At 45.7% G+C, this 72,089-nt stretch overlaps 2 protein-coding genes and 1 long non-coding RNA gene across 3 annotated transcripts in view; all 3 read left to right on the forward strand.

Annotated features, from left to right (window-relative positions):
- Positions 1 to 8,288: 8,288 nt before the first annotated feature.
- Positions 8,289 to 33,667, forward strand: LOC129383852 (calcium-activated chloride channel regulator 4-like). The gene is made up of 8 exons (XM_072284469.1): positions 8,289 to 8,386; positions 12,977 to 13,204; positions 16,680 to 16,976; positions 21,607 to 21,825; positions 24,198 to 24,468; positions 28,560 to 28,733; positions 31,915 to 32,244; positions 32,781 to 33,667. Exons 1-8 carry the CDS (start codon positions 8,381 to 8,383, stop codon positions 33,476 to 33,478), a joined length of 2,223 nt encoding a protein of 740 aa, XP_072140570.1. The 5' UTR covers positions 8,289 to 8,380; the 3' UTR covers positions 33,479 to 33,667.
- A 22,573-nt stretch (positions 33,668 to 56,240) lies between these two features.
- On the forward strand, positions 56,241 to 61,374 carry LOC129383428 (uncharacterized). The gene is made up of 3 exons (XR_011890128.1): positions 56,241 to 56,349; positions 58,283 to 58,510; positions 60,824 to 61,374. It is a non-coding gene; the product is annotated as an uncharacterized lncRNA (long non-coding RNA).
- A 5,441-nt stretch (positions 61,375 to 66,815) lies between these two features.
- Positions 66,816 to 72,089, forward strand: part of LOC140213150 (calcium-activated chloride channel regulator 1-like) — an 11,835-nt gene continuing 6,561 nt past the window's right edge. The window contains exons 1-2 of the mRNA XM_072284313.1: positions 66,816 to 66,997; positions 69,365 to 69,635. Of these exons, the coding sequence (XP_072140414.1) occupies positions 69,377 to 69,635 (259 nt within the window). The 5' untranslated portion in view covers positions 66,816 to 66,997; positions 69,365 to 69,376. The remainder of the gene's footprint in view (positions 66,998 to 69,364; positions 69,636 to 72,089) is intronic.

Genomic DNA, 72,089 nt, shown 5'->3' on the forward strand with positions numbered 1-72,089 from the left:
AATGTTATCGCATAGCGCAGGACGCACCTGCATGTATCCGAAGTTTCTGGAAAGTTACCGATGCTTCTACCCGCTGTCTGTTGTCGCCGAACCTTGTGTTATCTGATTTCATCACCTGACGCGAATGGTGTAGAACTTTGTGGAAGGCAAGCGGGTCCCGACGATTAGTCTGGAACATTCGATGACTACTGTATAAAAGCCGACGCACTTGACCCACTGATCAGATTTTCGACGATCGCCGACCGTGTTCGCCACTATCGTGGTGCTATAAGTGTAGCCTGTCATTGTGGGCACAGGTTCGCCTAATAAAAGTTAGTTTTGTCTTTCACAGCATTGCCACTGTGTTCTTCAACGTCTCCACTACGTGACAATATAATTTATTTTAGCTAGATACCAAATACAGCACGTAGCATGAAGTCGCTGAACCAAATGCTGTCACTTCCGAGTTACTCAAAAGGAAGTGGGGTATATTATTTTTACCTTTTTACTGCGTCACGAACACTGACGCCTTTGCACCAGCTAGCTCTACATCATATTTTTATAATCAACAGAAAAATACAGGGGGGGGGGGGAGGTATTCTGTAAGAGTCCACCTAGTGAACTTACCATTTCGACCGCTGTTGATTGGATGCAGCTGTATCAGCGAGGAAGAGACGAGCGGCCCTAGCCAATCAGCAGTGGCCAAAATGGACAGTCCACTAGGTGGACTCTTACGGAATATCTTACAGAATATCCTCCCAGTACTACTTTTTCTCATACAAGATTACTTTGTACACCTTCTTCCCCAACTAAATGCCTTTTCGATTTTCTGTCCCTTTCTATTACAGGTGCAGCTGAGTGCATGTTCAGAAAATATAATTTTTACCGCCAAAGTAAAGGACGGCTCACTTTGTCCACTTGATGAAAAATGCCACTTCAGAGAAGACTGCATAGTTACGCCCCATATTGGCCCTGAAAACCCCACAGAAAGCTCCATTATGTTCATGCCATACGTGAAAAACGTAAGAATTTCTGTATTTACTGCCTCAATTTGGATGTGATGTGCTGAACTAAAACAAAAAAAAAAGGATATCACCGACGATTAAGATACTCCCTAATGCAAATTGGAGCGCAGCCTTGTACGTGTTTTCCTTTCGCGATATATTGGCTGGGGCGGACGATCTTTCTAGCACGGCACGTTGCAAACAGAGCGATGTTTGGCCCGACTCTCTCGCTTATCTGGAGATCACGAGAACCACCTCGTGGGTGACGCGTGGGCGTGATTTACAGAAACCCCGCCGACAGACCTCCCAGACGACGTGCATTACTCTGGCGCCGCGTCCTAGCCATCGGCGCCGCACTCAGTTTTTCTTCTCACGCTTTGGCCATACCGTCCTCCGCTTTCCGCCTGATTTGTTCTGCTGCAGCCTCCTCTCCGCTTTTCTCCTCACGCTTTCGCCATACCGTCCTCCGCTTTCCGCCTGATTTGTTCTGCTGCAGCCTCCTCTCCGCTTTTCTCCTCACGCTTTCGCCATACCGTCCTCCGCTTTCCGCTTGATTTGTTCTGCTGAAGCCTCCTGTCCGCTTTTCTCCTCACGCTTTCGCCATACGGTCCTCCGCTTTCCGCCTGATTTGTTCTCCTGCAGCCTCCTCTCCGCTTTTCTCCTCACGCTTTCGCCATACCGTCGTCCGCTTTCCGCTTGATTTGTTCTGCTGAAGCCTCCTGTCCGCTTTTCTCCTCACGCTTTCTCCATACCGTCCTCCGCTTTCCGCCTGATTTGTTCTGCTGCAGCCTCCTCTCCGCTTTTCTCCTCACGCTTTCGCCATACCGTCGTCCGCTTTCCGCTTGATTTGTTCTCCTGCAGCCTCCTCTCCGCTTTTCTCCTCACGCTTTCGCCATACCGTCCTCCGCTTTCCGCCTGATTTGTTCTGCTGCAGCCTCCTCTCCGCTTTTCTCCTCACGCTTTCGCCATACCGCCCTCCGCTTTCCGCTTGATTTGTTCTGCTGAAGCCTCCTGTCCGCTTTTCTCCTCACGCTTTCGCCATACGGTCCTCCGCTTTCCGCCTGATTTGTTCTCCTGCAGCCTCCTCTCCGCTTTTCTCCTCACGCTTTCGCCATACCGTCGTCCGCTTTCCGCTTGATTTGTTCTGCTGAAGCCTCCTGTCCGCTTTTCTCCTCACGCTTTCGCCATACCGTCCTCCGCTTTCCGCCTGATTTGTTCTGCTGCAGCCTCCTCTCCGCTTTTCTCTTCGCGGATTTCATGCCATGCTGCGCTCCGCGTTCGCTTTCATCTTTCGCTGTGCTCATTCACTCGGTTACGCCGACGCCGACACTCGCCTCAGGAATCGGGGCCTAAGAGCTGCTCTCCAAAATCATAAAGAAACGAAAGCGCCTTCCGGAATGGCTGCAGCGAAGGAGCCTCGAACCACCCTTTAAATTTGGCGAAGAACTACGAGTGTATTCTGTGGAGTTGTGAGCACGTCAGGCAAGTTTGTAGTCCTCCGTACCAACTGTTGTCTCGCGAATACGAATCACAAACGGTGGAGTGACCTTGTCTCTACGACATTGCAATCAGGGAAGAGGCTTCTTGCCTTTTCTGGAGATGCCAGTCGAAATCACGTTACGGCAGCTAACCAATCTAAGATCGCTTTTACGCACGTGCTCATCTGGAATTCGTGCCATGTCAGCATTCTGCACTGTAACATAAACTACACCCTCAAATGTGAATAACGGGATAAAAAATATCGGCGGATTCAACACACTGTGGGTATTTCTTGAGTGTGTAATTTCTTCAGCGTTTAATCCAACACGAGAGTCGTGAGTTGATGTTACATTTTACCTTGCGTGCATCACTGCTGTTTGTCTGCGCAGTACACGGAACACACGTGGGGATGTGTTTGCTTGACGCGCTGTTGTGCATCTTGGTAATAATGTCTGAGAAGATTGAGCACTATCATTACCTCACATGGCAGATCGCATCGTAGCGGAAGCGTCAAATTTTAATTGAATTATGGAGATGAACGCAATGCGAAAACACCCGTGTACTTAGATTTAGGTGCACGTTAAAAAACCAAAGGTGGTAAAAATTTCCGGAGTCCTCCACTACGGCGTGCCTCATAATCAGAAAGCGGTTTTGGCACGTAAAACCCCATATTTTAATTTTTTTTTAGAGCACGAGACATTTCAACCTATCAATGAGGGCTAATGGCCGATTTGGAATAAAAACAAATTGGAATAGTTTTACGTTATACCGGTCCTGAATACCGAAACATTCATTTCCATTTGAAAGCCGCTGAGCGGTCCTCCTGAACTCCACGCGGGCAAGCGAGCGCGTTGAGACGCTTGGCGCGTTTTTATTTGGCATTACCGAGGACCAGTTAGAACCAGCGAGAGCTTGAGAGGACGAGGAACTCGCGGATAACGCAGGCTTCCGAGAGCGAGAGATAGGGTGACGTACCGGCACGGCGATGCGCTCTCCCCTCACCTGACACCTGTCGCCTTATCGCCACAGCAGGTGTTCCCTTTCGACCGCTCCAGCAGGGGCGTCTGCGTCAGCAGGCTTTTGGTGTGTGGCGACACCACGCACCCGAGTACAGGAGGGTTGGCCCCTCCCGCCTTCTCCTTTCCTCTTCGTCGTTTTCTCCCCACACCCCTTTACCCGTGCAGTGCTGTTGAGTTGTGCTCCTGTGAGAGACAGTTACGGCACTGCACATATCTTTTCCATTCTGTTTAATATCACTTCACACAAACCTTTCGACCGCACTGCTCCGTCTAGACGCACTCGAGACAAGGCGTCACAACCAACGGAAATTTACCAGCCGGTTCACTGCTACGGACGGCAGACGCAGACTTTCTTGCTCAATGGGTCATCTGACGCTTTCGTATCGATATAGTTCGTCTTCTCCAGCCGCTCTGCTGCGAGCTGATTTACGTGAGCGGGCTCTTAGTGGAGCACCTTCTGGCAGAAACTGCTCAGAGCTCTGCTCAGCATTCTTTCTGTAAAGATCATTGAAAAAATGACCTTGATTTTCTCACATACTGAATAAATAAGCGGTTGCTGGGGCACCTCAATGTCCTCCTCGCCCGCCGCTCCGTACAGAGTGGAGACAGCCGCGGCGTATACTACGGTATTGGCCACGCGAATTGCGGACGCCGTAGTAGACACCTTCGGCGGACGCCGTAGGGTCGCGTTGCCTGCGTTCGTGTGTCCTACGTTCGGTTTGGTAATACTTTACTGGCCTTCGCCCAGCTCCGCTGGTCTCTCGTATTTGCGATAACAGAGTCACGCATATTCTCCTTCTCTTTTCAAACACACATCTGAGGTCTTGTTGCTTGCGCTTCCTCGAGAAAACAGATGGCACAGCGTCAGGCTTGAGGCGCTTCCTTTTCAATGACGAGGCTTTGCGATCGCTCGCAATTGGCTAAAAGCATTGAGGCAGGTAAGTGTGACGCTATATCCGGTTTTCCTGGAGCCTTCAGAGGACTCCGTTAGGTGCGGCGATTTGAGAAATATTCATTACAATTACTCTTCGCTCCTTTCTGCTCAGAAAGGTTGCTGTTTCAGCCACTCTTGGTGCGATAGCTGTCACTGGAGGCAGAAATATCGATGACGATTTCGGTGACAGTCCCTGATCCTGTCCTGTTTTTTTCCCTTACAGCTTTCCTATTTTTGTGAATCAACAAATCAAAATCGACGTCTGCACAACAGTGCTGCTCCGACAAAGCAAAACAATATGTGCGGCGGTGCGTCTGTCCTTGACGTCATCTTAAAGAGCGACGACTTTAAAGAGTGCGTGCCTTTTGGACCTTTTGAGAGACTTAGCGCTTGGTATTGGTACGCTTCTTTCACAATGAGGAATCTTGATCGGTTTCGTGAAATCTGCTCAATCACGGCAACACTGCAAACATGTAATAAATATTGCTGTAGGCTGTACCCTTACGTTAAAGATAAAGCGCTGACTAGCAAATGAAAAATGTAACTTAAGCGCAGCTTCAGATTTTGAGCACCACGAGTACTGCTACATCTCTACCGGGTTTCTTGGGGGTTTTGTGGCGCATCTACAGCACAGCGCGACGCGCTCAAATGTTGCACGCACACAGCACCCACAACGCATGCATAGAAGACATAAACGCATGAACGCACCAATCACCACAAGCTACGCGCTGAAATGGAAGTATGACGTCTCACGAGCGTGGCGCGCACGAATCATGCAAGAGGCCTGGTCAAACAAAACAGCTTAACGCATTAATACGTCAAACATGCCAAGCAGTGCGCATTCATTGAAGTACTTACGATCAAATTTGCCGCATGAATGGGACTGTTGTCGAGACCGCCAGAGATATTTAGGCAGACTTGCGAAGAAGCGTAGAAGCGAAAAGCCGAACTCCATGGAGCGCCAGCGCTTTGCAGCCATCAACGCCAATCATCGGCGCAAGTCAGCAACGTCTACGCAAACACTTTGAAAGCTTCATGCTCTCTTGGTTCTGACACAGGCATAGATCTCGCAGCAAACATTTCTGGGTGCCCTTAGCGACCACCTAGGAGACGCGAAGGAGGCAGCTGCGGAAAAAGACGCCGTCGAATATTAATGTAGTAATGTCCAGCGGGAACGCCACCAGCGTTTCCCGGTGGACATTACGGTTGCATAAGTTGCAGTTGCCGGGGAGCGTGAGAAGCAGTCGGGGATCTTTGAATAGTATCGCACTAAAGGCGAAGCTTAAGCGTCCTCCAAATTTCTTGTAATGTCGTGGATGAACAGTTCCAGGCCACAAGGTCTTTAAGGACACCTTCCAATGAGACGTACGAGGCTTTCGGCTTAAAATAATGCAATGCTTTCTGTGCCATTTTCCTGCGCTTCAGTGCCCAATTCTAACCACTATGGTATTGCTTTCGAGCGCATCGCGGACCATAGATCCGGCATCCTTTAACTATCGCAAGTATCTAATGGGCCCCGATCGAAGGTAGCGTTAGATGCTGTTAGATGCTGGCACGTCACTCACCTGACTTAGGACGCATTCGCATAGTAATAGGCAATTCGTACGCGCGGATGTCATCAGCATTGAGTTCCCCGGCTGTAGTAAAAAACGTTACGTTTATCAAACTACTAAAAAAGATATTGTGAACTACTAACCTATCATACAGGACAATTAACATCACGCCCATTAAGTTTATTGTGCGTCTACATAAAAGTGGCTAAATAAGACACAGCCATTTATGAATGGTGCCCCCCTCGCATGATTCCGACGGCTGCGGAAGAAGAAAAAAATTACCCGTAACCGTTGACACGTGGTACATACCATGGGCTGCATTTCAATGTACCGTTCTCTAGCACTTCGCTTAATGTGACCGACATCTGCGATGTGTTCTGCTTTACACCTTCAGTCTCTGTATATTTTTTTTTAAATTTATAACCTATATGTTGGCACGAAGCTCAAAAGGAAGAGGTGAATAATGCTTTGCTACATTATTGGCGCATGTCCGACGCCTGAGCGGTAACTGTTAAATGCCGATTTCACTGTAAGGTACGCAAATTTCCAGTTTGCTTCGGCGTTATCGATAGTGTGGCTGCTCGTCCAAGGTTGGACGAAACCAGGATTCTTTCTAGACACGCAGATCAACAAGCGCGGAAAACAGTCGAGGCATATTGCACGAAAGACAACAGGGACACGTCTGCGAGGTAGCTTTCTGTGGCTTTGCACCGTTGGGCAGTGAATGTTGTTGAGTCCTAGACATTTGTGCTCCCAATCGAAAATGTCATGCATGTTCAATGGCTTTCCAACTCACTATAGTTTCCCTAGTCATCTTTTTTTTTGGTGTTAATATGTTCTTACACAAAACGCGAAAAACAATGGGAAGTGAAGGCGTGCCCGCGCGTTTCACGCCCGCGACTGGAGCGCTCTCGAAAAGGCATTTGAATTAATCAACACTGCTCAATGGCTCACTTGGTTTCACACGACAGCTTTGAAAGTCGCAAAAAATAAACTGACACGAATGTATCGAACCACAAATATGATGTTTTCGAGTGCTACGCAAAAATTAACTTTCGAGCTCATGAAATTATGCCAGAAAAATATAATTTTGGAATAGTTAGCTAAACGACACTGGAAAGTTTACCAATGTGCACGAGGCAACTGCTAATAAAACAATCGTTGATCCATTGTCCTATCTCAAACTACAGCCCCCCCCCCCCCCCCCCCTTTCTCTGTTTCAAGCAGCTTGGCCAGCTTCATCTGAGACAATTTACGTAAATACAGAAGCGCTGCATCGTTCTCGTTTCCCGAGGGCAGAATGTGCACCTAAGTGTCTGCAAATGTAAGCACCAGCTCTCCAGACCAATGCATGCCCAACTACTTAGACAATGCTGCCGGCATACAGTTGAACACCTCAAGAACAAACGCCTCTACAGTAAAATACAAAGTACCTGTATACAGTAGAAGAGAAACGATTCACTGTATCCCTGGTGACTTCTTATTCCTTGTATGAATTGCGAACGCCTAAGCAACTTACGCCGCTTTAACGAACTTGCCATTGAGAGGAAAAAATTTAGGCATTCCCGCCGACACGATTTGCTGCTTTGCAATGACTGCGACATAACGGTGGTGCCACTACCCTCAGAAGAGGTCCCCAAGGTGCGCTCTGAGTTAGCGGTAACGGCAGCGCACTTGACGACCGTGGCAATAACCGAAGTAGTCCTGCTCAACTACTCCAAAAATCACTCAACTCATGCGCTGTTCGTGTAGCGAATCAACAGTGTGACGGCTGAGAAATATGTGACAGTAGATGATGTCGTGATGATGTAAACCTTAAGTGACGACCGACGACGTCTTGAAAACCATCTAAGATGGAAATGGGCGAAAATGTCGGCGAAGGCGACAGTGATTAAGATGCTGTAAGCGAACCAAGAAACTTTGACCACAAGGGAGGCGATAGTAGCGGTTGACGATGTGTAACATCACATCCCGTAGCACTCCGTTTCGCCAGAGAGCATGCCGTGAATTTCAGTGCAACGAATTCTGCCAGACCAAATAGTCACAATAAATTAGAGAGCCATTTCGCTAAAGCGCCCTTGAATACGCAATAAAAAAATATTCTTGGCTGTGCTTTGCCTGCACTGCGGCAAGCGGCCCGACACACGTCCTCTAGAACGCAATGACCAGGATAACGATTCAGTTTGGAACTCCCGAGCACTTCGTTAACTGCTGTTGTAACGCTTCCACGCTGCTGTGTTATCTCGAGTTTTGCGTTCTCGGTGACGCAAGCTGATACGTGCTCTTTCAAACCTTGCTTCCAGTTTAGCAGATGCGAACCCGCTCAAGCGCCTCGACGTCACCTTTACAGAATGGCAAGAAAGGGCAGACGTACCTCAAAAAATTGTTCTGGTTTTGGATGTGTCGAGTAGCATGATGGTAAGCAGAGACTTTCGATATGCATTGTTTGCACCGTTTGCTTGCTCGTAGCAACGAGTGGCAGTGAAGCGACAATGGCCGACGTACGAAGCGCGCACGACTGAGCGCACACTGCCGCATGCTGACACAGCATATCCCGTTGAGGAACGTGCTAGACGCACACAGACTCTACGTCTTGCGCTTCCTAGAACGATGCCGTGAGTGCGTTTGCGAGGCTGTATCGTTGTCGGCGCAGCATCTCCTGCATTTCCTGCACGCTCAACTGTGACGTCAGCGCGGGGTGTGCGAGAAAGTCACGTGGACGCACCGCTTACGGAAAGACGTGTACGAACGGCTCAAAAAGAAGTGCAAGCATGAAAACAGACTGGTGCATGTTACTGAATAAAGTAATTATGTTAGCTTACTGCATCGCCAGTGAAAATGTAACTGTGGAGATTGTTAGTTAACCGGAACACTAAAGAGAACAAATATTTTTTTCTGCATCAGTAAATTACCATTTTAGAATATCGCAAACGTCACCCTTACCACGGTAACACGCTTAGTAAACCAGACAAGTAGCAACCAGAAAAAGCGGGCGGCGACGCCTCCTTGTATTTCCCTCACCAGCTCGCTGTGATGTCGTGGATTTTGACAATGTTTTCAAAGGCCTACGTAATTCCTTAGCGATAAAGATCGATTACATTGTGTTCTAAGGGCGCCAACGATCGGACATGTTGACTTTCTGTAACTTTTGCTGAACCAACACTGCGTAAGCCCGAAAATGCACTTTGAAATACTTGGCGTCACTATGGCGTCCTTTCTTCTTCACCTTCTAATCTTATCTACCTTTCATTACGACATTAATGAAAAAGTTTTCAAACCAAGTTCTTTCCCATTGAACTGATGTAGTATTTTCCCTCAGTGTCCCTTTAAGGTTCTATGTTTCATAAAGTATTTGAGCTGAATCTCAAAAGCTAAAGAGAGTCAATATATATTTCCGGCTAGAACACTGAACGGGCTCGGGCTTACCCGAATGCCCAGGCCCAACCAGGCTCGTGTGCAGGGCTCTAGCTGGGTGGGCATGTTTTGACCAGGTCTGCGCTAGGGCCGAGAAGCTCGGGGCTCAGCATTCGGCTGGTTCCTACCGTTATATTTCTCCGGTGTACGCTCTCCCATACATGCCATGCACTCAGCGGCTAGAAATTAACGCTTGGGTATCATGCGGTGAGGGCTGATTTCCCATGAGCCTTTCGTTTATATCCTCTATGAGTGGGCTTCAATATCGTCACGCGACTAGAATACGTAAACTGTAGGGAATTACGTGCCGAAACCATGATCTGATTATGAGGCACGCCGTGGTGGGCGAGTGCGGAATAACTCGGAGCACCCCGGGTTCCTTAACGTGCGCCTAAATCGATGTGCACGGTTGTTTTCGCATTTCACCCCAGACTAGGATACATTAGTCTAACGAAATATTTCGGCAGAACTGTCTGGTAACGCCCACTACTGTTCTTTGTGAACTAAACAAAGTATCGCAAGTTGTCAGAAGTGAAACGACCACAAAAATTCACGAAGCAATGCAGATTCAAAATGGGCACGACAACTATTATTTTCAACTCTGCGACAGAAGTGTACGTTACAACCATGAATTTTGCTTGTAGTCTGTTATTTAGTTTTTATGTTTGTGTACTTATGTAATAGTTTTTTACACTACAACGAGCGATGTTGTTACAGCAGCGTCCGATGTATACGACCTTGCGACACAAAAAAGTACTTCGGCAACTTTTCCTTTCTCTTGCCCAAACTCCAATATTTTTTCAGCAATCTGTCATTTACCGGGTTTGGAAGACTATAGGTAAAAATCAGCCATTTATTCTTGAAATGCTTCTTGCAACCAGACACTAGACGTGGTATTAGATATTTGGCATAGTTTTTCTAGTGAAAGTACCTATGTTATGGTTAAAACTGATCCTTTGTGTATGATAATGAACTTTTTTTTTCACTACACAGTGCAGCATGGCGCCTTGTTACACCGAAATTAATTTTCCTACTGTAGATATATCCATCTGCGCTTCACTGTGCGTATTTGATTCCATACTTATTACACCTCTTCGGGTTGAAAAAGTTCATGCTCGACCACCACTACCAAAAAAATTGTGACGTGTCACACCGTGAAAGCGAGTGATTTACTAGCGTAAATCGGTGCCGTTTCCGAGTTTCTAAGTTATGCCCTCTTGCCCGACACAACTGCATTGTCACAAGTCACCTAGCACATTGTTCGGGTTTTTTACTGGTCACGCCAAGCCCGCGCCCCTTGCCGGTCTTTTTCAGCTCGTGCTCCGCGCTTGCCGACGACTCCGAGATCGGTCGATTCGCGCTCGGCTTACAGCCACTTGCGTTGCTGCTCTGTTTGCACTCGGTGCTCGGCCTCTTGATCATGATTCGAACACGCTACGCCCGTAGCGCACGCAGAGCTTGTAGCAACTGCCAGAGGAGGTGAACCCAGTCGCACACTAGTACCGCGACGCTCCACCTCCGTCCTCCTCTCCCCTCTAACGCGCATTCTTCCCTACCTTTCCGACGTGCTCCTCCTCTCCACCTCGAGGCGCGATCCTCTTCCGGCGCTCACTTTTCTCTGCCAGCACCGCCACCTCCGACTCAAATGTCACCGATTTCACTGAGGAAGCATGTACGCTTGCTCGTAAAAGTGAAATGAACGAGTGTGCAAAGAAAATACAAATGGCAATACGTGCGAGAAACGCTACGCTTGCAGAATGCAAAAAAAAAAAAAAAAAAAAAAATACGCAAGACTTGCCTTAAACTCGCGATTAGACGATTTTAAAAATGGCTGGCTCTCCCGTAATCGAGAGTATATGTGATGCAAGCATGAAATGGCTACAGGCAAATCAGATTGGTTGGAGATGATACTAGACACAAACTTAAAATGGCTGTAGTGCATGTTCACACTGTTGGCACTGTTCATTGTGGCGTAAACATCCGTCTACTGGCGAATCACTCGCCTTGTTCCTAAACAAGTCGCGGCTTCAGTTGATCGCGTAGATAGTAATTGTAAAGAATGAGCGCTGGTAATCAATGTACACATAAGAATATAATGCAAAACCGAAATATGTTTACGGTCAAATATAAGAAAACATTCGTAAAGGACGTACCTATCCACGGGAAAACAGTGGCATATTTCCGGTCGTATATACCGATCACTTTTGTGTCCCCATGAAGAATAAACTGTCTAAATGAAGAACCACATCTGCGTTTTTCAATGGGCTTACGAAATTGTCGATTTATTGTAAAAAAAAAAAAAAAAAAAAATTGACGACGTGCCGTCCAGTATTAAACACCTCGCATAGAACGCTTGCATGCCAGTAAAACTTGAATAGGAAGCAATTTCATGGAACACATGTAGTAAACGCAGCGTCATACAACTTGAACGCATTCAGAGAAAGGTTTTTGAAGGCTTATACAGAAATATTTAGCTGCCCAATAAAAATTACATATATGCACTTTCTTTCTTGCTCAGTGGACGGGTAACTTTATGCCTTTGGTATTCGATAAGGCTCATATTGGGCAGAGAGAAAAGCCCGTCAACGCCGTGCACAATGTAGAAATTGTTGCCGCTCACTTAACCCTGGCGATAACCACCATTGTCCGTTACAAATGCAATTAACAAGCAAGGAAAATCCGACAATCATAAGGACGCCTGCTCTTCTTCGCTTCTTCGCACACTTTCAAAACAAGCGTGCGGCTTCCTGGGTATTTTTAACCTGATAGCACAACCTCTTGTATTTCTGTTTATTTTGCTCCTTCGCTTTGCAGCATTCACAGCGCAAGTGTTTACATTGCGCTAAAGTGTGCGTGCGTTACGAACGAATAGCCGCAGTTGAAGGCATTGTGTCCTCATTTTCCGGTTCTCTGTTTTTTTAACAGCGGTTCCTCTCCCTTTCTGCTTTCTGCCTGCTAGCTTTCAGAAAGTTGACGCCGCAAATCGGACGGCTTAGAATTAATTTTCTCCCATGCGTATGAGCCGCATACGTTGTGCAGAGCCGGTTGTACTGAACTCATCCTGACTAGTCTGTCCGGCCGTCGTTGTTTATAGAGGGTATATGGAAAGAATACGCAGTGGCCGGGGTATAGAAATAGAGGAATAACGTACTGCTGGTTTCTTGCCCGAGGAGATGACATGTTAACAGCCGTTATCAGGAAAAATGCAAGGTACCGTTGAAGAGCACACGGGATTAAATGCCTTAGGCTGCACTGGAATTCCGAAGACGTAACATTGACGTCGGCGTCCTCCCAACCCAATCCGATCCCTATTGCAGGCAGCGATTATTCTAGGTGGATGGATTCCAGTGCTAGCTCAAAAGCTTTTGCGGCAAAAAATATAGCCGGTTGTCACCAAACTGAAAATTACTTTATGTTGCATGATTTCTTCAGTGCTAAGTGTTGGCCGAGACTAAATAAGTGTATAAAGCATAGTTTCTACAGAGGGTAAACTGGAGATCGTTAGAAGAGGCCTTCGTTCTGCAGTCGACATTAAATTAGCCGGCTTCTGCTACTGGTGATCATGGTAATGATGATGATGTTTTCATATCGCAGGATGGGGATCGCCTTGTTTTCTTGAAAGAAGCTGCCAGGTACTACATACAAGCTATACCTGATGGCTTGAGAAGACTGGCTATTGTAACATTCTCCACAAATGCCACAGTTGCCCAAAACATGGACATCGTCAATTCGACCACTCGGCAAGGGTTTATTAACAAAGTGAATGCTCTAAAACCTGGCGGGGGGACGTGTATTGGCTGCGGACTTGAACTGGCACAGAAGGTATGTCTTTTCCTCCTCATTTGCTTAGTATAGCTTTCTGAGCTTGAGGCGGCTGTGTTATCTGCGCACGCTTCAGTCTCTCTGGCCAAGACCAGAGATACAGACGGTAGGTTGCGATACGAACGATAGCTGAGCCGGTCGCCTATCCTTTGCGTTGGTCCTGCCTGCTTGGAAAGTTCGAACAGTGGAGCAGGCTTCCTGACTGTCTGGTCAATACTTCGGGATGCTCGCTTCGCGTTTATTTCGGAGAGAACGAGGGAGCTCCTGCTGGAGACCTATTGTAACGGTAAGGTGCAAAAGCAACGAGCATTTTACATCTACGGCACCGAACCAGCTTATACAAATGAGCTTTGTTGAAGCCAACGTAAATAATGATCTCTGGGAGTGGGGTTAGTGTTGTGTTACTGACGAAGTTCTATACACTATCGGGCACTGCAAATAAAAAAAAAACAAACTTTATGAGCATTTCTTATTGGTGTGAAGCCTGTTAGCTTGCCTCAGTAAGCGAAAATAATTGATACGGCTGCATACTCGACAGGAATAGTTAACAGAAGAAGTGTTTAAGGATAAATGCATAAGTGTGAGGGAGCGCGGCGACAAAAGCAGAGGTGACGTAGGGTAATTTTCTTCTGTTTAATTGAAATATAGAAAGCGTCAGGTGAAGTGAAATGAAAGTTGACGCAAGCTTACATGGGCCGTAAGGGGGAGTGCTCCCTTTCACGCGAACGATGCTTTGCCAAATAGGCTAAAGTGTACGCGTTCAAGAATAAGGTTATGTGCTGGTATTTTATACAGCGTCTCTCGCCGCCATGTTGGCGGACGACAAACATACTTTTCATTGTCTGCAGGTGGCAATAAGCACGCGAGTATAGAAGCAGGCAAATTGCCAATAAACATTCTTAGTTTGTCTTACGATGTCAATATTGTCACATTCAAGACTTTCGCTGTGCAATGATTTCTGGTGCTCGAAGAGGGTTCTACATACGCTGCTCTGGCTTTGAGCAACCCTAGATAGCCAGTACTCCTAAGTGCAATCCTGTACGTGTACCCAAATGCCCGAAGAAGTAGTGCGGGCGGATGACGCCATGCACTGTAGCCCATTGGTAAATCGTGGTTTTATCGCACGAGTTGGTAAAGGACTAGCACCGTTTTATCGGTTTGTCCACTTTCATTTCGCTTTTCGTTGTTATATTTACGTTTAAATCAGACATGATTAGTTTTATTGTTATAGCAAATGTATGGCTAGGTTCCGTAACTATTTAGACATATGTATGCTAATTGCCACGCCATGCGTTACGACAAGCGCTATATGCGGGTTGCATTGCACCACCACTGTCACTAAAAGTTGCTGATTCTAGGTCTTACAGTCGTGACAAAATATTCCTTTGAATTTTCAGAATGGACGCTCACAAACAGACGTCGTGATGCGAAACACTAACAGCGCACGGCTTTTAACCAAAATTTCAGATTATTAGACGCGCGAAAAGATGACAAAGCTCGAATCTGCAAGTGGTATAGCTTTATTACCGCGGCTGCCCTCAAGTCGATGATCACAACGGTGTGCAACGGGGCGTTCAAAAATGCCAATGAAACGGCTACCTCAACGAAGGAGATTTGGCAGAGTGATGTTCTATACGTGCGGAAAGGTCCCCAAAAGGTTATACTGTCACACAATCTTTCTATTAGGCACGATGTGGTACATTCTCACCTTTAGCTCCGAGGTGCCAGTGCCATAGAAATGCACGGCCAGTCATTTTCATTTGGAACCTGGAGCCTCCACCTGTTACAAAAAATGTATATTTTCTTTGGCATAATAATGGGTCTTTCGTACTTATACGTCACAATGACGTTGGGAGTTATCACGCCTTTGTTACGTCCCATGATAGAAAGGTGAAGTAAGGGCCGCTTGAAAAATTTGGTCCAATAGCGGGAGGCTGAAAGCCACCAAGGCGCAGATAGGGAAAGAAACGCTTGTGTTTTGTTTAGCCTGCTCATGCACAATCGCTGTGTGGACGTCACCTTGGGATTTGGATGTTTTCGCGGAGTTTGAATCAATACGTTTTGTGGTTTTATGGGCCAGAACCGCGACTTGTTTATGAGACATGCAGTAGTGGGGGGCTCTGGTTTATTCTTGACCGCCATGAGATCTTTCACGTGCCCCAATGCAGGGGATACGGGCTCTTTTCATTTCGCCCCCAATCCAGATGCGGCCGCCGCGGCCGTGATTTGGTCCTGTGACCTCGTGCTTAGCAGCGCAACACCATAGCCGCTAAGCCACCGCGGCGAGTGATTCGCGAAATTTGCGATCTCTCGTTAAAGACAGGCAAAGTTAACGCGGCCTAATTTCTTTGTTTCATTGCGATAGCAGTTATATGGACACTTCAAGCGCCTTTTGCCGTCACCGTTGCCGCGAGGTTCCGTATAAATTCCAAGGGCGATAACATCGTCGCCGCGCACCATACGCTGTATGTGCGAGTGAAAGCATTCGAGGGTGAGCCGGCGATCACGGCTGAAACATGCGGACGTAAGGGAAGAAACCGGTGAGGAAGCGCGCCGAATTCCGGTCTGCGCACCGCCCCGCGCGGAGGGTACGGAGGTGGCGGAGGGCGGGGCGCATTGTACTCCTGGCGGCCCAGGCTGCTGTATCTTGAAAGCAATCTGCGACGAGGGCTGAGTCCACCACCCGCCGTGTTTTGTCGTCTTAGGTGGCGTTGACGCTACAGGCAGCACGAAGGTCAATTTCCTTGAAGCTGCTGCCACGCTTGTTCATGCTTGCTTGTTTGGTGCGGGACACCATGCTCGTTAGTTTAGTTAGTATGCGTATGTTTACAAGTTTATACGACCGATAAAACTACTTTCATCACTTCGTATAGCTGTCCACTAATTAGCTATCGTAATCGATGCTTCGCCTTTCGCCCGAAACTGCAACTTTATAAATGTCTCTTTGTTACCAATCGTTGAGCAATAATGACGAAAAATGCAATCAGATCGCAACAGCTTCAAATCATAGCGACACATATGCACGAATGAGAAGGTTGAGCGCCGCAGTTTACGTTGCTATGTTGAGTAGAGCAAATAGACTGCGAAACTGCAATTGAAGAAATACCCGCTTGTAGAAAGGGTTTCATCACAGGACTCAGCATTTTTTCCTTTACAGGGAATGAAAGCTCTCTGGAGAAAAAAAAATTCAAAAGTTAGCTACCGTTATAACCAAGACATTTGCTTAAACTTTGGTTGCCGAGCCGAGACATTTCTTCTTAATCCCATTGTTCATCTCTTACAATTGCGGGTTTGTTTGAGTGTATGTGTGCACTGTTTAAGGAGGCTTCCCTTTTCCATTATTTGAATACTTTCACACTACCTCTGCACAGAGGGCTCGACACTGGCGTTACTTTTGCTTCTCATTATGAGTTAGTGAGGTTGTATCTATTACATGCAAGTACTCAGTCAAGCGAATGATATCCTTCACATGCAGCTGCTGACTTCACCGCATGATCCTCCACATGGCTCCATCATTCTCCTGGTAACCGACGGCGAGGAGAACCGGACGCCTTATGTGGCGAGCGTCATGCAAAACATCGTGAAGTCCCTCATCGAAGTGAGCTCATTTGCGATTGGAAGAGAAGCTGACGAAAAACTTGAAGTTTTGGCAGCTGCAACGAAGGGTCAATCGTTCTTTTTCCCAGACGGCCAACCATTTAATGGCGTCAACATGGGCGCGGCGTTTGTGACAGCCAGTGCATCCGAAGTGGAACCCCAATGGCCCGTTACGGTAAGTTTAAGTGTTGCCATTTCAACAAACGTGCCGCTACCTTTGGTTTAATGCGTCATGCCCGGTATTTCTGCTGGCGTTGAGGTGGACGGAACACACAGCGCGATGTGTGCGCGCATATTTGAGCCTGCAATCAGCCTCTGAGGTCAATTAATTGTGTATTTATGAATGTTCCAATCACTAATGCGACCTTATTGCAGTATTATCCTCTATTTCTAAGCTGCGGTTTAGGAGCCATGAAACATACGCGACGATCGTAACAGCGTGGGTACCGTTCTGCTACCGATAGGAGCTCTGCTGTTATACTTTGACAAGCGCTCAAACTGTTCGCTGCAGGTTACATTGCGTGACTACTTGGTTGGATGGATGAGGTTTCCACCCATCAATAAAATAGTTTTGGCTAGTAATAGCAGCATACCTTACAGTCTGAATTAAGCTTGTCGAGCAAAGCGACAGTTTACGAACTGCGCGAGCGTCCTAAGCAGTAGTAGGTGCTGGATTACAGATATCTTTGTTCTATATAGCACATGGTCCAAGCATACGGCATCAGCGGTTGTATATTTATAAACAGTGTGCGGCGTTAGCCCGTTTTCTCTTGCTTTTTAGAAAAAGAGGATGATAACCGAATTTTTTTTTTCGGTTGTGTTCGTTCAGTTCTCTACGACGCACTCACACGTATTACGGAAATTTTGCGCTCAAAAATAGACCTCGCATTCTTTTTATGCGAATCCTCTCATACGTTGTGGCTGTATACAGGCCAAAAAGGCAATGCCGAAGCACACAGCTTATATATGTATCGTGCTGGCTCACCAACCGCAGTGATCGCTGTGTTGAGCAGCGCCATGGGCCTCATGCAGCAAGGCTAGCGTAGACATATGGTAATTTCAAGCACACTAGACTTGAAATGCGTGAGAACGATGCCAGTGTATCACAAATATTTGATAGCGCCTGCCGCTCAAATGTTTCGTGGTTGGCTTAGGTTGGCCGTGCACGAGCATGCGCTCTTATGTTTTATGTTTTACTCCCTACGCCAATCGATCAGACAGTGAGCTGATTTACCATTTAATACTGGTAATACAGAGACGCCGGTTTCCTTTGTTGAATTAAAATTGATATAAGCAACATAGTAAAAACGCATACACGCACCGCGACTGATAGTGCGCGTACACCGCGGCTGACTATGCGCGTCACATTTTTGCGCCCGCAAGACATATTTCCGCCTACAGTAGTCACGGGTGCACCGAAAGGCTTCCCTGACGACCTTGGCGTAAATTTCACAAAGTAAGATTTAAAACATCTCGAAATCATTCCGCAGCACGTGACAGCAATACGTTCAAGCAGCGCCGCGCCGGATCGCCCAAGCCAGAGAGGAGCTCTCCACGCGCCCTATCCTCCTCGCCCGATGAAACGGTCTATAGGGGACGCCCAGCCCAGCATTCACTGTCCCCTCCCCCCCTCCCCCCCCCGCGAAAGAAATTGACTGCCCCATAATCGAGAGTAGATGTATACATGAAATAGCTTCTGACAAATCAGAGTGGTAGGATATGATACTCGCCGCTACCTTGAAATCGGTACAGTGCGCGTACAGTGCACGTGGGGAGTGCACGTTTGCAACGGGAAACCCCACCCCACCACACCACAGCACACGAAGCTGTTTTGAATTGAACCTCATTGCAAGCGTAGCCGCGGCGAAGCAGCCATCCGTGGCGAGTCGGACGCTGGTGGCTTGAGTACGCAGAGTGGCGCCATCTCTCGAGCGGGCGCAAAAGCCGGTCCGCGCAAGTCACGGACCACTAGCGTTTAAAAGAGCAAAGGCAACCATGTCACAGCGCCAAATGATGAAAATCAATTGTATGGTGCTCTGTATCTGCCTTTTGAACGTCGTTATCGGAAAGGACAAATTGAATTTCAGCGTCGTAGAAGTTACATATTGAGTGATATTGTGAACAAACCTTAGGAAGAACTCGGAAGCAATATTTCTTGTAACTTGTATGGGCAGTAACTAAGATATGTAATGCGGTCCTGGTACAAAAGGTTGGACGCCAGAGACGGCAATTTCTCAAGTTTTGTCTGGTTGCCCGAATGGTCTCGTTTTGTTCTCGGAACGACGCTCGATTGTTCTCGTCTGAGTGCCAAGGTAACTCCTCTGCCTTTTGGCTCAAAGTGACTTGAACGTCGCCGACAACGGGAGCTAAAAGCATTTCATGAATTAAAATACCCTGTGGTTCCGCTTGCAACACCGTTACTCCTCGCAGGCGACAACGTTCATTGTGGGGATTTTAATGCGATAGTATCATGAGGAGACTTCACTCACTCTGACGGCATCACCATCCATGGAGTTTTTAAATATATATCGTAGAGGGAAATGTGACACTAGTGTCTACGGGGGCTCTCCTGAGCTTTGCCTCTGCATACAGGGGAATGATGGGAGGTACTGGCTTCGGATTGACATCGATTTTGAGACTAGTGTGGCTTGCATGCGGTGCAGTAAACGAAGCTGTGTAAAAATATTTTCGCGTAAAATTTAATTTTCTTTCTGCAGTATTTCATATAGTGCACAATACATTGCCTACTGTTTGTATGACTTAGAGATCGAAGCACGATTTACCATCAGGGCACACCAGGGTATGCATTGTTCCACAATTTTGTTCTCAATCTTGCGCCAATGAAGAATACTTGATACAACAGCAGTAACAACCCTGCATGTGCTTATATAAAAACACTCGTCAAATATTTATGGTAATAAACATTTTGTAGTGAGAAAGTGTTGCGCCTCTGAGAAAAATGTTACAAGTGTCGTCTGCTACGACGCCTGCTCGCTGCCAACGCGAGACTTTTCTCGTAGAAGATAGGCACTTGCGAACTCTCTCGCTCTATCGAAAGGCACACCTTCGAAAAGCACATCTGCTGCAGTGCTAGTTGGGATGCTTGTGGCCTCCTACGAGTACGTCTAATTACATTTTAGGTTGCGTACCGCTTTGTCTGAAGCGCGCGCCAGCAGCTTTTGTGGCGTGGCTTTGCGCTTACCCGTTTTGGAACAGCAGACAACAGCCAGGAAGCAGCAACCTTTCTTACCACAAGTAAGCTGTGTTCTCAACTGCCTGGCAACACACATTTCAATGAGCACATAAGAAGCAATGCGTAATGAAGCCCTCAATTTGATTGTCAAACGACAAGAAGCACAATGTCTATGTAGAAAAAGAAATGCGTTATGCAAGCAGTCAACGGTCCTCCAATTGCACTCTGCATAAACAGTAGGAAAAACCACTGGCAGTGTATTAAAAACCAAGTGCATGTGCGCAGCTAAACTTTAAAGCTTTAAGGCTCGCGCTGCAAATATGAGCATGTATGACAAGCCAAACGGCTGTAGCAAAGCAGTAAGTTGCATCTACTTACTGACCACGTTAAGAGCGACTGAACGAAATACGTTATGTACAACGGCAACAGACAGGAAGAAAGCAGTGTCAAAAGCTGATAGTCTATTTGATATCAAGATAAAATAATCGAACAGGGCAGGCCATGTAATGCGTGAGGTATATAACTGGCGGACCGGTAAACGTACGCCAGCCCGATCAGTCTTCCCATAAGAAAGCATCACTAGATGTTGAATCGCGGCGCAATTTAACGAAAGCGTCACTTAAGCTAACTAGTAGTCACGCCACGTTTTCTAAGTGCTTTAAAGGTTATAATCATAGAACACGAACGTAGTATCGTGCTTGTATCAGTAGGAAGCGCAATGAAAATGGAGGTGTACATTATATACCCTTCGCGAGCAGCAGCGCTTACTCTGGAATGTACGATGAGTCAGCTATATGTAGCGGACGTGCTTGACTCGAATATCAATTCTCGATAACCGAGGAATGTGCTCCCTGCTATCAATGTCATTGGGCGGTACTTGTTATTCTGGGCACATGTTCACCCATTAAAATGTTAGCTTGCGTGACTCTTCCTGTGCCAGTCTCTCGTTCTTCACTACAACTACAACATGAGAATTTATTTAACGCTGCCAGTTTTGAGCTTTAAACCAACAAGGTCAAGTTCAAGATTGAAACCAACAGCTTTAAGAAAAGTTTGATTACACTACTATACGTTTCATTTAGTCAATGATAGAATAACCATTGCTTACATTTATTCTAACAACGAATATTTTTTTCTGAGCTGTATAAAAATCGCGTATTCACTGAAAACACCAGCACACATGAGTTTTTCACTGTCTAGGGTGAAGTGGCTGTATTGCTCTTCAAAACGCGGTCGCAATCTTGCTTCATTGCTGTTTACCAATAACTATTCATCAACGGCGTTGATACGTGCATTATGCTATGCTATGACTATGAAAAGTGAAGCAGCCTTATTTTTATTAGAAGATCCTCCGAAGAAGCTTGATGGACTGGCCTTTGGTAACGTTGGCGGAATACGTCTGGTTTCTTCAATATGCTCCTTGGGTGGAGTACTACGCCTTGCACAATGACGGGTGGTGTTTTGCTTCTCTAATTTGCGTTCTCATCCTCTTTTCGCTGCCTGGTATACATGTTTCCCTTTTATATAAATATGCCCAACATGGATAGCTGAATGCTCAGTGCGTTGGGAAGTGAAGTCTCAAAATTACCGCAACGTCCTTGTCTCGATGCAGGTTTTGCAAATTGAAAGCAACTTCAGCACGGGGATGAAAAAGAATTTCACCATTCATGCCAGTTTCGCAAAGAACACAATCATCTCCATTAGGCTTGCTGGTTCAACCAAACGATCACTGAAAGTAGAGCTTACGGACCCTAGTGGACAGAAATGCGCCGTTTGCAAGGGTGTCCCCTACGGTGACACAACGAGGATAGCCCTACCGGAGCCCGTAAAGGTAAGGTGAACTTCCGAGAGCATTCCTTATCATCAGTTTTCCCCGTATGATTCACGCACCCCTCGATGATCTCCTTCGCTGCATGACCCTCGCATGATGCGTTTGACTTCTCCGCATGATGCACGATGGCGGGAAATAGGGGTTGGTATTGCCCAGCTACTACCAGAGATAATAAATATGTGTCAGTGCGAGAACCACCTCGTGGCGGAAACACGACAAAAAGAAACTTGCCTCCACCTCCGTTTGGGAACGTCGTCACGGGCTGACTGATGGCAGGCTCATGTGTGCGTTTGGCGACCCACCGTACAAGTACAGTGAAGGCGTCGGTGTGGCATTGTTGTGGGCGAACACTTACTCGATACTTAGGCATGTGGAACTTGAAAACATTCTCCGCAGCTGCATAGTCTGTGGCATTAACGAGTCTGAATAAGCCCCTCGTCAACAGGCCTGCCCTGATGTGCAACTCCACCCACGTGGACACCAAGCTTCGCTTATAAATTGTAACTTATTTTCATAAAAAAGATGATTGCAGTTGAAATTATGCAAAGTATACAATAGATACCCTGCTACAAGCAACGATTATTCAATGCTTTTAGAATAAGCATGAGCTCCCGGCACGACACGCGTTCAATTCGCAACAAGCACCTGGCACCGCACTGCGAGACGCCTCGACAGCTGTACGCCGTGGCCAAAAGCGTATCTTCCTTTTTTGGTGTGAAAACGCGAAAAGGAAAAAGGTTAGGCGATCTCAAACGTACTCGTTTTGGGGCCGTCAGTCATCCTTTGATGCGCCGTCCATGAAAACGGGATAGGCCGTCGCCGTCGGCATTGATTTCACGAGACCAACGGGGTCGGTCGATGTGCGCCGCTGGTAGGGTCATTCCGAAAACTCTGTCGACTGGGCCACGTACGCCTCCAGGGCGTTGCGGCACAGTCGGTGCGGTACAGTGTCTGGATTTGTATTTGCAGGAAGCTTTGCGACACGGCGGCATCCAAATAATTTCTCTGCCTTCGTTGCGGGCAGGCAGCGCCACATTTCCATAAAATGAATTGCTGAGAACACACACACACACACACATATAAGTAGAGATAACCCAAAATATCAGAAAATAAACTTTTTTGTGATTTTATATGCCTATAGCATTTCAAACGAGCTGAGGCCTGTACATTAATTCATAAATGGACGCGGTTCTAAAGTGCTTAATGCCACATATCGCCGCTGAGTATCACTCCCTTCGTTTTCAGGAGAGCTTAAAGGCCGATTTTAATATACAACTCATTCTTCGGGTATAGAGTTATGTTTCCTCGTATCATTGAGATTCACGATCTCTACATCGCACGATAATCTCAATACGTGTTATGCACGGTGGCCAGTCCCTAGGGCACAGTAGCCATGCGGGGCCTAACAGATTTTTGCAATTTGTTCGAGTTCCTCGTAAGCAACAACTTTAACAATTAATAGTTGCCTAATAAAATTATTCCGCAATATGCGTACTTGAATACTAGGTTTGCCCCAAAATACTGAGAAGTCTGTAATTGTAGGTGTCTTTATCTATCGATATTTGTCCTTTGGTAGAGAGACTTTCTGGAAATGGCTAATGCAATTGTTACGTTCAGGGCTCAAAGTTTGTTAAGAAAATGATCTTTAAAATAAGCTTCATATTGGAATTCGCTTCCAAAATATTTTTTCAACGTGCACATTCCAATATAATGAGAATTTTGCGAGGAATATTTGTATTTATGGTATGATTTTTTTTACTTCACTAAATAACAAGTAAATCAGAAGAATTTAGCTAAATTTCAGGCTGAACATTTTGTTACGTACGGAGAGAATGCTTTTGTCATATAAAGCACTGTTTTCGAGAACTCGCATTTAACTGTCAAGTTATGAATCATCATGCCCCAAATTCATCAGGTACATGATTTCTCACATCATTTACCGGGCATTGCTTTGAAAAGCCCCTCCTAGCAATAATGTAGTTTTGTATTTTGGAATTCGGTTGATAACACGAGCGAGACACCAATGATCTTTGTGAGGCTCGGCTTTCGTGAGGACGGCCTAACCACTTCGTTGACACAGGGCAGCATGCAGGTTTCCTGAGGATCTGCGCGTTTTTAGAAGATTCGATAAAAAGGGAGGCATTCCTGCATCCTAAGCGTTGCATGTGAACACGATTCTATATGCACGAAAGGTATTCGAGAATATGAACTATGATGAACGGAATGGCTCATGCACAAGACCAGGCTGCCGCCATCAGTCATGAATGCCCATTTTCAGCTCTAATAATCTCTGTCTCTGTGTGCGTATGCGTCTGTGTGTTTTTTCGTTTTCTACTGATTGATTGATGTATTGTACATGTCTATTCTTCAAGACTGGTACTTGGATGCTTCAGCTAAAGAGAAACAGTACCGATGATGTCCAGGCCAGCGTGAGGGTGCTCTCACAACCTTCTGACAACAACACGGAACCCATCAGAACCAGTGCCCGAATGATAGACGTGTTAGTTGGAGAACCCTCCCGGTCTGTCGTCATTGTTGACGTCACTAAAGGGAAGAAGATCGTCTTGAATGCAAGTGTTACTGCCGAGATAACTGACTGGCTTGGAGAAACCACTACCCTAAGACCTCGTGACAATGGCCAAGGTGCGGAGAATGTTGCTCGATCTTGTTATCGCAGAGCTGGGTTTAGTTTGTTATAAATCTTAAATATTCACAGATCTAAATATTACAAGCGCGAAGGAATAGCAAAGCTCAAATATCAAAATTATGTAGTTTGATTGGCGTGGCCGTAGACTTCCTTCGGGATCGGCCAAGAAAAGAGGTTCAAAACATGCTCTATACGCAAAGGTGTAACTAAGAAAGACGTTGGCTTCAGTAATTAAACATAAACGAAATTTTCCGTTAGCAAGGCTAAAACCGAGGACACCTAACACGACAGCTCGTTTTTCCTTGGTCAATATCTGTTTATTGCAATTTATACTGCCGCTGCCCCTTCGAACACTTCGTGCGATATTCAAGCATATCGCTATTGCAATGGTTGTTTTGCCCTGATGGCGAAACTGCGATATCTTTTTAACGGCACAGGGTTAAGAGCCCCGCGTCACAGAAAGCCCGGTCCTCGGCGTCTCGCGTCCGGCGACCAGCGTCGCCGTCGTTTCTGAAAAAATCCTTCCGAATCCCGCACACCCAACCAAGCAGGGCCTCCGTGTAGTACAAAGGAGCTACTGAACTAATTGAATTTCTCAAAGTAAAGTGCACCAGAAAAAAATTGTAAAGTAACACTTATACACTCCCTACAGACAAGATAGCGTCAGACTGCAATTTCAATATACGAGAAAAGCTAATCTTTTTACGCGGAAGCTCAAACTCCTTTCAACCCGATAGTCCACCTATTTGAGGTCTGTCCAAAAGTAGGAGCGGCAAGGCCCACTCGATTCCTTCAAAACATCATCAATACCAGAACCAGAAAGCTCGACTTAGTGCATAGAGTTTGCCGCCAGCGTTTCCCGGTAAACATTACGGTTACATAAGCTGTATTTGCCGGGAAGGGTGAGAAGCAGTCGGGGATTTTTGTAAGCTATCGCGTTCGACTCTTGAAGGCGAAGCTTAAGCGTCTTCCAACTTTTTTTTCCCCTCTTTTTGCGGCATTGCGCACGGTCAGTAGCGGTATTCCGCGTTATATATTAAGCTGTTTACGAGGCGGCCTGCCTTCATTATTGAATTTGCCGAATCCGGGTCAAACGCAGTAACTTTGGACGTGTGACCTTGAATTTCTTGCTTGAAGGGCATCTCCCTCGAGAGGAACGGCGCACGGACTTTAAAACATTCAGCGGCTTTGAAATTACAGTCGCGCAGATAGTAATAATTTTGCATACGCGTTTGGCACCGCGTGATCTACGCGGCGCGCTAGTCGGTTTTCAATTCTTAAACCTAATGAGCAGCACTTCAGTTGTTTTACAGGGTCCCTTTCGTTAGTTTTCCTTTCGCACTACCACTTTTTGTGTGGAATTCTTGAAGCTGCTCAAAGGAAGATGAAAAAAAAAAAAACTGCCGAAATTTTGAGAATTGTTTAATAAAGCGTAAGCATTGTTTGGCTAGGCAGTGGCTTCGTTTTATCTTAGTGTTGCTTAAATCCCTTTCCTAGTTCGTACGCGTCTACCCATCGTCTTTCCAGTAGCGAAGAGTGCTTAGGTTTTAGCAGACAATTGTCACATTTTCTCGCCGTATCCGACCCCTTCATTGCAATTGTATCCAATGAGCCGAAATGCCGAGCACAAGCGCGCCTCGACGGAGCTGCAGAGCGGTCGAAAGCGAACACCAGGACGCGATTGGAGATTTTTGTTCGATACGCGTTCTGTTCGGTTGCTGCAACGTCACCAAGTGTCAGTGCGCAAAATGTCTGAGAACGGGGTGGAGAGAGCAGCCAATCGGCAAGCGGTGAACTCCCAGGCAGTTTACTTCCCTCGTTTGTCGTCTGCTTGCAGACAGTATACTACAAAACGAAATGTTTCTCGTCTTCCAATGAATGAAATCTTCATCTAAATTTTGTCTTCTCAAGCTTCAAATCGTTTTTAAATAGTAGTAAGTGTGAATACTACAATTTATAACTATTAGTTTCCCTGCGTCGTCCCTAGGTGGTGTCGCGCACGGCGAGAACAAAGAAAGAAAAAAGAAACGACGGGAGCAGTGGCGCACTTTTCAAGAGGCAGCAAGAACATTCCAGTGGGTCGCTCGCACCGATGATGGGGTCGACTTAGCCGTACAGCCAACGCACTATTTGTTTCGAGAAACGAAAGCGACGCCGGAATTCGCTTTCTGCCATTTTTTAAACCCGTTTCGCAATGCCACCCGCTCTCCTTCCTCCTCGATCAATGCCAGCGCAAACACCGAAGTTCCGAACGCAAGCGGCATTTTTCTTGAATTAAACTATAGATTAGATTCGAACGTGCTAATCAACTGCCGAACCTACCGTTTGGATCCAATCCCATCCACCAGACGCGCCATGAAAAGCCGGTCTCTTAAAGAGCGATGATTGCTCGAAACTTCCCTAATCCCACCGGGTTCGACGCCTAGCAGACGAAATGCTCGGTGGGAGGACGACTCATAGGAGCGTGTCGTCATTCTGACGTCACCAAAAACGTGGCCGCGCCCCGAATATGGCGACGTCGGCGCGGAGTAGGCCATTCTCACGCGCCGGTAACTGAACGAAGGCGCCGAACAACCATCTCCAGTCGCACCCCAGATAGATAGTTATCCTACAAAGAAAAGAAAGACGCTTGATTCTTCAACCCGTGAGGGAGCACTGCGAAGCGTCGTCAAGGGAGAGGGAGTAGGAAGTGAAAGATGATAGCGAAAGAGGGGGAGGATGTGGCCTAGCAGGCACCACTATGGTCGACAGGTGGCAGTCCTCAGTAAAGTTGCCAGCGTTGTAGCGGGCGTTTACAGTGTGTCCATTCCAGTGGAATTTATAAACTCCAGCAGCATCGCAGCACAGGGAGCTTGGTACACACCGGGAGCAGCAGGTCAGTCTCTGTGGCCGCTGGAAGACCATGGCGTCTGTAAGTGTTGATCACTATGGAGCGTTCCTGCGCACAAGATGGACAGGCACAGAGAAGGTGCTCCAGAGTCTCGCGGTCGAACACCAGGTGTCGCAGCAGCGCGCTAGGCGTCGCATGAGGGGAGGTGCATCGCCGCGATGGCAGGTGACCCTCACTGTCGCTTTCGCAAGCTTGCATTATGTTCGTGTTCCTAGTCCGCACAACCTCTCGCCGGCGTTTCGAATGCGTCTTGGTAAGGCCCAATGAAAACGCGCCAAGCCTGTCAACGCACTCGTTCGCCCGCGAGGTGTTCAGTACTCGAAGGACTCTCAGCAGCGTTCACTTGGGACTTTGGGCAACCCCAAAATCTTAAGTAGGCCCAACGAAAAGATTAAAGTTGGCCCGTCCCCAAATTTCAAATTGGCTTACCTGAAAATTTCCAAGTTGAAACCCCTCCCCCGAAGAAAAATTCAAGTTAGTCTACCTCAAGTTTAATTTGGCCTACGTTGAAATTTCAGGTTGGTGCACCCCCAAATTTGTTTCCCCACCCTAAAATTTGAAGTTGGCCCACACCAAAAATTCAGTAGGCCCACCTCCAAGTCTCAAGTTGACTCAAACGCAAATTTCAAGTTGACCCACCATCGAAGTTCATTTGGCCCACCCCCAAATTTCAGTTTACCTATCCCTACTATAGGCTGCCTCACGAACTTTCTAGGGAGCCCTACGTATGTCTATGAATATTGTTTTTATTTTATTGCTTTAAATTGTTCCTTGTAGCCTTAGAAAGCTGCAAATCATCTATATTTACACTTTCATAACGAATAAATGTCTGAGCTTTGCAAATACGACGCATTATTGTGCAGATACAAGGCCTTACACATTTCATATGATGCGGCTGGGGAGCTCGCGAAAGAAAGCTTACGCTTTAAAATTTATCAATACTGCGAGCATTCATGACTCAGCACACTCCCGTAGCGTGGCGCTACACAAAAGGACGTTGAGCAGCGATGGATTAACGATGTTTTTGTTCTGTTGTGCTGAAGTTCAGTAATAAAGAGCTGCTGGCGCAAATTTTGCAGATGCTGGCGCGTATTGGAATCGCTTGGCGCAGACAGGGCTAATTGGAGATCGCAGTGAGATGACTTCGTCCTGCAGTGGACAATAAATAAGCTGATGATGATGATAATGATTTTGCAGACCCAGACGTGTACGCAGATGACGGGAAGTACTCTGAGTACTACACCGACTTTATTGGAAGTGGAAGGTACATCTTGGAGGCATACGTGAGTGGTCACAACGTTAACGTGTCCTGCAGGACGGCATGTTCTGCAAGCTCCAATATGCCCCTCATTGCGAAGCAGAATACCATCGGTGAGTAGAATCATTCAGACGTTTTCTTGAAACACCCGTACTGAATGTAGGAACACGATCCCTACTTTTCTTTTGCAGCCTCCTGCATGAGCACGAAAATCTTTTGCTTGGCATAAAGCTAAAAAACAACCCCTGTGCCACGTAGAGAATGAGATGACGTATTGACGGGAAGAAAACCGACATGCCACGTGTAAAGCCTTGCCAGATTATGTTATGTTGCAGGCAACCGATAGTTTATTGACAAAAGTACTACTGCTTAAAATGCTGCCAGTATGGGGTCTGCTTTATTGAAGTGGTTTTCAATGGGTACACTCACCTATAGCCGGGCCACTTCAAATATTGAAAACCAACTCCGCCCGCATAATCACAAGGCCCCTGTTATCCGTGCCCAGAGCCCGAAATACCTGAGGATGTACATCGCACTCTTGCATGGTTATCTACCGCAAAGACACAAAGCTAGCGTGTAATTTGCGAAGGACCGTTACTTAAGGTAACAAAATAACCGCTAATTACTTGAACTCCACCGGTGGCAGCCCAAGAAGACGGCTATTGTCTAGGCCAGGAACGAACAGCTACATGCAATTGCACATTATGCCTGTCAGGTTTTTCACACAGCTTGTCGTGCTACAAGAACATAGAATGATTAATTATTATAGGTATGTATGGTACAACAGTTTTATTTTGTGTGTATTAAACTGTAGGAGAAATATCGCTCATTGCCTTTCAAAGCCACAGTTTTGACGAAGTCAGTATCAGGGACTTCTTTCAATCTTCAACATTTCCTGATTTCCCACCAATGTGCCTGCGGCATCTATGAGGTAATCCTAACCCAATCGTAATGCGATACTTGGCAAGTCTTTTAAATGAATTAGATGTCAACAACGCCACAATATTTTTGAAAGGCATAAAGCTTCCCCAAGAGAGTAATGCAGATCGGAAGCGATGGCATCGTAAACTTGGTGACCTATATTTAATGGGGACCCGAGGCGGGATCGGGCCTTGGACCTTCTGGCTAGGGTCGGATAAGCGTGGGCTTGCTGTTCTAACTTCCCAGGACGCCTACTTTAAGAATGCCTACCCTTACGTTTTTTTATTAAGAGGCGCCTCTGGATCTCTGAGAAAGCAGGGCAGGCAGGCAGCGGCCTTGGTGCGGCACAAGGCCCAGATTAAGGTCCCGGTGACCACCCGTGCCCACCTGCACGCCGCATCTGCTTCTACGTTCGCGGCATTGGGAGACTCGTCAACGAAGTTCCGAGGCTATTCGCATGTGATAAGTTTTTCTTTCTCTTTCTTTTCTTCTTTCTTTTCTGCGCAGTTTCAGTAAGGGATGAGTAGTGTTGTTGCTGTAGGTGAACCTAGCTTTGCTACATTTGCCCGCCTTTTCAGTGATGCATTCCGACGCTTCACAAATAGCACCAATGAGCTTATAATGGACTACCTTACAAAGGTGAATGAAGTGGCCCGTAGGTCCGAAGTAATTAGCATATAACAGATAAATACATTTTTCAGTGATCTTTACTGCCGTGATCGTCATTGTCACAGTACAACAAAAATTCAAATGTTGGCGATAGTATTACGAAAAATCATTTCGGCACGTCGGTCTTTGTATCTGTCCTTGCACGCCTCTGTTGGTGAAAGGAAGCAAGACGGATGCTTGCGTCGACCAAGATTCTACCAACTAGCCCTGAAGTAGGTGAAATTCGCAACCACCTAATCACTGAAGAAGTCACCGTGATCTAGCAACTATTTGACGCTTGTTAATTTTCGCTTTTCGAAGTTTCTGGCACGCTCGGTGTGCTACGTTTGGAGTTAAACCATTACTCGAATGCGTTTGTGGTATCCCTAATAAAAAACGAGTGATTAGGTCATTTTTTAAAAAGAATCATGCTATCGTCAGTGCTGAACTGGGTGCCAACAGGAAATCATATCCTAAACAGAATTTTCGTGGGACCTGAACGTGATCGTAAACCGATATTTCTGAACGTGCCTCCACCCGAGCTCAACCGGAACCGCAAAAAAAAAAAAAATAATAATATTTACCGGCTAGCCGCGCATCGGTTTTGGCATATGGGGTGACACGATTACTAAACACGTTAACGATTCTTCGAATCAGCTATTTCAACTGGCGCGTTAGGACAATTTGTTATGACTCACAAGCTGAGACTATCAATATGCGAGAATACATACAGACGATGGGGACTTGCCGTTCACCACGGCCAACTCTATTGGGACTTATGGTCTTGGCTTTGCAAATTGTACTCCGTGTCTGAAATTTTTCAGGGACCCTGCGTAATCGCCACTTTTGTTGAACCTAAAAATTAGGTGCTTTGTTTGCAACGAGGCGAATTCACGTTTTCATAGCTGTCATATGGAATTTCTTTATTTTGTGTTTGCGCGTGTTGTGTGTTAGGTCGCGTGCATGTGCACGGGCGAGCATATTTCTTTGGTTGGTCTTGACCCCAAGTGTTATTTAAAGAGAACACCACCACTAGAACTGTAGTGGCTGTAGCATCGCGAGTGGTCAATTCACGCGCAACGCCCAAAGTTTTAAAACGGAGAGAACAACCAAGCCCGAGATTGTGCGGCCTCGGTTCGTGTTGGCGCCATTCCAACATCCGGATTCAGGCAGAGTCAAAGTTCGCTCATATCACGAAACACATTAACTAATCATTGACTGAAAACTGGATGCTATTTGAATTAAGCCTAAGAAAGCAATAAGATTGCTTCTGATTCGACATGAAATGTGGTAGCACATGAGCATTACCCATATGTGTCACCATTTATCTTTTATATAAGTTCCCCTCCAAATTTCCTGCCTCGAGCTTCAGCATTTTACATTTTACCGGTTCTTTGAAAAACAATATTCATAACAATTAGTCAGTGGTGTGGAAGCGACAGGAAATAATAAATCGCTCTTGAATGGCATGTTCCTTGAACACCTCTCATGTCCGTGAACGAGAAGTGACTGAGGCATCCAGTAGAATGTCTTTTCACCGACTCGTTTCCTCAGTGGTGTTAAAATCTCCTTATATGCAACTGTTAACTCTTCCCATAAAATCACCTACTGTATATAACACGCAGCACAATGATAGCCTTCACAAGGAGCTTTCTTGACAGCAAGGACAAAGCCGTGTTTTGTTTGTTATGTCTGAAACCCTCACAACAATATTTTTATTTGCAGAATCACCTATAGGGCCCTGCAATGTGTCCGATGAGTATCCCAAAGAGTGTTGCGAACTGTCCAATGAGTATCCCAAAGAGTGCTTCCCTTCATACAACGGAACCTTCGAGTACGAACCCCAGCGGCAAGGAGAAGAGAACATCAACGGCACTTGGTATATTGTTGTCGATGGAGGATCATTCTATGTCGACCACAATATCACCAAAAGCATGTATCCGCCATTGAAACCTTGGAAATTTCGAGTCTGTTGTGCGACACCAGGAAACAATGGAACTCTTCTCGTTGAGATGAGCTGGAATTGGGCGGGTGCACACCTGAACTCTGGAAAAGGTTGGTATTAGATTAGCTGTGAAAGCGCAGCGAGTACTTTACCACTCAAGGACGCCGAAGAACGAAGTGAGAGTGTGACGCATGGTTCTAGAATTATTCCCCGGAGAACTGGTCACCTGGAACGAATTCGGCGCGCGTTGAGTAGAAGTGCAATACTCTGACTGTTAAATCAAACGTGTAATCCAGGCAAATTGAAATCAAGCCTATCCGTGACTTTTCGTCACGCCACCTTTGTTGCGGGGCAGAATTAAAAATGTATCTACGAATCGAAAGTAGCTGTGATATCTAAGCCGGAATGTAGGTACTTTGTGTGGTGATAGAGATACAAAATAACGAGAAAAATTTGATAATGAAATAAGGGCACGAAATATCAGTTATTTAAAAGTATTCTATCTCTAAGACGAGGACAGGCGCAGTGTAGTATCGAGTACATGCTGACGTCTTTTGTTACCAAATCGAGATATACCTCGCATGAGAAATAATTCGCTCATATTTTGCTCTAGCATTTGTTTCCTTTCATGTGTTCTCTCTAACAGCGTCATCAATCGATATCCGGGTGAGTAAAACGTCCGCAAGTCTCAAGGAAAACTTCGAGTCACAAGAAAAGATTGATTCAACCCATTTGGTTAAGGGTACCTTAGAACCTGGTGAAGCTCGCACGCTTAACGAAGTTACCATATCGCTTTCTCGTGACTGGGCAGAAGTTACAGAAAAATATACAAGATGGCAAGTTAAGTTTGCTGCTAGAACGACAAACTCGCTTAACGTGACTTCCGAGTTGTCAGATGTAGCAGACTTGGACTACTTCGACGAGGAAAAGTACACATCAGAGCCCCTAGCCAGTGTGCCCACAAGACAAACAGCAGCAGAAGAAGGTACCACAACATCGACAGGCGGAAATACAGCCGAAAATGATGATTTGGCGTTTACATTCACGATTGAAGAATCTGACGACGACGAAAAGTACACGTCAAAGGCGCCAAGAAAGGAGCCCCCGAGCTACGCGGAAGCTGGCAAAGGCAATGAATCTACAGGCGGGCACCGCGCCGAAGACAGCAATGATGGCACATCCACATCGGCAATGCCTTTGGTTCTGGCTCTTATTGTGGCTGCGGTGGTGATCATTTCTGCCGGACTATGGGCGCTTAAAATGATCAAGGATGAACTCGAAGACGTGGTGCAACAAGAGGCTGCTATTGAATTGACCACCACAACAAGTGTGTCAGTGCAGTAGAGTTGAAAACTTTGGAAGTTAATAAACTTCACTCAAGACGAGACACCAGGTAGTGTTTTCAGACTCGCATGTTCTTATTGAGCCTACTGTTTCACCGAAGATATTCAATTCCTAATATTACGACTGTGCACGTGACATTCTTCAAAAGCTCGCTGCTTCTCGTGCACCTGAGAATCAGCGACAAATATTTATTTCAGCAACTCCATAATATACTTATTCAAACAGTAGCAAATGTTACAACTGCTGGATTGCGAATGTTGCTTGAAAATTATGCGTTTGGCAGCATCCATTATGCAAGTTTGATAATATGCATCCCTTAATTCCGCCACGACTTGCAGTGAGGTCGAGTTAATGTCTGCTGAAACTACAGCGCGATCGAAGGACAGTGTAAGAGCATGAAAAATCAATGCGCCTGCTGCGACAATCTAGAAAGGTGAAGAAAAGGGGGTCAACCGAGGGACCCGATTTTTTCTATTAGTCATAAGAAGCCAACAAACAAAGCATCGCTAGCGAAATGCGAAGGTTGTGGGATCGTTCCTCATCTGCGGCAAGTTGTTTTTCATCCACTTTCATTTCTATTATTTCATCCTTTTTTATTCATTTATTAGGCACAAGAAATTTCCCCTATGTTGTGTTTGGTGGGAGTGTTTGTTTGCTTGTTATGATAAATCTAGAAAGGTGGCATTGCTTAAGCAAGGAGGGTGTTCAATTTTGTATATAGAACAGTCGTCGTAAAATGTCAATCAAAAATTTTTAACATCTTTTACCAACAAAGACTTGCAGTGAACGAGTTGCCAATTGAATCATTGAATCGATTAAGAATGGGCAGCGGTTGCAGGATGTATGGTGGTTGCAAGGGGAATGTGGAAAGGTAGTTGCAGGATTACAACAAAGGTGAGAATAACAGGCTTTAGGTATTTCTTTTATATGCATTGTTAAGGTGGCGCTTTAGGGGCAGGATTCCTTGCAAGGTTCCTCACTGATGCAGATGAAAACGCATAACGTCTATTAAGAAGTAACAAGTCCGGTTGCGTCGACTAACTTCAGGCGTATAATTACGGCGCCACATTTTGCCCGAACGGTTGAAGTTGCACAGTAATCGTGGAGGTTCTTGATTACCCTGACCATATCTTCTGCGTCAGGAATAAGCCAGGAATTGTGCTCCTCAGAAACGTCACACCTGAACGTAAAACGAGCTCGCAACTCCACCAGACAAGAAAAGAATTGATAGCGATAGCAACATCATCCGGGAAATAAGTTTCGTAGTTTTATCTGTCGCGTAAACTGCAGTAAACCTTCGATTACTACTGATAATAGAAATCGTTATGTCACGTGCTCACATATAAACGTGAAAGAAAATATCACTCTGGTGAGGAGAAGACTCGTTCTGACCACGTTGGCGCAATAAAGAGTGGGGGCAGAGGAGTGCGAATGCCTTGTGCTGCCCGTTGCTGAAACAATTTCCAAACTCGGGATTACACAATTTCCAGGCGCTAGATGCGCAGCGACACGGAGCACACGGAACGATCCGCCATCTTGGTTCTCCCAAAATTTTTCGCCTGTCGTGGACTGAGTGAGTGAATAAACTTTATTGCAGGTCCGGCGAGGACGCGAACTCGTCGCGCACCTGGCTAGTCCCACGTCGGGACCGCAGGTCTAGCCGGACGGCCAGGATTTGCTTTTCTAGAGCGGGGCTGCACATAGTAAGATCAAGGGTAGGGAAGTTTCCATAGAAGCCCCTATGTTCAGAACATGGCGGTTCGGCAGCGTTTCATGTTACTTAGCGCCATCTTCCTGACAAGCAGATGGCGCTCCTCACTTCCGAAAGAACAAATTACTGTGGTGCCTATTCCGATAAAAAAAGGAGGGACGCTATTTTTGTTGACAAAGGAGTGAGATTAATTTTTTTAGGCTTGCCACATTGACAGCACCTTATCACGTCCCGGTTTATTTTAGTTGGCATTATAATCGTTTCTGTCTGATTACCGTAATTTATACTTTTTTACTGACCCCGCTGACCCATGATTCATCACATCTATGTAGCTCAGAGCCACTATAATTCAGACAAACGTTGACTAAGGGAGGAGGGGGGCGAAGAGTAGCGGACAACCTCTACGAGCATGATTTTCGGGAGCTTACAAGAGCACCAGTGCATGGCACTTGAATGCGGCTGAACGCCTCTTTTTTCTAGAAAGTGCTGGAAAATGGGAATGCACTATTTTTACTGACAGAGTGAAAGAGAGTTGTCTTTTTCGTTCGTCGTAGCACATGAAAAGGTATTAGGAATATTCATTTCTATGAATAAAAAAATGTTATTTGCTTGAGTTTACTTCGGGTTCTTGTTTCACCAGCGATGGTTGTTTCCTTCTTCGCTAACCTTGCCTCAATCGGAGCTGAAACAACAGCCCTTGACGCGAAAGCATAACTGGGCAGCTAGCGCAATTGGCGAATGTCTATTCGAAGGCGTGAGGAAGGCGCCATGTAAGAAAGAGCGCGCTGAGCCAGTGGCAAAGCAGCAAAAGCTAGAGGAAAATCCAGGCGGCGTTGAGCGAAGTGGGGGAAGGAACAACGTGGCGAAGCGGAGAAACCCAGAGGAAAGCCCAGGTGACGTTGAGTGAAGTGGGGGAAGGAACAGCGAGGCGAAGCGGAGAAACCTAGAGAAAAGTCTAGGTGGCGTTGAGCGAAGTGGGGGAAGAAACAACGAGGCGAAGCGAAGAAACCTAGAGGAAAGTCTAGGTGCCGTTGAGCGAAGTGAGAGAAAGAACAACGAGGTGAAGCGGAGAAACCTAGAGGAAATGTCCAGGTGACGTTGAGCGAACTGGGAGAACGAACAATGAGGCGAAGCGCAGAAACCTAGAGGAAAGCCCAGGTGACGTTGAGCGTAGGGGGGGAAGGAACAACGAGGCGAAGCGGAGAAACCAAGAGGAAAGTCTAGGTGGCGTTGAGCGAAGTGGGGGAAGGAACAACGAGGCAAAGCGGAGAAACCTAGAGGAAAGTTTAGGTGACGTTGAGCCAAGTGGGGGAACGAACAACGACGCGAAGCGGTGAAACCTAGATGAAAGACTAGGTGACGTTGAGCGAAGTGGGGGAAGGAACAACGAGGCGAAGCGGAGATACCTAAAGGAAAGTCTAGGCGGCGTTGAGCGAAGGGGGGGAGGGAACAACGAGGCGAAGCGGAGAAACCTAGAGGAAAGTTTAGGTGACGTTGAGCGAAGTTGGAGAAGGAACAACGAGGCGAAGCGGCGAAACCTAGAGGAAAGTCTAGGTGACGCTGTGGAAAGTTGGGGAAGGACCAACGAGGCGAAGCGGAGAAACCTAGAAGAAAGTCTAGGTAACGTTGAGCGAAGGGCGGCAGGAACAACGAGGCGAAGCGGACGAAGAGTCGCGAAGGATGAAGGTAGGCGGAGGCGCGCTGGTGTGGTTGACATCCTCTTGCAGTTGCTAGAGGTTTTGTTCGCGATATGAACATGCTGGTTCGTCTCGTGATAACGTCGCTCTCGCGCGCTTTGCGCTGTGCGTGCGTGTGAAAGCGTGCGACGGTGAGCCGAAGATGGCGGTTCAATCTCGCGTGCACAAGGAAGGAAACGCGCAGTCTTCCCACTGGGGGTGGTAGTGGGGGCGCTTTACTCCTGCGGCTGCTGCGTGTGGCGCGTCCGCGCGATTCCTGCCGTGAATATCTTCTGCGATGCACACAGTGTAGGTGTCAAGGCGCGCCGATTGCTGATAGCTTCGTGCGCGCTGCAGCACCCATAGACTTCCGCGTCCTAGGTCCTAGGCTCACTAAGTGAAACGTGTCTGCAATTTTTTTTTGCATTGCTTACAGTGAGTAATCGACCGCTTTTCACCGGAATATTCGCGCCCTGTCAGAATCTTTGTGCACTAGAACACTGCGAAGTGTGGCGTGCGAGGGCAGAGAGCGCACTCTTTTCGCGTTGATGCCGCGAGGTGGCGCTTTTCACAGCAGGCGTACTCGGAACGCCTAGTCTGGATCTGCGCGAAGTATGGCTCCGAAATATCGATTAGTTCTTCCGAGTTCATTCCACTATACAGTCATTCACTTCGTACTTCGTAAATAAGGCGCGTTGCAAGATTTTGCGTAACGTGGTGCCCGTGCTTGGTACGCGGAAGAAGATACACAAGCAAGGGGTGGATATGCGGACTGTAAGGCGTTCATTAGAAAACTCTTATGAAAAGGCTAATATCAGGGCATCTATAATTGAAAATTTTATAAATTATACTAGAAAAATGAGAAAAAAAGACGATGTCGTACGCATACATAAGTAAAACCTGGGTCAAAGTTTAAGCGACGTATATGGGCAGCCGCAGAATCACGAGAAAAAATATTTGTGATCTGCACAATTGTCGCACCTGTATATTATAGAATACTTATTATGGCTGGAATAATGAAAAGCTGTTTTCTCTGGTGTTTCAGTTTTTTATGAAAGGTTTATAAGATTTTCGTACGATGTCTTTTAGGCTGGCCGCTTAAGCAGGCCCATGAGATAATTTTTCCTGCCCCGAGCCAATTTTTATAGCCGCGCAGTAGGGGAGTGCTTACTGCCGTACTTTCTCAAATCGACCTGCTGTGACTCGGCAAGTTTCGTCATTCTGTGATTATCTGTACATATAACGTGCATCGGAAGAACAAATCAATACCAAAAGGAATGTGAACATACACTGAAGGCATCGCCGACCAGATAAGTCCCATTCTTCGCTAGATTCATGACCATTCCCACTGTGTGGCAAGGTTCCAGTTGGTTTAGCGTCACGGTCATCATCAGCTGCAGCATAATAATCATCATTATTGTCATCGTCATCATTAGCGTTCTCGACGACGACATGCGTGTGTACCACGCATCTGTACCACGCAGCTTTCAAATTTTTTCAATACTGCTTCGCGAATCTTGACGATTCTTTACACGAATTTAAAGAGATTCGTCTAAACCTTTTCTTAAGTCACCCGTTTCATGGCCAATTCCGACAGTAGGTATGAACCACACTTAGTAGTTATGAAGCGCAATCAAAGAAACAAACTCATCCGATTCTTCGTCATTCCCCTATAGTGGGCATGAACCACGCTTGCAGGCAAAGCAACCACCCAACAAACTGCTCCTGAGGCTGCTTTTTCGTCTCGTACTCTTCTACGGTAAGTTTTAGCTAAAATTCATGAAGTGTATGCTTTTGATATGTAGTTTTGTTTCAGCGCTTCTTTAAGTCTGCACTTCTCATACAATCACTGTGCATTTTTTGAGCAAGGTAGGCGAGCATGAGGCCGCATTTTTCATCCAGAAATGAAGGCTTTTTCCATAGGTTTCTCGCGATGCCATTCCTTAGTGACCTGTGGAGAATGCTTTTAGTACATTGGCGCCAAGCGCGTTTTTGTCCCTCTGGCGCCGCATAACGCAATTATTGCGGCAATGAAGGCCACGAAAGTGATAGAGGCGGAGCCCTTGTAAGGCACTGGCCTATCCATCCCGAAGATCACTGAGCGACGTCATTTAAGCCGGAATGGCATTTAAGCCGGAATGGTACCGGCTCACGCCAGTTCTCAGCGCAGTCACGAGGGCTCTGTTTTTGGTGCCAATGTGGATAGATGCTTATTTCCCTTATACTTCGCGCGAAAGGCCTAGTTCCTAGGGTTGACACAAGCCTGAGTCCTGGAGGTATAAGATGTACGTTTTCACCTGCAGACCCATTTCTGACGTGTATGCCAACATTTATGGCGCTTTCTCACCACATTGAAAAATGGTGTGAGCTGCCTTGCGCAAGATTATAGATGTTTTCTCTAAAACACTATGCGCTCGAACAGCAGCTTTTATTAAGGCGAAAGCTTCAGAAGGCTCATGTGTCGCATATTCTGTTGGCCTGCGTTTAGGCACCAAAATTCAAGCCAGCCAACTTGGCTACATGGGTGAACAGGCCATATCTCAGTTGGATTCCATTTGATATCGTGAAGGTCAGTAATCCAACCCGGGACCCTTGGTGTTAATGAAGGCGAAGTTATTACGATAAGCCCATGTAATTAAGATAAAGCCAGTTAAGGGACTCGAACCCACGACCTGTGGGGTTATTTACAGTGAAGTTAATTACCGCACAGTTAATTATGGTACAGTTAAGGCATTTGAAGCCATGACCTTGGATGGGAGAGAACAAGGAATAGGAAATAACGCATTCGAATGAAAATGTCAAGCAATTTATTGAATGTCTCGTGAGCGTAGGCTTTCGCCTTGAGACTCTTTAGCACATGCAAAGGTGACGGTCGACCTGTTTACTTTGCTTCTCCTACCGTACTTATTTTTTTAGATTGCGTGTCTTCCTCTATCGATGAAATATCGACCACTGCCAGCTTTCCCGCATTTCATACATATCCGATAAACAATAGCCATCAGCATTTAAGACGTCTATGAATCAGGATGCCTCTTAACGATTAACAAGGCTTTCAAGAAATTAACACGAGGTAGAGGGCTCCTTTCAAAATATTAAGTTGCCTTCCAAGGAAGTCAACTCTGAAACGTTCGTCAATGGCTCTCTAAATCTGAAAAAAAAAATACTTGGGAGAGGTTTGTTTTAATAACCTACGTACAGGCACTCACAGAAGTTCTTGAAAGTCCTTTTTCCTTTCCCTACCGATCAGGGTGTCATACACATGAGGATTGAACAGTTGCGTTCTGAGAAAATGGAGAGAGAAAATGCCTGCACATACATGGAGGGGTACGGGCGTAAAAACAAAAAAGGCCAAGCGGGGAAAACATTGGCATTGATACCTCGGGTGTCTATAGGTCGCGAGTGCGGGATGTGAATTTCAACGCGCTAACAGGGAGTGATGATGCCAATAAAACGGCTTTAGTCTTCACAAGGATAACTTAACGCATCTTAAAAGAGGACAGCAAATCAGCTCAGAAGGAGCGGCACCCGTGTCATATTGAGAGAAACTGAGGTTGTTTGTGTGATTACGTGGGTGTTCGCAATTTGCTGCGTTAGATTTAGTGAACATGTAATTCCGTGAATCTGAGTGAGCACGCAAATATGCATGAGCTTGCCTGGCTCTGATCCTAGCAGGTTGGCTAGGTATGTATGTATTCTTGTGAGGCCGAAGCTCAGGTGAGCTGAGCCAGGCCTTGATGAGTACGAGTTCGCATGAAACCGGCCGGCTGATAACTGATTAGTCACGAGGTTGAGTGAGCTCGTCTGAGGATGGTTTCAGTGAGTGAGCCTTAGTGATCCTTCGGGTAAGAGTATAGCCTGTGTACACATCTTGATGATTTCCGCTTATTCTTCTGACCTATGCTTTTCGTACGCACAGTTTCGCTTGCTTACACTCTCTGGTCCTCACTCTCAGTATTTCCGCTTTCGTTCGCTTTTACATGCGCGATGGTTTCCTCACCTCAAACTGCACATACTGATTACCTATTCATGCTTACAAGCATTCAAGGGGAGCAATCAGGTCCCCCCCCCCCTCCCCCCCCCACACGTTTCCACTGACTTCCACCTATTCACTGTCACACATTCACCTGCGATTGTGTAGACATTTCCTATCCTCGAAAATTACTTTTCACAGTTTGTTACATAACTGTGCCGCTCACAGCTGCGGGCATTATTTAACCATGTAATGCCCAGACAGACTTCCACGTCAAAGAAAATCGGAACTTGCTCATTTTCATTTCTTGCAACGAAGTGTAAGTTCCTACACAAAAAAGGGTATGTGAGCAAAATTCAATTAGTATACAAATTATTTCATTTGTTTTACAATCGAGACCATAAAACTCGCTGCAGCATATCTAAAACATTATAATATATGTAATGCGCACATTTCTTTCTGGTTCAACCAGATTTTGTTATAAAACTCCGCATTGCACAAGAAATGCGTGGCGCATTGCGGGTCAACTGTCGTAACCAATTCAATCAGAAGTGCTCATACAGGATTTTGGGACCGGAGAGCGTAAACGGAATAATACAAAATTACGAGTACAGTTTCATCTGATTTATATAGTGGGCGAGGTTAATCCCTAGCACGACGTGAAACGAGAGTGTTCATTAATCTTTCGTGCCGGCACAGATGTAAAGAGACCCTTGCTATAGGAGGAAGTCAGATGTAACCAAGAAAACGACCGTTATTGCTGGATTTCAAGACACATATTCAACTATTATGGCGGAGCCATCCTCTATTTCATTGTCCATCCTGGCACGGAGATTACATGAAGTCCTACCTGATACATTTGATGAACTCGCATATGGCTACAAACTCGGGTTCAGTTTGACTCGTCTCACTCGTGTCCAGGCGCTGAACTCGTTTAGGTTCACTGACTTGAGGGTTGAGGGTCACGCACCCCCGAGGCGGATAAGATTATTGGAAGAAAGACAGCAGACCTGGGCTACATTGAAAAATGATAAAAGCATTTCCCGCGTCGTTCCGAGCTGTTGTACTAAGAACAAGAACAAGAAGAAGCACGCTGTCTGCTTGAGACTCGCCCGTCTGTACACTTGCTCGCATCTAACACTGTCGACGTTTAACGTTTGTTAAAGGAATGTTTTTACAAAAGGTGTAATTAAACAGCAATTATTCGTTCTGTAATCATCTGCGAAGCTCCTAATGAAGGCAAGAATGTTAAAGTTTCGCCACACATTACGCTTGACGTGTCTCTCGTCTCCACCAATCGTGAACTCGGTGTCATATACAGTCGAATTTCTCTACAAGAAAATGAACTGTACAACGAATTAGGAATCCTGTGAGCGTTCTATTTTGAGTGGTGCAGTGCGCAACGTTTAGAACGAAGTGACGCGAATAACGAATGATTTCGGAGTTCCTGAACTCTTCTTTTTAAAGGCGTTCGACTGCACAGTGGTTTCACAACTGCGGATCAAACGGCAGCTTGTGCCGTTGCGATACTGTGTAAATGCGAAATTTTATAGAACTGCCGTAATTATTCACCCAAATTTAGCATTTACCGTACGACACCCATAATATCCTTCGAACTTCGATGAACTATGAGAACCTGATCCGTTCCGTTCAATAAAGTAAATGAGTTCTGGAGTTTTATGCTCGAAATAAATGATTTGAACATAAGGTACGTTGTAGCGGGGACTACGGAATAATTCGAACCTACTGGATGTCGTTGACATCTAAAAAATTTTGAAGTATACCAGCGCCTTTGCATTTCGCCCCAATCGAAAAGCGGCCACCGAGTTTGGGGTCGAACCCACGATGGCACACTTTTCGCTGTGCCAGCTCACTAAGCGGGACAAATAAAGTCTTCATTCATGTGGCTTGTAAAAAATGAGACGGGGATAAAATATTCATTAGTGAGCAATTACACAAGCCACGCTACAAAAACGAAACGACCCCGCTGAACGTTAATATAAACGAACCAGCCTTTTCGGTGTCAGAGCACGTACAATCAGGACCATTTGTTTGCCACACACGTGGCTGGGCGCACGGTTTCTATTCCTGGCACAGGATGTCACTACGAATTGCGCAAACCAACTCTTTATAATCATCCTATATATGGCTTTTTGTAGGCATGACATGTAAGATTTACTGCTTCTCATCATTACTATTACAGAGAAGTCATGGCCATGTCCAAGGGTGCACCTGCAGCAATGTTATTGTACTTCGCGACTGTCGTCTCTAGAACCATAGACAAAAGTGACGGCGGTTACACGGACATCTTAGTATCCATCCACCCGGATGTCACACCCAACAAAGACATCGTCCGCAACCTAAAGGTATGTGCGACAACTGGAACTTTCTTCAAAAGTTATTCAATAAGCAAACACGAATATAGCGAGGTGACAAAAAAATTCGGCAGCAGGGGAGACGAGACTGCGACCAAAGTTCGCATTGATTGTGAAAGTGGCGAAGTTCCGAAAGAAGCATCAAAAGCAAGGACATCTTCGGGACTCTGCAAAAGGCGCGCGCTACAGAAAGCAAGCATTCGATGACTCAAACTAAAAGCGGTACAACGACGCTTGGCGGAAGTGGGCAATGAGGATTGCGACGAGCAATCCGGCACGGAAACGCGAGGCGAAGTGGAAACGGGTGTAGAGTTTTCGTATGCAGGTGCCAACAAGTATTTCGGCAAATGCTGCTTGGAAAAGAAGTTTGGGTCGATATGATAGACTTTAGATATTTCATTTGAATAATTTACTTCACGGGCCGTTCAGGGGTTATAGAAAAGTGTGGATGATAACAAGAAAAAAGGAACATACAGCAAGAACAATAACAGTAAGTTGTTTAGTACAGCATATCATATTTACCGCAAATAAAGACGGGGAAAGAGAGAGAGAACACAAAAACAACACGTACCGCCCGTGCTGTTTTTGTGTTCTCTTCCGCTGTCCCCGTCTTTACTTGCGGTCAATATGACATGCAGTGAACAGCAACCAGGCCATATTGAAGTACTTCTGTTTAGTACAGGTTATGACAAAGCGCAACCATGAACATTGTTGAATGTTGTATACAAAAGACGGAGGCGGGAAAGGGACTTCAATCCCTGTTTAGTACTGGGAACAAACTATTCAGAATACAGGATAGTTTCTGATACTGGAACATCAGCTTTGTGTCTTCCGTCAATGAGCGGTGACACGCTGTTGAGTTATTTGGAATGATTGTTTCAGATTCTTCATTGGTGTAGTATATAATGTCAAGTGCACGTGGGCGAGAAATTCGACAACGCAGAGACAAGTCAAGAAGGTTGCGCGATTTTTTTTCATTTGTGAAAAGTTTGCAGTGCGATAGTAATTCTGGTTTTGGACGCAAGGGAGTTAGCGTGCGGGTCCCACACACTTGACGCGTACTCTTTAGGGCACACCAAAACCTCGTAATGTAGCAGCTTTTGTGACAAAGCAGCCAGATGAAATTTAAGACGAAGAAATATCCACCTGTCCTTTCAGCATAATTTGTAACGCGATCAATATACGTCTGCCAGGAGAGTGTATCGGTAATATGCACAACGAAATGCTTGTACGTGCTAACAAGATCCAAAAGGCTGTCATCAAGAGAATAGATATACGGTTCAGGTGGTTTAATCATGCAGGTAATTCGAATGGCTCTGTTAATGTGTTGTTTCAAGAATAAAGTATTGCACGAGCTGGAAATTTTGGCAATGTCAGACTGAATGGTAGGGTAGACGCATCGGTGTTGTCAGAAATTACTCTGTATATAAAGCAATCGCCCGCAAAAGGACCTCATAAAAGAATTAACTGAGTTTGTGAAGTCGTTTATAGATAAGGAACGTCTATGACCAATACTGATAATTTATTACTGAACCGAACCAGACTCTAGTGTTCCACGCTTATATGTAGTTCGGAACGTTTACCTGTCTTTCAGGTCTTGTGGGTACTTACTGCTACCTCTCAACGTGCAGGTCGTGCTTAAGTCAGCTTCACGGTTCTTACACACGGCGACAAGTGGAACAGTATACTTCAAGAAGTTTATCATTGAATTCCCGAAGTCTTGGCCGAAAAGGAAAGATGCACTTATTCTTGGGACATCATACTACCCAAAAAGCGATGTGAGAATAAGGAATTCCTTGCTTTGCGGAGACGATGGACCCTACACAGTGACATCAAGGGGCTGTGGGGAAAAAGGAGATTTCATTCATCTTCCAGCTGAGTACCTTTTGAACTTGAGTCCTCCGACAATGGAAAAGAAGGAAAGCTCTGGTAAGCAATTTTTCTGTTGCGGTTACATGGACTTTATGCGAAAAACTTGGGGCAGATTCGATCTCGAGAGGAGTGCGATTAGCATTGAAGCCATGCTGTGATGCACCGTATCGATTTGCCGAAACTATTCTATATCAGCTGTGCATGGCGACAGGTTCCGCTCACCCGCTACCCCTGGGCTCGCTACTCCGTCTAGCAGTGTCACCTTCAAGTTCATGCATGACGGGCGCCTGGGTATAATAGTCAAACAATCTTGTCTGTACATATGTAACGCGGGTTCCATTTTGCCCTGCAGCATAGAATTTTACATCGAATGGTTTGTTAATGTTATTCAAGAGAGGCACATACCCACTGTAACATAACCGGTTACACGACGTAGTCCAAGGGTTGATTTCCAAATGGCCCCCTCAGCGGAGTAGCTCGATGCTCGACCCTTCTAACCGAGAACTATCTGTCGAACCCTTGTTGGCGTAAAATAGGTGCGGATGGGCGGGCGGGCGGACAGACGGACAGACAGACGCAAATTGTGTAGGGTTGCTAAAGAATGGTACTAGTTTTTACAGCAAATATAAAAGAAGTGATGTCCTTCCACTCTTTATTTTATCGTCTTTATTTTGCCTCATTCTTAGCACAGTCACCACAGCTTTGTGATTGCTGTGATACACTGCGATCGGTTGTACTGCGATGCTAAGCACGTTTTTGCCAAGGTTAAATCTACGCACGACCGGTGACGCGTGGTCGGCACATTGAAGTCCGTGCAGCTCTCGATTCGAAACCGTTCCAACAGGAAGGATACAAAGTACTCGCCATCGTCGCAGGTACGGCTCGAAAGGGCTCTTGCCCAAGTGCAAGGACTCCTTCCGCGCCCTTCCGCGAGGAACAAGCGAAAGAGATAACAAGTCGCAGTTATTCCCCTTGCCCTCCGCCTTGTTCTCCCTTTCTGCTGGCCTATCCGAAGAAAGAATATATTCAGGGCGATCGCCGCGACTGATAACATCACGCTGAATCAGTTGGACTGATCGCTCTGCATTCTTGAGAACATCTCGGGACAAATTGTTTTGTCATATCCTCGCCATAGATAGCTTCGCGTAAAGGTGAAAAAATCTTAATTTTGGTGACGGTGAAACGATACTAGTGTACAGATTTGCAAGAGTGTATAACTTGTAAAAATTTAGCGCAGGATGATACAAAGTGCACAACCGTGAAATATACTATTAGTAATTATATTCTCAAAACGTACAGCTCACCTGCCGGATTGGCCCCAAATACATGCCACGTGAGACACCCATATCCGTCGTTCTAATTACCACTAATACGCGCTATCGACACTACAGCGTTCCGAACAGACCGCATTGTGCCCGCCAGTATGGCTATGTTGCTCATCAGCTGCCCCTGACCGCAATTCATATGGGAAGGGGCTAGCATTGAGGGAACGCGCTTGGGCAGTCGAAGCTTACAGAACAGTGCCGAGGGGCGTGGTCACTCGGCAAGTTAAGCTCCCACGTAAAGGGACGACTCGTTAAGAATAAGCAAAAGTGAGCGCGTAAATGTAAAGAGAGAGGTGGGTGCGTCATTTTTAAAAGCCGAGCCAATCACACTGGAATATTCCTGGCCACAGGTACAGCTGACCGCATATCTTCAACAGGAATTAGAGAACACCAATACTTCGGGGTGTCTTAAGTTTTGCTTGCTTTTCTTATAATCCGTTCTTTGTGCGTAGGAGTGTGCGAGAAAAAAGAAAGTGTGCGTTACTGCGTGTGTTGATTGCATTACTTTGTCTTTTATTGCAGCGTACACTTTTGTGCATGAATGGGCTCACCTGCGTTATGGCGTGTTTGACGAGTACGGCACACGTGGAGACAACGAATTTCCGGAAACGTACTGCGCGGGTGATAAGGTGAGTAGCAGGGCTTCAACTTGTGGCGGAGTGCGCTAGGCATTTTCCGCGCGCAACTCAACCACCGAAATCGTTAATAGTGAAACTGAAGTGATTCACTCTACTACGTTCTGGCTGGTTTTAATTTGGAATTTTAAAAACATTCGCACTGAAACTTCATGTGCCCGCAGTGCAAGCATTCCGATTACCCTTCTGACACGAAGGTAATAGTAGAACAAGGTTCCAGGTTGTCGTTACCTTCGCGCGCGTGCAGCGTAAGATTATAGTCGGTTATCTAGGCATTCAATCTTTCCTTTTATTTACCTATGCATAATTTTGATGAAGAGTCTATAAAGCACAAGAAAAGTGGAAAGGAAACACGTTGTTTTCTAAAACTTGTTACGGGTGTTAACGTAATCTGTTTCCCATGGCCTTCCGAACAGTTGAATCCACGACGCCGATGACAATATAATTAGGGCAGTTGAATAAGGCATAATTTTATCACCTTTCTGCCTCAATGATATATCTATTTTCATTTTTTTAGTTACTACGCAAGTTATCCTTGACGTATGCAAGTGACTGAAGTTAGTTACAGTTACACAGAAAGAAAGGTAGCGTCATAAAAGATTTGTTTCAGAATTAAGGTAATCGCATCCGTGGCGTTAAATAGCAGAGATGGCGAAAGGTGCAGAGGAGGAAACGTAGGCCTCTCCAACTGCATTCTGAATTTACAAGAATTCCGACGACGCCATGCAGCAGGACATAAGACAAGCATGGCTAAAACATCGTTGGGGTGGAAAGGGAAACAGTCATTAAAAAGGAAAGCGATAGCAACAGACCCGGTGAATTTCATGCACTGGATGGAAACAAAAAAAAAACATGAAAATTTACAGAAACGGCAAGAAAGAAATCAGACGGGAGAACTTCTATGAAAAGGCAAAGGGGAGCGCCTTGGTACTTGAAGCTCTGTAGCCTACTGCCTGTGGACAAAAACCTACCGGAGCAAATATGCGCCACTGAATGAGGGATGTGTGTGCTGGAAAGACAAATAAGCCCGGAAACGGCTTTGCACATCGTAAAGGAATGCCAAAATAATATGACCCGGCGAGATCCGTAAGGAGTGTCTAGCTTCCAGAAACGTTGCGACTCGATGAAGACTAAAGGATTAACTCGCCAGCATTGGAGGTAAGTAATAGATGACTAGAGTATTAGTGCAGAAAAAGCAGGAAAGATTTTGATAAAACCCGACTCATTGCAAGTGTAGGTAATGGTACTGTATAGTTACAGACGGTCCAAATACGAAAGTAAACTTCCCGATCAGATCGGCAAAAGACTGAACAACGATAGTAGTAATAAAGCCTGTTTAAGTCAAGAAGGCTAGAGTATTATTTGTCCCTACTCGGTTTGAAAAGGGATGGCAATAAAGATTGCCATTAACATGTCATGTTTACGTCTGCGCTTACGCCAGCCGTCTGCCCAGTCGGCCAGGTATACCGGAATACCGGGCAAGCTAAAAATCTTTCATCGGTGCGCTGCATCTTGGCACGCGGCCTAGGTCTGCTATGTGATCAGCGAGTCCACTAGAAATGATGGCGTAGGTGCGAAACTAAGGAACGATGCAAAAGAAGCGAGTGCTTTAAGACGCTGTAACAAAAGCACAACCAGCGCATGTCTCAACATGGCCTTAGCGCAAGCTATTTGGCCACTTGGTGCATGATGATCTTCAACTCCTCCCAAGACATGTGCGAATGTCTTGGGAGGAGTTGAAGATGCACATGCGTCGGAGGTTATGTGCGGCAGTGTAAGTTTCAATAAAGTACAGTTGAAAGTCCAGCGTCCGTCCGTGTCTAACGCCTTTTCCTTGTGTGCTTGTCTTTGTGTTTTGCTGGTACCCCTTTTTTTTTCAAGTTCATCAACATGGCCTCTAGCGCACAAATCAGCAGGCCAAATCCTCGGCAGCCTTCTAAACTGCCTGAATCGATGTGCAGCCGAATATTAATAATTATTTATTAGAGGACGTACCGCGAACGCACAGTCCGCATTTAAATTCTATCAATCCCAAGCCATGTTTTCCGCTCTCGGGACACGTTCAGTGCCCGTGTTGCTTTGCCGTGCCTCACGTCAGAAGCAGCGCAACCACCAAAAACTCGATGTTTGTGGTGAAAAAGTTGTATGGAGCGACATTCTCCCACCTTCTTCTTGCGCCACCTACCGACTGTTATCGCCTTGTTATTCATCAGGAAGGGAAGGTCCGCTTTTGGCATGACAAAATAGTTTTTAGAACGACAGAAAGCTGAGCTAGTTGTTAAGGATTCATTATGCAAAAATGAAGTGGGACGTGCAGACAGGACACAAGAGTAGAGAAGTGGACAACACGAACGCCGACTATCAACTGAAGGGAGCACTGAGGCGAAAGAACAAAGACACAAAACTCATCTGCGCAAGCTCAGGAATGCCATCACCACGTGTCAGTCGGGTACATGTGCCAGCCTACGTGAGAGATAACTGTTAAGGCACTTAATTTCTTCCTTATGTAAAGTAATCAAAAGCTGACTCAAGCAAGCACTTTCACCATTATAGATAAGCCACGTCTCTACCATAAGACGCGTATCTTCATTCTTATGCCTGTACAATATTGCGCATTCATCTAACTCTGGCGTGCAGTTACAATCTTGGCAATGTAGGGAAAGATTAGAAGGCGATCCACCGGTTAACGACCTATTATGTTCCATTAGCCTCCGATTGATGCACCGTCCCATTTGCCCTACGTTGAACTGGCCACAGCTACTCGGAATATTATAAACCACACCCATACGACAGTCAGTAAAATTGTTCTTCTTATTGTGCTTTACTAGACAAATATCTGTTCTTTTTTTGCCTTTTAGCTGCTCCTTCTTCCTCTGTACGGCAGCGCATATGTTACCTAGCTCATTGGGAACAGTGAAAGCAACATTAACATCATATCTTCTTGCAACTTTTTAAAGCCTGTGCGACACTGAATAAATGTACAGAATAGGCACAGCTTTTTTTTTTTTTTTTGCTGCTACTGCTTTCTGTAATCAGGTCCATCCCCCTCGAAATCGACTTCTTTAGGTTCTCAGACACAGTGGCCACTGCTACACTAGGATAACCTGCTTCTAATAGGCGCCGGACCTGCGCATTAAAACTGGCGCTCATTTTCTGCATGCAGGATCTGGTGAGAGAAGACTTAAGAAGAAGCTTTAGCTCGGGCCCAACTCCGACGCGGCCTATTCAAATACATGTAAAACGCAAAAACGTTTTTATGAGACAACCCCTGGACCGATTTTGATGAAATTTGTTGCATTTGAAAGAGAAAGTTAAATTCTAGTGACTGTTGGAAGCGGAATTTCGATTTAGGGCTTGAATTTTCTTAAAACGATTTTAAAGTATTTGACCATATGAAAAAAATAGAAGCACGAAGTTTACAAATTCATAGCTCTGCATCAAGAACTGATATCGCGGTTCTGTAAACGGCATCCATTAGATCATTCAAAGCGGACAAATTCATTATGTCATTTGACATCTTACGTGAATTTGTTACGTTAGTTACAACGGTTTTTCAAGTTATATTTCCCTATGATTAAAGTTTTTGTATATTCATGTGTAACATACCAATTTTGTCCGCTTTAGATGTACTATTAGATGCAATTCACAGAATTGTATTATCGTTTTCAGTGGTTGAGTTACAGAGTTGTAAAGTAGATAGTTTCGTTCTTTGAAAATTTTTGATTTTCGCCAATTTTTAATAAAAAACTGACAACCTAACTCAAAAATTCGAAACCAACAGTCACTAGATTTTAAATTTGTCTTTCAAATGCAACAAACCTCGTCAAATTTGGTGCAGTGGTTGCCGAGAAAAACGAATTCTCCTTTTACATGTATTTAGATAGGAGCACTCGAGCTAAAGCTTCCTCTTAAGGCGCGACATGGCAATTCCATTTTTTACTAATTTGGAATGCTTGGATTGAAAGTTTAGCATCGGATTCGAAGATCTTGGGGAGTACTGCATGTACCTTCTAATGTTTCCTTACATTGCGAAGATTGTAACTGCAAGCAAGAGTTAGATGAATGCGCGATATTTTACAGGCATAAGAATGAAGATACGTGTCTTATGGTAGAGACATGGCATATCTATAACGGTGGAAGTGCTTTCGTGAGTCAGCCTTCGATTACATAACATAAAAAGAGATTGAGTGCCTTAACAGTTATCTCTCACGTATGCCGGCATATGTACCCGATTGACACGTGGTGATGGCATTCCTGAGCTTGCGCAACTAGGTTTTGTGTCTTCTTTCTTTTTTCGCCTCAGTGCTCCCTTCAGTTGATAGTCGGCGTTCGTGTTGTCCACTTCTGTACTCTTGTGTCCTGTCTGCACGCCTCACCTCCTTTTTGCATAAAAATAGTTTTGTAAGCCTTTTTGACCTAATCTGCCAGTGTTCTGGCTTTCTGTTTTTTTTTTTTTACAGGTGAAGCTGAATGCTTGTTCAGAAAAGATATCTTTCACGGCTCAACTAAGTGATGGTTCGGAATGTAGTATAAATGACGAGTGTCACTTTGACGAAAATTGCATCGTCTCCTCTTTTATTGACCCTGAAAGCCCAGCAGAAAGCTCAATCATGTTCATGCCCTACGTACAAAACGTAAGATTTCCTTCTTTGAATATTATTATGTTTATATAAAACATGAATTGTAGAAACGACAGCGTCTTGCGGAATGATTGAATTTCAGAGGCCCCGAGCTATCCTTTAATTAGGTCCCTCTGGGAAATTAATTCGCCTATGTAAAACGTACCGATTTCCCTGTCTTAAGTTTTAGAAAGAGGTTAAAGAAACGTATTTTCATTGTACGCATTTTCATTACTATACCATTATTTACTACAAATATATCAAAAATAAACAAGAATAACTATACGCTTCCTCTCACCACAGTGACACTTATAATGTCGACCCAATCGAGAGGCACCGTACATACAGGTGTAAAAACCGCTGTTTTTCCCAGAATTTCGGTGGGGTGCGGCCCTTACGCGAATCATGTCGATGACGGACAGTTAAATGTTCGTACTCTCTACGCACTGCAACAGAGTTTAAGAGAAGCACAAACGACACGACGCTGCAGTAAACGACCTCAGATGCCGGTCCATCGTGCCTGTCCAGCGCTGACCAAAACAGGGCTCATTTCTCTAGACGCGAAATTTCACCAATCTGACTGGAAACATGGCCAACACAGCCGAGGCGACGTGCCACACAAAGAAATACCGGCGTGGTGGCGGCGGCAATAGCGATGTCGACAGAAAAGCAGCCAACGTCATTTAGCGGCAACGCCACTAACTTCGCCTTCCGGCGGGACATATTGAATTTCTTACAAAAGTTTGCTCTCCGAAGCGGGGGTGCGGTACAAGTACATACGTATAGCATTCCTTGGATGCCCCAATCACAAAAATAACTGGTAATTTAGCGATGCTTCAAATCCTGCAAAAGCTTGTGGTAATATTGAATTGGGAGGAGGACACAAGATGCGAGAGCCACATAGTTTTCCTCTTGGCAGAATAAGGATTTCTGCAGCTGCATTTACTGAGAGCACTGCGCCACAATCATAGTGCTATACACAGTGTGTTAGTAACTCCAAGATCAGCAATGAGCAAGATTGTTGAACGTCTTTTCTAGCCGTTCTGCTGCAAGCTGATTTGCGTTACCAGTCACTAACCGGAGCTTCTTCCTGCGGAAACGGTTCAGCACTATGCTCGGCGCGCTTTCTGTAAAGATTATAGTACAAACGTCCTTGCTTTTCATGCGTACCGAAATAATGGGTTGTATGCAGTTAATTAAGCAAAAACGGGATGTGGACTCGGATCCAGGGAAGCGTTAGTGAGTGTACAATAGTCACTGATCCTGTTTTCCCGCAGACAAGTTCTTTTTTCACCTTACAGGTTTCCCATTTTTGCGAATCAAATCAAGGTCTACGCTGGCACAACAGTGCTGCTCCGACAAAGCACAACAAGATGTGTAACGGTGTTGCTGTCCTTGATGTCATCCACTGGAGTGACGACTTCAAAGAGTGCGTGCCTTTTGGTCATTTTTGACATTCAGCGCTCGGTATTACTAGACTTCTTTCGCCATCGCGCAAATACGATATGTTTCGTGAAATGTGTGGTTAATGATGGGAACAACGCTGCTAAAACGTAATGAATATTGATCTAGTTGGTATTCACCTACGTTAAAGATAACGCGCTGGCCGACAGAGCGAGAGGTAAAGGAAGGGTACCTGCAGAATGTGAACACCATGACTCCAACTGCAACTCTACCGGGTTTGCTTGGTGGCTTTGGGCGCATTTCGAACGCTACGCAAACAGCAAGGCGCGATCACATGGAAGTCTTCCACCTGGCGTCACTCATGCCAGGGCCATAACGGGCACACAACGCATGCGTACAAGACACAAACACTGATTTATGACCGCATCAGTCACCCAAAGCGACGCGCCGAAATAGAAGTCTGACGTGTCTCGATCACGGCACGCACAAACCATGCATCATGCCAAACGCCAACACAAGAGCAACAGCTTAAAGCATCAATGTTTCAAACATGCCAAGCAGCGCGCTTTCATTGAAGTACTTACGGTCAAACTTGCGGCATGAATTGGACTGTTGTCAAAGCCACCAGATATTTCTAGGTAGACCTTCGAAGAAGCTTAAAAGCGAAAAGCCGAACGCGAAGGTCAGCGTTGTGCCGAAAACAACGTCAGGCATCAGCAACGGGCGACAATGTCCCCACAAACGCACCGAAAGTTTGACGCTCTCACGGTTCTTACACAAACGTGTGTACAACATGCACAGTACTAAAGCATTACTTTCTTGGTCTCTTCCCACCGCTTCGGTTCCCGTGTCTAACCGTTATCGCCTTTCTGCGGGGGCATCGTGGACCACACATCCAGCACCTTTTCCGCACCCTTTAACTCTCACGAATATCTAATCGGCCCCGCTTGACCCTAGCGTTTGGAATTACACCTGCTCTTAGATCACTCACGTGATTTAGGGCGCATTCGCATAGTAGCAGTTGATTTATACGCGTGCATGTTATCAGCATACAGTTCGATGGCTGTAGTAAGAAATGTTGAGTTTACCACATAACTAGAAAATGGTATCTTTAACTGCTATCTTATCACAAAGGACCAATTAATCTCCTGTCAATTCTTTTGTCACTACAGAGGCCTGCACATTTTACATAACATGTGCAAGTGCCTCAAAGTACTGTTCTCGAACAGTTCACTTAATTTGACCGACATCAGGGATGTGTTCTGCCTATGTTTCTCGGTCTCTATTTTTTTTTTTGTGAACTACGACATGTCATCGGTGGCACGAAGCTCCGAAGGAAGATGCGAACAAAGCTTTATTATTGGCGCATGTCCCATGCCTGCTTGAAGCTTGAAACTTAATCCACTGAAACGTATGCCAACTCCCAATTTGTCTCAAAGTTGTCGAGTGTGGCTGCTGCGCAAGGTTGGTCTAAACCAGGATTCTTTCTAAACACGCAGATCACCCAGCACAGGAAATTGTCGAGCCATGTTGCACAAAACACAACAAGAACACGTGTGCTTCTGTGACATTTCGCCATTCTGAAGCATATTTCTTGAAGCCTAAACATTTGTGCACCCAATCGAAAAGGTCACGTTCAGCAGTTCTCCCAGCTCGGAACAGTTTCCGTAGCATTTCGGTGTGTTTTTCTTGTTTCAAAGTTCTGACGTAAATCACGTTTCACGTACGTGACTGGAGCGCTTTCTAAAAAGCATTTTTATGAATCAACATTTCTCTGTGGCTGACTTGGTTGCGTGACTTGGTTCTGCAGCACAACATTAAGCGGCGCAATAAAATACGGGGAAGGACGTACCGAGCTCCAGATATGAGGTTTTCGAATGCGACAAAAAAATTTAACATTCGAGCTTGTGCAAGGACGCACTAAAATAACAATAATTTCAAACTAATTAGCTAATTGATAACAGGAAAGCTCACCAGTGTGCGCGAGGTCAGTGCTAACAAAACAATCGTTGATCTATAGTGCCATCTCATAACACCCTCACTCCCCTTCTTTAAGTAGCTTGGCCCGCGTCAGCATGGGACACGTGGTTTAAGTTCTTTTTTTATATATACACAAATACAGAAGCGCTGCACCATGCTCGACCCTTGAGGGCAGAATGTGCACGCAAGCGTCCACAAATGGAAGCACTATTTTTCTAGACCAATGCATACGTAGATAGTTCGACGATGTTACCAGTATACAGTCGAACGCCAGCACAACGAAGGTTCCTACAACGAAATGGCATGTATAAGAAGCATTGGTTATGTCTCGGGTGAATCGCTATCCTTCATTTGAATTGTGAACGCTTATACAATTAAGACCACTACAACAATATCGCCTGTGCAATAAAGGAGTTTAGGTGTCTCCGATGACTGTTTTGTTGCTTTACAACGGATGACCACTCAGCGGTGCCGCCAGCACCTTCCGAAGATGTCCCTAAGGTGTGGCCTGCTTTAGCACTCATAGCGGTGCACTCGACGAGCGAAGCACCATGGGAAGTATTCTTGCTACACTGCGACAGAAATCACTTAACTCGTATGCTGCTCGTTGTAATGCATCAATCGTTGCGACGGCTGACGAATCCATCGCAGTAGCGGTATGTCGTGATGTAAACGTAAGTGACGACCGAAGACTTGTTGAAAACCATCCAAGACGGAGAGGACAAAAATGTCACCGAAGGCGACAGGGATTAATATGCTGTAAGCGAACCAAGAATTTTGACTACAAGGGAGGCGATAGCACCAATCTGCTATCAGCAGTTTTTCCTTGCCTGGCTCCTGCATCTCGCTTACGAACATGCCGCGAACCTGGATGCAATAAATTCTGGCAGACAAAGCAGGCACAGAAAACTCAGACAGCAATTTCACTTAGCCTCTCTTGAATGGATATGAAATAAAAATGTTGATTTCTTGAGAGTGCTTATCCTGTCCTATACTGTGAACGGCACGATACGCGAGTTTTACAACGAAATGACCTGCATAACGGTGTACTTTGGAGGTCCCGAGAACTGCGTTATCAAGGTGTTTCACTGGAATTTATAACGCTAAGCTTCGACGCTGCTGTGTTGTCTCGTGCTTTGCGTTCTGACTGGCAGAAGCTGATACTTGCTCTTCCAAACTTTGATTTCAGGTTAGCAGAGCCGAACCCCTTCAAGCATATTGACGTCACCTTCGAAGAATGGCAAGAAAGGGCAGACGAACCTCAAAAAATTGTTCTGGTTTTGGATGTGTCGGGTAGTATGTCGGTAAGAAGATAATGTCGATGTGTATTGTAGCGCCGTTTGCTTGCTCTTAGCAAAGAGTAGCAGTGAAACGACAATGGCCGATGTACGACGCCCGCACCAATGAACGCATACTGCGTACGCCGACAGCGCCTATCACGCTGAGGAATGTGTTCGGCGCTGAGAGACTCGACGTCTTGCGCTTCCTAGAAAGGCTGTTAGCATTGCCGTTGTATACGCAGCATCTCCGGCATTTCCTGTACGCCCCTCCACGACGTCAGCGACGGGTGTGCGAAGGAGTCATGCGGACGTTCTCGTTCGAGCAAGACGTGTATGAAATGCTAAAATAGAAGTGGAAGAATGAAAGCAGACGCGTGTATGTTACTGAATAATGTAGTTAGGTTACCTTACTGCATAGGCACTGAAGAAGTAGCCATGAAAAGTGTCAGTTAGCGGATACACTAGAAAGAAAAATAATTTCTTCTCTATTAGTAAATTACCTTTTTTTTTTTACAATGTCGAATACACCGCTTTTGCCATTATAAGACGCTCAGTGAACCAGAAAAAGCGATATGACGAGAGACGGTGGCGCCGCCGCCTTGTATTTTCCACACCAGATCACTGTGACGTCATGCATTTTGACAGCGTCACTGAGGGCCTACGTAATTCGTTAGCGATATATAAAGAGCAACTAAATTGTGTTCTTAGGGCACCATGGATCCCACATGTCGACTTTCGGGAACGTTTGCTGAGCCGGCACGGCGTAAGCACGAAACTGTGCTTTGAAATACGTGACGTCACAATGGCATCCCGGCGTTGGGGATTGAGTCACTGTGAAATTCAAAACTAAAACTTGAACCTTCGCTCTCCAATCTGAACAATCTTTTATTGCGAAATTAATGACAACAGTTTTCAGGCAACCTTCTTTCCGTTTAAACTGATGTAGTATTTTCCTTCAGTGTTACTTTAAGATCCTATGTTTTAGAAAGTATTTGAGCTGAAACTCACTAGCAAAGGAGAGCCAATATATATTTCCCAATAGAGCAGTGTGTGGGCTCGGGGCTACCCGATAGCCCAGGCCCGACCAGGTCCGTTTGCAAGGGCCTCGCTGTGTGAGCATGATTTGACCAGGTCAGCGCTCTGGCCGAGGAGCTTCAGTCTCGGCACTAGCCAGTATGGTTCTCCGGTATATGCTCCACCACACACGCCATGTAATCAGCGGCTAGAAATTACCGCTTCCCTATCACGCGTTGGGGGCCGATTTCCCCATGAGCCTTCCGTTTATATTTTTTATGAGTGGACTTCAATTTTGTTACGTAGGGAGACGCATACGAAAAGCTATATACAAGTATGTATACAAAGCAATGCGCCTCACTTGGCCAAGAGGCAACAGCCCGCGCTAGCCTCCAATCGTCGTCTTCACACTGCTCGCCTCTTCGTCATCGCAAATACTGTTCCGTAGCAATATTGTCACTTGAGTAGAATACGTGAATTGTAGGGTTTTACGTGCCAGTGCCATGAGCTCATTATGTGGCACGCAGTAGTGGGAGATTCCGAAATAATTTGGACCCCCCAGGGTTCCTTAAGGTATACCTAAGCCTAAGTACACGGGTTTGCCGGGCGCGCCCAACGCACCCCTCTTGCCGGTCTTTTCCAGCTCGAATCTGGCTAGCGGCGGACACGAGCTCGGAAGTGGATGGATTCCAGTGCTAGCTCAAAAGCTTTTGCGGCAAAAAATATAGCCCGTTACCACCAAACTGGAAATTGCGTTATGTTGCATGGTTTCTTGAGTGCCAAGAGTTGGCCGAGACTCAAAAAGTGTAGTAAAGCATGGTTTCTACAGAGAGGGTAAAATGGAGATAGTTGGGAGAGGCCTTAGTGCTGTAGTAGACATAAAATTAGCCAGATTCTGCTACTGATGATGATGGTGATTATGATGATGTTTTTTGTATTGCAGGGTCTGGATCGCATGGCTGTTTTGAAAGAAGCTGCCAAACACTACATACAAGCTATACCTGATGGTTTGCGGAGACTGGCTATCGTATCATTCTCCACAAATGCCACAGTGACCCACAATATGCTAATCGTCAATTCGACTACTCGGCAAGGGTTTATTGACAAAGTGAATGCTCTCGAACCTGCGGGCCAGACATGCATTGGCTGCGGACTTGAGCTGGCACGGAAGGTACGCCTTTTCATTCTCATTTGCCTGGTAAAGCGATCTGAGCTTGAGGCGGCAGTGTTTATCTGCGCTCATTTCAGTCTGTCGGGCCAACATCGCGATTCATACGGCACGTTGCAATAAGAACGATAGCCGAGTCCGTCGCGCATCCGTGGCGTCCATCGTGCGTGACTTCAAAGTTAAAATAGAGAAGCGGGCTGACTTACTAAGTCTGGTCAATATTTCGTGGCGTTTATTTCGTGCTTATAACGAATGCAGCGAGAGAGCTGCAGCTCGAGGCCTATGTAAGGTGTAAAACGACGAGCCAATATTTTACATTTGCAGCACTGAAGCGGCTTACACAGGTCGGCTTTGTTGAAGCCAACGTAAATAATGTTCCTTGAGAGTGGCGTTAGTGTTGCGTTACTGGAGTACTTGTATAGACTATCGGGCATTGCAAGGGGAAAAAATAGCTATGAGCATTGCTTATTGGCACGAAAATTATTAGCTTGCATCAATAAGCGGAAATAATTGATACGGCGGCGTACATGGGATGAACAGTCAACAGACGAAGTGTCTAGGTATAAATTGACAAGTGTATGGGAGCAAGACGTCGAAACAAGAGCTGGCGTAGGGGAAAAAGCTTCTGTTTGATTGAAGCCTAGAAATCGTCAGGTAAACTTAGGTGAAAGTTGACGCAAGCTTAACCGGCCGCAGGTGGGAGCTGAATGCTATACTCCGTTTTACGCAAAGGGTGATTTACCAATTGGGCTAAAGTGTGCGTGTTAAAGGTTAAGGTTATGTACTGGTAATGTAGCCAGCACCTCCTACCGCCAAGTTGGTGCATGGAAAAAGCACTTTGTCTCCTGCCGTCAATAAATACGCGAGTAGAGAAGCAGGCAAATTGCCAAAAAGCACTCGTAATTTGTCTTACAGTACCAATATTGTCACGTACAAGACCGTCACTATGATATGATTTCTGGGGCTCGAATTGTGCTCTACATCCCCTGCTTTGGCTTTGAGCGGTGCTAATTTATACCGCCAAGTCTCACCCATACGTGTAACTAAATACGTAAAAAAATTATGCGGGCGGATGACGCCATGCACGACAGCCGACTTTAGCATGTTTTCATCCTTTTGTCCACTTTCATTTTGCGTTTCCTGATTATATTTACATTTCAATCAAATACATGTACATGTATTGTGATAGCAATTATATGACATTCCTAGCGAAGTCTCACCGTGGGCCCAAGGTTCCGTATAACTTCAGGCGTACGTATCCTATTTGCCACGCCATGATATGTGACTTGGGATATAGGCGGGTTATTTTGCACCACCATTATATCACTGAAAGTTGCTCATACTAGGTTTCACGTTCGTGACAAAATTATTCCTTAAATTTTAGAGAATAGGCGCCCACAAGCAAATCTCATGACGCAAAACACCGACAGCGCATGCCTTCTATCACAAATGACAGAGTAATAATGTGAAATTGGTGTCATTTTATTGGCGCGACCACGGTCCGGCCGATGTTCGTGAAGGTGTGCAACGGGGCGTTTAAAAATGACGATAAAACGGATCTTCACTGAAGAAAAGTAGGCAGAGTGTTGTGCATATGCCAAAAGGTCCCAAAAAGGTTATACTGTCACGCAATCGGTTTATTAGACGCGATGTTAAAAAAATTTAAAAATAAAATTATGGGGTTTTACGCGCCAAAACCACTTTCTGATTATGAGACACGCCGTAGTGGAGGACTCCGGAAATTTCGACCACCTGGGGTTCTTTAACGTGCACCTAAATATAGGTACACGGGTCTTTTCTCATTTCGCCCCCATCGAAATGCGGCCGCCGTTGTCGGGATTTGATCGCGCGACCTCGTGCTCAGCAGCCTAACACAATAGTCACTGAGCAACCACGGCGGGTACGTTTTTGTAATAAGTACTGCGAAAGATAGTTAGGCTTCATTTGAAATAATATTACCTCTTTGTAGCACTGCTTTCATGGTAAGGCGCAGTATTTTTTATCCTAAACGGTGTGAATGTTCTCTGTAGAACAAAATGTTTCAAAACGTAGCTACCGCTACACACAAGACTATTTCTTAAACATTGGTTGCTGCTGAAAATCCCATTGTTGATCTGTAAAGTTGAGGATTTGTTTGGGCGTATGTCTAGGCGGTTTTACGAGAGTTCGCTATTGTGTTATTTGAATACCGTCGCACTTCTTCTGCACAGAGCACCCGACGCTGTCGTTACTGTTTCTCCTCAGTTTATGTGTTAGTTAAGTTGTATCTAACACTTGCAATTACTCATTACACAGAATGGTATCCTTCCCGTGCAGGTTCTGACTTCACCGCATGATCCTCCACATGGCTCCATCATTCTACTGGTAACCGACGGCGAGGAGAACCGGACGCCTTATGTGGCGAGCGTCATGCAAAACCTCGTGAAGTCCCTCGTCGAAGTAAGCTCATTTGCGATTGGAAGAGAAGCTGACAAAGAACTTGAAGCTCTGGCTGCTGCAACGAAGGGCCAGTCGTTCTGTTTCCTAGACAGCCAACCATTCATTGGCGTCAACATGGGCGCGGCGTTTGTGACAGCCAGTGCATCCGAAGAGGAACCCCAATGGCCCGTTACGGTAAGTTTTAGTGTTGCCAATTTAACACATTTGCCGCCACCTTTCCTGCGCTTCGTCTTTTTTTTTTGCGACTAATCATTGTGGTAGTACCGATAGAGATTTTTTATTGTGTATCCACACGCCGGATGGCTCCACAGAAAACTGTTCTGCAAGCAATAATTCCGAACTTCGTCTGCACCGAAGAGCATCCAGATGAACTAGGCGAGCAGATGGCTAATCATGAACGATATTAGACATGGCGGAGTCAATGAAGTAGGCGCCATCTGCTGCAAATCTATCAAGTTGCTGTGATGCGCTGTTTTGCCCGTTAATTTGCGACTGAAGCGTATACTTTATTTTTGTATAATGACACTGCGTCAGCAAAGTCTTCCAGACCATTCGCTGCTATTCCGCAGATCCGTTCTCAATTTTTGGCGCTTTAGGTGTTTCGAGAGAGGCTCTGTCATGCGGGGAACTTGTATATGGTCTCCAAAGTTCAGCCCCAGTACTCGCCATTCGCACTGTCAGGGTTATAGAGGCGATAGATTACGAATGTTTCCTTGTTATAATTAGTTATGCAGTACACCATGCTCTCAATTTCGAGCAGCTGAATGCAGCGGTCGGCTTCAATGGCTTCGTTTTTGTTTTATTTTGTTTGGTGAAAATAGGTAGACGTTTTAATTCGGAAACTGTCTGATCGGTCAAGGCGCACTTCTTGTGACCACACGTAGAAAGCAATTTATTGCAAATTCACGTTGTTCGAACACCAGAATTTGGATGTGAGAAAAAGCTCAGCATGTTTCGTCCGTGTGCCGCAGACAAGATGCTAGCAGTCGAAATTCGTTACGCTTAATGAGATAAAATTTCGTTTGGCATGGAAAACTGGTATTTGTTCCGTCGCCTGTACACTATAAGCGAAGCAGTAAAGGACAATTGAAACGCCTTAACACTTCCACGCCAAAAGTTCCCGCATGCACGACCATATTGCGAGAGACGAGGAAATGCGCGTATGAGGGGATGCTTTGTTTAGAGACAGGGACAGAGCGACGGCAGTGGCATGGCCACTGAGTTGTACCCTAGCAAAATCGGGACGAAGCGCGCGCCCTCCGAGTGTGCAGGACTCGTGTCCTGACGAAAACTAGGTTTAAAAAGAGAAGCCTAGAAGGTCGAGCGAACCTCGAGAATCGGAAGAGAAAGGTGAGGGAGAGGGTGGACCTCTTTGCCGAAATAAGAACTCTATTTCCAGGTTCCCTAGGTGTGCTTCCTCGTGTTCCCAGGTCCCCTAGGTGTGCTTATATCTGTAGACTTACTGTTTAACTTCAACCATGCCCGCAAAGGGTACTGCGCTGCGTTGGCTCCTAAGCGGCTTGAGCCTTAGGAACTTGAGAAAGGTCTCCTAACGTGTGTGTCAACTGATAGATCCATAGGCAGGGAAAAGCAGTTGCCATGGTCCCGCTGCCAATTGTAAAGCTTGCCACTATAGTTCAGCTATAGGGGACTCCGAGCCCAGCATTCACGGTCCTCCCCCCCCCGAAAAAAATTTGGCTATCCCTTAATCGAGAATAGATGTATACATGAAATAACTACTGGCAAATCAAATTGGTAGGATATGAGGATATGATACTAGCCACTACCTTAAAATCGGTAGAGTGCATGTACACTGCACGCGGGTTGCCCACGTTTGCAACGGTACACCCCACCCCACCACGCCACAGCACAGGACGCTGTTTTGAATTGAACCTCATTGCAAGCGTAGCCGCGGCCAAACAGCCATCCGTGGCGAGTCGGACACTGCTTGCTTGATCACGCAGAGTGGCGTCACCTCTCGAGCGGGCGCAAAAGCCGCGTCGCGAAAGTCACGGACCACTCGCGTTCAGAAGAGCAAAGGAAACCCTGCCCCAGCGCCAGAAGATCAAAATCAATTGTATGGTGCCCTGTATCTGCCTTTTGAACGTCGGTATAGGAAAGGACAAATTGAATTTCAGCGTCTTAGAAGTTACATCTTGAGTGATATTCTGAACAAACATTAGGAAGAAGTCGGAAGTAATATTTTTCGTAACTTGTTTGGGCATAACTAAGATATGTAATGCGGTCCTGGTACAAAAGGTTGGGGGCCAGAGACGGCAATTTCTCAAGTTTTGACTGGTTGCCCGAATGATCTTGTTCTGTTGACGTACCGCTTCATCTGAAGCTCGCGCCAGCAGCTTTTATGGCGTGGCTTTGCGCTTACCCGTTTTGCGACAGCAGACAACAGCCTGGAAGCAGCAACCTTTGTTACCACAAGTAAGCTGTGTTCTCAAATGTCCTGCAACACACATTTCAATGAGCATATAAACAAGTAATACGTAATGAATCCCTCAATTTGATTGTGAAACGACAAGAAGCAAGTTGTCTATGCAGAAAACAAAATGCGTTGCAAGCAGTCAGTGGTCCTCCCATTGCACTCTGCATAACCAGTAGGAAAAAATCACTGGCCGTTTATTTAAGACCAAGTACATGTGCGCAGCTAAAGTTTACAGCTTTAAGGCTCGCGTTGCAAATACGTGCATGTCTGACAAGCCAAACCGCTGTAGCAACGCAGTAAGTTGCATCTACACACTGACCACGTTAAGAGCGACAGAACGAAATAGGTTACGTGGAACGGTAAGAGACAGCAAGAAAGCAGTGTCAATCAGTGAGCAAACGGGGAAAGCTGATATTCTATTTGATATCAAGAGAACATAATCGAGCTGGGCAGGCCATATAATGCGTAATGTATATATCCGGCGGACCGGTAAACGTACGCCAGCCCGATCAGTCTTCCCACACGAAAGCGTCACTAGAATGTTGAATCGCGACACAATTTAACGAAAGCCTCACTTAAGCTTATTAGTAGGCACGCCACGTTTTCTAAGTGCTTTATCGGTTCTAAGCATAGAACACGTACGTAGTATCGTGCTTGTATCAGTAGTACCTTCTTTTTGCTCTTCTGAAGTTTGATAAAGCAGGTAACGCTACGGCTGAAAACTAACACACTCATCAAACCAAGGCCAGAGCAATGAAAACACGTTGCATAGACGTTTACGATGCCATCGCATTCCTGTCAGGGCTTCGTCACCAGGTCGCGACACAAACATCGGCCCAACCGCCAGCCCAGCGCGCCATCGCCACTTCGAGCAACAGAACAAAGGCAGCGAGCTTTGCAATGCATTGTCCCACTGCGGGTTATAGCAACTGCACTTACCGCAAAACCAAAACTGCAAAAAAAAAAAAAAATACGTGTTGACAATTTCGCCAATCTACAAAATACCATTCCGCAGCCTGTAATTCCCATCATTCCCATGATAGTTGAACAATCGCAGCGCCAGATTTCCCTCTCGCTAATTTAGTATGAAACCATGTAAGAATCTGACCAAAAAATGAAGGTTTATTTCGAAGGCAGTGGAATCTAAAGAATAGCAGTAGATCACAAACGTGCTGCAGTCAACAAAGCGTCTAAACGAGTTTTCTGCACGCTACGTGACGTAATGAATTGGTACGTGACACACACGCCAGATGTTTCAAAATGCTGCTTTTGGACGAAAAAAGCATACGTGGGATTTTAGTCTAATATAGCAATGTGCTTCTGTCCTGGAAGACGTAGGTTTGATCTAACCATCAACAACAATTTTCTCCCTCAGAATATACGCGAATTTCACTCAATTTGTGGGTAATCGTCATCATTATCATCACCATCAGCCTATCTTATGTCCAATGCTGGAGGAAGACCTCTTCCAGCGATATCCGATTGCCCGTTTTGCACTAGTTGATTCAAGTTGTGCCTGCAAATTTCCTCACTTCGTCAGACCAATTAATTCTCTGCCATCATCGACTGCGCTTCCTGTCCCTTGGCACACATTCAGTGGCTCTAATGGACCACCGAATATTTAATACCTTACGCATTACCAGGCCTGCGCAGCTTCATTTTTCCCCTTAATGTCACCCAGAATATCGGCCACCCCTGCTCGCTCCTGTATCGCGACCGCCGTCTGTCTGTCTCTTAACGTTTTGCTTACCATTTTTTCGTACAATCGCTCTCTGCTTGGTGCTTAACTTGTTTTCGAGCTTCTTTGTTAACCTTGAAGTTTCCGATCCACAGGCTAGAACCTCTACATAGCAGTTATTTTAGTTTTATTTTTCAGTATACCAGTAAGCTACCAGTAATGATTGGGTAATGCCTGCCTTATGCACTCCAAGCCATCTTTATCCTTGTCGGAATTTTTTTCTGAAGATCCAGGTCCGCTGTGATTTCCCTATATAAGTGCACCCTTTCAAAAATTCTAGAGGCTGACGACCAGTCATGAATTCTTGTTTTCTTGCAATCTTATTGTACATTGACATTCTCTACTGCATAATGGTACGTGACACACACGCCATATTCAACACTAGCACTTCCTGAGCTAAGGTATTCAGTCAATCTTTAGAATTGATTATCCTCACTTGTGAACAAGACAATGCCATTTGCAAACCGTAGGTTACTGAACTATTCATCTTTGATCTTGACTCGTAATTGTTGCCATTTAAGTAGTTTCCTTCATTACACATACGTTTTTTTTTTCAGGCTCTGTTTGTGGCATGGGGATTATGCTTTTTATAAGGGGTGCTATAATACGCGTAGATTGGTTACATTTGGGGTTGCTGCTTTTCCCCGATTAACCACTGTTTGAGTGTTCTCGACCGATGCCAAACACCCTTTCAATTGTCGTAATTTTATCGCCGATACTGTAGCACGAGAAGCTTGTTTACAATTAGATAGCAAGCGCAATGAAAATAGAGGCGTACATTATATACCCTTCGCGAGCAGGAGTGCTTACTCTGGAATGTTCGATGAGTCAGCTATATGTAGCCGACGTGCTTGACTCGAATATCAATTCTCGATAACCGATGAATGTGCTCCCTGCAATCAATGCGTTTGGGCGGTACTTGTTGTTCTGGGCACATGTTCACCCAATGTGTGTTACCTTGCGTGACTCATCCTGTGCCAGTGTCTCGCTCTTCACTGCAACTACAACATGAGAGTATATTTAACGCTGTCAGTTTTCCGCTTTCAACCAATAAGGTCCAGCTCAAGTTTCAAGCTAACAGCTTTAAGAAAAGTTTGATTATGCTAGTATACGTTTCATTTAGTCAGTGATAGAATAAGTGTTTCCTTAAATTTATTCTATGATCGAATATTTTTTGCTGAGCTGTATAAAAATCGCGTATTCACTTGAAAACGCCAGCACACATGAGTTTTTCAGTGTCTAGGACGAAGCGGCTGTATTGCTCTTCAAAACGTGATCGAAATCTTGCTTCATTGCTGCTTACCAATACCTATTGATCATCCGCATCGATACGTGCATAATGCTATGCTATGACTATGAAACGTGAAGCAGCCTTATTATCAGTTGAAGATCCTCCGAAGGAGCTTGATGAGCTGGCCTTTGGTAACGTTGGCGGAAAACGTCTGGTTTCTTCAATATGCGCCTTAGGTGGAGCACAAAGCCTTGCACAACGACGGGCGGTGTTTTGCTTCTCTAATTTGCGTTTTCAACCTCTTTTCGGAGCCTGGTATACATGCCTCCCTTTTTTTTTAAAGTAAGCTCAACATTGATTGCTGAATGCTTAGTGCGCTCGGAAGTAAAGTGTCAAAATTACCGCAGCGTCCTTGTCCTCACGCAGGTTTTGCAAACTGAAAGCAGTTTCACCATGGGGATGAAGCAGAATTTCACCATTGATGCTGGCTTGGGAAAGAATACAATCATCTCCATTAGACTTGCTGGTTCAACCATACGATCAATAAATGTAGAGCTGACGGACCCCAGTGGACAGAAATGCGCTGTTTGTAGGGGTGTCGCCTACGGTGACACAACGAGGATAGCCCTACCGGAGCCCGCAAAGGTAAGGTGAACTTCCGAGAGCATTCATTATCATCATTTTTCCCCGTTTGATTCACGCACCCCTCGAGGATCGCCTTCGCCGCATGACCCTCCCATGAAGCGTTTGACATCTCCACATGATACACAATGGTGGGAAATAGGGGTTGGTAGTGTCCAGCTACTACCGGAGATAAAAAAATGTAGCACTGCGAGCATCGCCTCGTGGCGGAAACACGAGAAAAAGGAAGTTGCCTCCACCTCCGTTTGGGAATATCGTCACGGGCTGACTGATGGCAGGCTCATGTGTGCGTTTGGCGACCCACCGTACAAGTTCAGTGAAGGCGTCGGTGTGGCATTGTTGTGGGCGAACACATACTCGATACTTAGGCATGTGGAACTTGAAAACATTCTCCGCAGCTGCATAGTCTGTGGCATTAACGAGTCTGAATAAGCCCCTAATCAACCTGCCTGCCCTGATGTGCTACTCCACCCACGTAGACACCAATCAACGGTTATAAATTGTAACTTATTTTCAGAAAAAGATAATTGCAGTTGAAATTATGCAAAGTTTACAACAGATATCCGGTTACCAGCAACGATTACTCAATGCCTTTAGCAAAAGCAAGAGCTGCCGGTACGACACGTGTTCGATTCGCAACAAGCATCTGGCCCCGCATTGCGAGACGCCTCGACAGCTGTACGCCGTGGCCAAAAGCGTATGTTCCTTTTTTGGTGTGAAATTGCTTAAAGGAAAAAGGTTAGGCGAACTGAAACGTACTCGTTTTGCGACCGTCAGTCGTCGTTTGATGCGCTGTCCGTGAAAACGGGATAGGCAGTCGCCGTCGGCATTGATTCGACGAGACCAATGGGGTCGGTCGATGTGCGCCGCTGGTAGGGTTATTCCGAAAACTGTCGACTGGCCCACGTACGCCTCCAGGACGTTGCGGCACAGTCGGTGCGGTACATTGTCTGGATTAGTATTTGCAGGAAGCTTCGCGACACGGCGGCACTCCAAATAATTTCGCTACCTTCGCTGCGGGCAGGCAGCGCCACCTTTCCATAAAACGAATTGCTGAGAACACATGCACACACATATAAGTAGAGATAACTCGAAATATTAGAAAATGAACTTTCTTGTGTTTTTATATACGTATAGCATTTCAAAAGAGCTGAGGGCTGTACATGCATTCATAAATGGACGCGGCCCTAAAGTGCTTAATGCTACAATTCGCCGCATACTATCACCCCCTTCGTTTTCAGGAGAGCTTAAAGGCCGATTTTAATCTATAACTCTTTATTCGGGTGAAGTTACGTTTGCTCCTATCATTTTGAGTCACAATATTTACAGCGCACGATAATCTGAATACGTGTTATGGACGGTGGCCAGTCACTAGGGCACAGTAGGCATGCGGGGCCTAACAGATTTTTGCAATTTGTTCGAGTTCCTCGTAAGCAATAACTTTAACAAATAGTAGGTGCCTAATAAAGTTATTCCTCATTATGCGTACTTGCATACAAGGTTTGCCCCCAAATTTTGAGAAGTCTTTAATTATAGGTGTCTTTAGCTATCGATATTTGTTCTTTGCCGATAGACTTTCGGGAAATAACTAATGCAATTATTAGGTTCAGGGCTCAAAGTTTGTTCAGAAAATGATCTTTAAAATATGCTTCACATTGGAATTGGCTTCCAAAATATTTTTCAACGTTCACATTCCAATATGAGAATTTGGCGAGGAACATTTCTATTTAAGGTATGATTTTCTTTTGCTTCACTAGATAACAAATTCATTAGAAGAATTTAGCTAAATTTCAGGCTGAACATTTTGTTACGTACGGAGAGAATGCTTTTGTCATATACAGCACTGTTTTCGAGAACTCCCAGTTAACTGTGATGTTATGAATCATCGAGCCCGACATTCATCAGGAACACGATTTCTCACATTGCTTACAGGGCACTGCTTTGAAAAGACCTTCCTAGCAATAATGTAGCGTTATATTTTGGATTTCGGTTGAAAAGACGAGCGAGACACCAATGATATTTGTGAGGGTCCGCTTTCGTGAGGGCGGCCTAGGCACTTCGTTGACACAAGGCAGAATACAAGTTTCCTGAGGATCTGCGCGTTTTTAGAAGATTTGATAAAAAGGGAGGCATTCCTGCGTCCTAAGCGTTGCATGTGAACACGATTCTATTTGCACGAAAGGTACTCGAAAATTTGAACTATGATGAACGGAATGGCTCATGCACAAGAAGCAGGCTTCCTCCATCGGTCATCAATGTCCATTTTCAGCTCTAATAATCTCTCTCTGCGTGTGCATGTGCGTGTGTGTCTGTGTGTTTTTTTCGTTTTCTACTGATTGATTGATGTATTGGACATGTCTATTCTTCAAGACTGGTACTTGGATGCTTCAGCTAAAGAGAAACAGTACCGATGATGTCCAGGCGAGCGTGAGGGTGTTCTCACAACCTTCTGACAGCAACACGGAACCCATCAGAACCAGTGCACGAATGATAGACGTGTTAGTTGGAGAACCCTCCCGGTCTGTCGTCATTGTTGACGTCACTAAAGGGAAGAAGATCGTCTTGAATGCAAGTGTTACTGCCAAGATAACTGACTGGCTTGGAGCAACCACCACCCTAAGACCTCGTGACAATGGCCAAGGTGCGTAGAACGTTGCTCGATCTTGTTATCGCAGAGCTCGATTTAGTTTGTTATAAATCCTAAATATTCTCAGACTGAAATCATACAAGCCCGAAAGAATAGCACAGCTCAAATATCAAAAATTATGTAGTTTGATTGGCGTGGCCGTAGAATACCTTCGGTATCGGCCAAGAAAAGAGGTTCAAAACATGCTCTATACGCAAAGGTGTAACTAAGAAAGACGTTGGCTTCAGTAATTAAACATAAACGAAATTTTCCTTTAGCAAGGCTGAAAGTGAGGACACCTTGCAGGACAGCTCGTTTTTCCTTGGTCAATATCTGTTTATTCCAATTTATACTGCCACTACGGCTACGAACACTTCGTGCGATATTCCAGCATGTTGCTATTGCAATCGTGTCTTTGCCCTGATGGTGAAACTGCGATATCTTTTTAACGCCGCAGCGTGAAGGGCCCCGCGTCGTAGAAAGTCCGGTTCCGGCGTCTCGCGTCCGGCGACCAGCGTGGCCGTCGTTTCTGGAAAAATCATTCCCAATCACGCACACCCAACCAAGCAGGGCCCCCGTGTAGCACAAAAGAGCTAGTGAACTAACTGAATTTCTCAAAGTAAAGTGCACCAGAAAAAAATTTTCATGCAAGACTTATACACTCCCTACAGACATGATAGCGTCAGACTGCAATTTCATTATACGAGAAAAGCTAATCTTTTTACGCGGAAGCTCAAACTCCTTTCAACGCGATAATCCACCTATTTGAGGTATGTCCAAGAGTAGGAGCGGCGTGGCCCACTCGGTTCCTTCAAAACATCATCAATACGAGAACCAGAAAGCTCGCTTTCGTGCATAGAGTTTGTCGCCAGCGTTTCCCGGTAAACATTACGGTTACATAAGCTGTATTTGCCGGGAAGCGTGAGAAGCAGTCCAGGATCTTTGAATGCTATCGCGTTCGACTCTTAAAGGCGAAGCTTAAGCGTCTTCCAACTTTTCTTTTTCCCTCTTTTTGCGGCATGGCGCACGGTCAGTAGCGGTATTCCGCGTTCTATATTAAGCTGTTTACGAGGCGGCGTGCCTTCATTATTGAATTGGCTGAATCCGGGTGAAACGCAGATAACATTGGATGTGTGAACTTGAATTTCTTGCTTGAAGGGCATCTCCGTCGAGAGGAACGGCGCGCGGACTTTAAAACATCCAGCGGTTTTGAAAAAACAGTCGCGCAGATAGTAATAATTTTGCATACGCGTTTGGCACCGCGTGATAGTCGCGCGGCGTGCTAGTCGGTTTTCAATTCTTAAACCTAATTAGCATCACATCAGTTGTTTTACACGGTCCCTTTCGTTAGTTTTCCTTTCGCACTACCACTTCTTGTGTGGAATTCTTGAAGCTGCTCAAAGGAACAAGAAAAAAAAAACTACAGAAATTTTGAGAATTGCCTAATAAAGCGTAAGCATTGTTTGGCTCTGCTGTGGCTTCGTTTTTACTTAGTGCTGCTTAAATCCCTTACCTAGTTTCTGCGCGTCTACCGATCGTCTTTCCAGTGGCAAAGAGTGCTTAGGTTTTAGCAGACAGTTGCCACACTTTCTCGCCGCATCAAACCTCTTGAATGCAATTGTATCAAATGCGCCGGAATGCCGAGCTCAGGCGCGCCTCGACGGAGCTGCAGAGCGGTCGAAAGCGAACACCAGGACGCGATTGGAGATCTTTGTTCGATAAGCGTTCTGTTCGGTTGCTGCCACGTCACCAAGTGTCAGTGCGCAAAATTTCTGAGAACGGGGTGGAGAGAACAGCCAATCGGCAAGCGGTGAACTCTCAGGCAGTTTACTTCCCTCGTTTGTCGTCTGCTTGCAGACAGTGTACTACAAAACGAAATGTTTCTCGTCTTCCAATGAATAAAATCTAAATTTTGTCTGCTCAAGATTAAACACGTTTTTAAATAGAAGCAAGTGTGAATGCTGCAATTTATAACTATTAGTTTCTCTGCGTCGGCCCTAGGTTGTGTCGAGCACGGCGAGAACAAAGAAAGAAAAAAGAAACGACGGGAGCAGTGGCGCACTTTTCATGAGGCGGCAACAACATTCCAGTGGGTCGCTCGCACCGATGATGGGGTCGACTTAGCCGTACAGCCAACGCACTATTTGTTTCGAGAAACGAAAGCGACGCCCGAATTCGCCTTCTGACATTTTTTAAACCCGTTTCGCAATGCCACCCGCTCTCCTTCCTCCTCGATCAATGCCAGCGCAAACACCGAAGTTCCCAACGCAAGCGCCATTTTTCTTGAATTAAACTATGGATTATATACGAACGTGCTAATCAACTGCCGAACCTACCGTTTGGATCCAATCCCATCCAGCAATCGCGCCATGCGAAGCCGGTCTCTTAAAGAGCGATGATTTCTCGAAACTTCCCTAATCCCGCCGGGTTCGGCGCCTAGCAGACGAAATGCTCGGTGGGAGGATGACT

The sequence above is a fragment of the Dermacentor andersoni genome, chromosome 9 (genome assembly GCF_023375885.2).
Source record: "Dermacentor andersoni chromosome 9, qqDerAnde1_hic_scaffold, whole genome shotgun sequence".
In the NCBI taxonomy this organism is placed as follows: Eukaryota; Metazoa; Arthropoda; class Arachnida; order Ixodida; family Ixodidae; genus Dermacentor; species Dermacentor andersoni.

What these genes read in the sequence shown, in the direction of transcription:
- LOC129383852 (XM_072284469.1), top strand. An exon ending in ACCTCGTGACAATGGCCAAG is followed by an intron (nt 24,469 to 28,559) that starts GTGCGGAGAATG and finishes ATGATTTTGCAG; the next exon opens with ACCCAGACGTGTACGCAGAT. An exon ending in TGCGAAGCAGAATACCATCG is followed by an intron (nt 28,734 to 31,914) that starts GTGAGTAGAATC and finishes TTTTATTTGCAG; the next exon opens with AATCACCTATAGGGCCCTGC.